The sequence below is a fragment of the Typopeltis vanoorti genome, chromosome 19 (genome assembly GCF_054136105.1).
Source record: "Typopeltis vanoorti isolate ZY-2024b chromosome 19, IOZ_Tvanoo_1.0, whole genome shotgun sequence".
In the NCBI taxonomy this organism is placed as follows: domain Eukaryota; kingdom Metazoa; phylum Arthropoda; class Arachnida; order Uropygi; family Thelyphonidae; genus Typopeltis; species Typopeltis vanoorti.
The window spans coordinates 40939886-41011974 of NC_143567.1; the positions used below are offsets into that span (position 1 = coordinate 40939886).

The 72089-nt window shown below is 35.6% G+C and overlaps 1 protein-coding gene across 1 annotated transcript; it reads left to right on the forward strand.

The window, feature by feature from the left end:
- Positions 1–17245: 17245 nt before the first annotated feature.
- LOC150096032 (uncharacterized) lies at positions 17246–35915 on the forward strand. The gene is made up of 5 exons (XM_090409602.1): positions 17246–17254; positions 17394–17456; positions 20229–20474; positions 33608–33709; positions 35649–35915. The coding sequence occupies exons 1-5, from the start codon at positions 17246–17248 to the stop codon at positions 35913–35915; spliced, it is 687 nt and encodes a 228-aa protein (XP_090265728.1).
- Positions 35916–72089: the final 36174 nt, after the last annotated feature.

Sequence of the window (72089 nt, forward strand, 5' to 3'; positions counted from 1 at the left end):
TTAAACATCGAATGATATAACCTGATATAATTATGTAATGATTGTATTAGCGTATCATTCTTTACAGTATCGGTTACACTTGCTTTATTCCAAGTTTTTAATATAATATATTCTATGATATAGCCTGCTAAATGTTTTTAAAAGTATAATCTTAATTCCTTCAAGAAAACCATAATACGCAGCACTAGCTCTTCAGCGAGAAGAGAATACCAGAATAATAAAGTAATCGCTTATCATTCTTTACAGTATCCGTTACACTTGCTTTATTCCAAGTTTTTAATATTCTAAGATCGGAAATCATTTTCCAATGCTTATTGCTAGAAAGCTTTGCCTCCATATCATCGACAATTAAAGCAATAAATGTGCGATATCTGGTTCTCCAAGTAGTGCTGTTTGTATAAAAATATACTGTTTTGCTACTGTTTCTATTATTCAGCTATAGTTTATATAAAATCTATAAACAATAAGCAAGCTTATACTTTAAACTAAAAATAATAATTAAATTGCTTTTAATTTTTTATTTTTAATTATTTTTAACATTTTTTAGAAACACTTTTTAGAAATTAGTATAAAACTAATTTATCAATTTCTGCTTGTGGAGGATGCTATTTGCAGCTAGTGAATGATTGCATAAAAAAAAAGGAAAGTAAAGCAGAATAAAAACTAAAAGATGGCAAAAAAAATGCAGAACTGGATAACAATGCCAAGAAGTAGAGGAACGAATACTTAGGCAATGATGTCACGAGGATCCTAAAGTATATATTGGCCATGATAATAATATTCGATATTGCTCATATCAAGTTTTGGAATCGTGTTTGTAGTGCATTAAAACTCGGCTTAATCAAATGATAAGAAGTTTCACAAACTGCATTTTACAAAGCTGTGCAAAATTTTTCCTTTCTTATTTTTTTTTTTCGGTATAATTTTTATGGCCTCTTGCTTGGATATACATGAATGCATATATACACGTTCGTATAGATTTTTCTAAATTAAATAAGTAATTTTATAACACTATTAAAAACAACTAAAATTAAAAAAACACGATATAATAAATTTAGTTTAATTCTTTATCCAAGTGTAAGCAAACAAAGTTTGCGCCTGAAAATATCTTCAGGACTGAGGTAAGGTAGTGCAACACCTTACCTCAGTCCTAAATTTATCCTAAATAAAATAAATTTATTATAGTCTAGCCAAGTGAAAAATAAACTTCAAAAATATGATATTTTAATAGAATTTCAAACAGTATTAACTAACTGATATTAAACACCATTAAAAATATTTGATATCACTAGGTAATGAACTTGCAATTTTCTATGTATACGTATGTCATCAAAATTAAACGTTATCACATTTTTGACGTTTAATTTTTTTATTATTTGTAGCTTGATTAACAGTCAATGCTATATCTAAACTTGAACATATTTTGTGGAGAGTAATTTTTTCCATAGTTCCCAAACAAACTTTGGAAAGGTGATGCTGAGATTATTTCCTAAGCTTACAGTTGAAATAAAAGAAAATCCACCAACTGCTTAAAGGTGGGAATTCAATTTCTTCAAGATTATTCTCACCCATTGTTTACTCTCTCCTATCCTATTTGTTCTCTAATCCTGGCCATTGAAGCACGTGATTGAGATGTATCTGCAGACCACTGATAAGATGCATACTGTGTTTTAAGGCACGATTTGCAATCGGATACAATCGTGACCCGATAATTGAGGACATTCATGAGACTGGTATCTAAATTGCATCCGGGTTATTTAATGGTTAGAATTTCCGCTTCTGTTTCACAATGGGAGGGTCACACAGTCTATCAGATAGGGTGCTTGTTGAAAACGATGAACTATTTGTTTCTTTTTCTGATAATGCATTGCTTGTTCTTTTTCATGAGCGTTTGCACATATACAAAGAGAAAATCAAGACAGTCGAGGTGCACAAAAATAAATAAATAAATAAACAATAAATAAAGTTTAAAAAAAGGATGGAACTCATTAATCTTAACAAAATTGTTTAATTTTAGAATTATTTTCAAAATATATTCATTTTAATTTTATTTTTTTGACTGGTTCTTTTTATTATCGAATATAGCAAATATATAAATAAATCATTAAAAAAAAGTCTGTGAGATGCAGTTGATGGCCTGGAGGAAATGATAGGAAATCGACCGTGAGAGGCGGTGATTTATACCCTTGGAGAGTAATGGATGGCAATGCTGTTGCCAATGAAGTTCTAACTGAGGCCCGGCTATTGCTGTTACCCTCCTGCCATGATCAGAGCTTTAATAGCTCAATAACGCCTTATCCCCACACTGTCCTCTACGGATAACGGGAAAGATGAAAAGCATTCTTGCTTCACCCCTTTAAGCCAGTTCTTATAAGGACTATATATAAATTATATTCATATAATTTATATGTACACTTTTTCATATAAATTATATTCCGATTTCACAGGGAGGAATCCATGATCAGAACCATATCAACTAAATGGTTTCTAAATAACTAATTGAATATTGGTTTGAAGGATGAAGGATATTCCAAGTAATATTGAGAGAGAGTGTTTGGATTAAAGGAAGGAAAAAGTCGACATTAAACTCTATTTTGAATGATATTAATATACAAAGCTTAAATAAGCAAGATCATACTGTTTAAATGTCCGCGCGGTTAGTCTAGTGGCTTGGCGCTTCGCAACCATATGTTGTGGAAGGAGTGTCCTAGGTTAGATTCCCGTCAATGACGTGAGGAGCTTAAGGATCTTCCTCAGCCATAGCCAAGTTAGTCGGTCTTGGGCGTGGACAACAGGGTTTTTCTCCGCCAGTTTATATGGTGTTTTTCATCCCACAAGCAGGCAAACCGGTCTGAGGACACACAGATTACAGTCGGAATACTGACCCAGCCATATGTCTGATTCGCCAGCCTATGCTGGTACGGACCCCGGATAATTTTTTTTTTTGGGAGGGGGGAGGCTAGATGGTACCGTGAACTCCCGTAAAAAGGGGGAACGCAGTATCATCACATGAAATAAAAAATACAGTTTAAATTATTAACTACCGAAACAATGCCGTATATTTTCAGAATTTCTGGGCCATGGCTTAACCAGGACATTAACGATATCCAAGTGCATATATAATGTGGTCAGAATACATTGAAAACAGAGTGTACGTAGTATTGTTTATCAGGAAGATTCAGACTCAGATGATATGTTGAATTCCTGTTCGATGCAGGAGTTTGAACCAGAATCGGGTCAGTACTATTGATGGTGGGAATACGTACGTGAATCAGCAACTATGTAAAGAATATAAATTCGATAAATTAGCTATTGAGTTCAATAGATATAAGTGACAATTAGCATTCAGTAAATTATCGATTGTAAAGAAAATTGTAAAGACTGTAAAGAAAATTTGAACTACCTGCTAGCCAAAAATACTAACATCAATCCAGTAGTAAGGAAACATGCACAGACCCTTCCTGTGGAATAATTGTAATAATTTCTGGAAGTGGATATGTGTAAACTGGTCAATTAGAAGATGAAATACTTCCTAAAGAGAAAAATTTACTTAATCACTTTAGTACAGGAGGTGAAAGTTATCTTAAAACCACTTGGCAGTTGATAAGAGGTAGGGATAATACAGCAGTCCCTCGATTAGTGCGCCTAATACATTCTTTGAAACAGGCGCATTAATCGAAAACGCACTAATCGAATATAATAGCCTATGGGAAAATGCATAACTCGTTCCTCAGATTTCTTTTTTGACCCTTAATTTTTTTTTTTTTTATAAAAGAATTGGGGTATCTATCAGGGCCTTGTTAAAGGAAAACCATGAAGCTGAAAGACAATAAAACATATTCAGAATATAAGTTTATTATTATTCTGCTTTTTAACAAAGAATTGAGCTAACGTAGATTGGCGGGCATTTTGTTTCTTTTTTTTTCATACAACCGACGGTATGGCCCTATTGCCTCTTCTGCAAATTTTACTGGCTCTCTCTTCACCAGGGTCAGTTTCCAAGCATTGCTGCTTAAAAACTTCGATTGTAAGAAAACTATTTTAAAATTGTTTCTGTGAAATCTCTTTGGGATTATCAGGGATTAAATTTTCTTCATATTCTTCAGGATCTTCTCGGTGTGTATCTAAATTTAGCAGGTCGGAATCACTCAATTTCTCAGAATAAGATTTAATTGACTTAGATTCATTTGAAAAGCCTCTAAAATCATTTGCACAATGTGGAAGAATGTGCTTCCAAATGGATCGCATATTGCCAGCAGTAATTTCATTCGACTTTGCTACTTTATAACTAGTCTGAGATTTCTCTGATTTGGCTAGAAAAGTCTTGGAAGGCATTTACTTCCAAAAAAAAAAGGCCGGTTTCATCGATATTAAATATGTCTTGATCACAATAGCCTCCTTCTTACACAATTTTCTTCAAAATCTCTGGATAATTTTCGCCCACTTCCTTATCTGCACTTGTAGCTTCTCCTGTGATTAGAACATTATGTAGGCTATTTCTCTTTTTGAAACGCTCAAATCACCCAGCACTAACGTGGAATTCTTCTTCTTTTTCATTATTGATAACCCTTTCTTTCCAGGTTACAAAGAGACAATCCTTTTGATTTAATGAGGCCAGCGTATAGCGGGATCCGTTTTTGGCTACAATCTTCGATCCATGTAAAAAGAAGTCTCTCTAATCCAGTCATTATAATACTTTGATTTCGAGTGCATGCATGATGAACTTGAAGCAGCCTTACCTTTCTCTTTGTATTCAGCAGTTGATTCAGCCATTTTTGTGTTCTTGTCTTATCTTTGCTCTGGACTCGACTTGTTCACTTTCTTTATTATTTCAAGTTTTTTTTCCAATGAGATTACTTTTCGAATCATTTTTAGACTTCTATTTTTTACTCACTAATTCTTTTACTCATGATTAAAGGTTAGAAAAATAATTTAAAATAAAAAAGTGAGGAAAACAATTGCAAGAGATATGATCAGCAAAATGCTATGTAAAGCAGACGACATAAATTTTGGCAGTAAATGTGGAACAGAGTATACATGGAAATAGTGTAGTATGCTTAAAAAAATAGCTTTGTAAAATGTTTCAAATCGGTAACTAAATTATTTCATCCTGGTGAGTGATTTTTTAAAATAGTTAGCCATAAAAAATGTATAGATCGAAAAATTTTTAAATCTGTAACATTTATTTTTAAGATGTATATAGGCGCACTAATCGAATTTTAGAGTCGCACTAATCGGATTTGGGTATCGAAAAAAAATGAGGCACTAATCGAAAACGCATTAATCGAGGGATTGCTGTATATCTCGAGTTTTGGTAAGAAATGTATGTCAGGTTTATTCAACCCCCTTTTCACCATCTTCGATGAACAGATGATGCTTTGTGACTAGAAATTTGCAAGGGTTATTTCGACTCATAGCGGTTCTAAAAGATCGTGGTAATGGCTTATGATGTGATTTCTTTGGGTTTCAACGAAGTCTTTGATAGCGTGTCAAATAATAATAGCCTGCTAATTAAATAGGCCAAATAAGTAATGAAGATTACCTAGTTAGATCAGTAGATAGACAGGTAGTGTCTGTCTATTCAAGTTGATAGACAGACAGAAAGAAATTGTGTTCAGAGGAGAATGTCTGTGTAGAGCAAAGAATAAATTCTGCGCAAGAAACATGTTTACGAGGATCATTTCAAAACTTGCGAACACTGTTGATGTTAAACCACGCATTTATTTACATTTGCCTTAGTATAATATCTATTCTGTCTCATCACTGCTACTGCATAAGGTTATGCTAAGGCTTTTTCTGCTGATGTACTCGTATTTGATAAGTAGGGTCACTTCAGCAAAGATCTCGTCAGTGGTAGTGCAGTTTCTCACGAAGTAGTTCTTTCAACATAGTGAAGACGTTTGTAATACCACGCTTTACGACGACGCTTTCCAATTTTGACCAATACCCATTTATACGACGCTGCATTCGCTAATACGACGATTTTTATCGAAATTATGCTTCCGTGAATCATCCGATGAGTAGTTTTGTTTATGATGTTGTTGCTCGCTGCATCTGTATGTTTTGGTGTTTTGCTGCGAATTATAGACCGTTTATAACTATTATTTTTATTTTATTGATGTCAATAATGGCAGATGAAATTGGAAATAATAATAATTATTATTATTATCAACCTTCCATGGAGTCAAAGACTCATCGTGGGAGGTCCCACTGTCACACACACACAGTTTATCACACCGTGTCTCCGCACTTAACACACTCTCCGGTAATGCATTCCAATCACTCACCACTCTCCATGAAAAAACAAAGCCTGCTCCTCATCCCTCTTGCTCACACTGTTTTATACATCTTCCAGGGATGGCCATTTGTACTTTCCCTGTCTTCATCCATTCTATGAAAAACTTCCTCCACATTAATCTGGCAATAACCCTTAACAACTTATATGTCTCAATCATCCCCCCCCTACTGAAATCCACCAATCTGTATCCATCCACCGATAAAAAGAAGAACTAAGGTTAAAATGACTAAATTTAGTGACGATAGTGTGTCAAACATTGTGTTAGGCTTCAGGCTAGGCTAAACTGACTATAACAGTAGTTATACACAAAGATAAAGTTTTTAGTGAAGTGAAGGATGTTTCACCAGTTAATACCAGTATTATCTGTAATTATGACTCCTATCGCCGAAATAGGAAAACTTTTATTGGTGTAGATCGATGACTAAACTGGTTGGCTTGTTCCTTAAAGCAGTGATATTCAAGATAACTTTTTCGTTTGCGAAAATTATTCTAAATTTTTCGTTTGTGTAACTGACGTAAATAAATGCTCTTTTTACGTCATTTACACACATATATGATTGCTCAAATACGTTATTAAACCATTACATACATCCTGAACAAGTGAAACAAAAAAGAAAAAAATAATAATAAAGGCAGTGACTCGCTATACGACAGTAGGTGGGCTGGAACTCCAAAAGTACAGTTAACCTTAGCACCTGTAATTCTGATTGCTCTCCGGGAATATTAATAGCATCCCAATGACAATAACTTGCATTTATCCTTTTGCATTTTCTTTACTAGACAACAATTTTTTTGCTTGTTTTGTTAATAGTTTGTTTAACATACAATACAAAGGAAATTTTTCACTTATTTTTTATTATTAATTTATATATATATTAATATTTATTATTATTAAAATAATAATAAATATTATTATTTATTATTATTTTAATATAATTATTATTTTAATATAATTATTATTTTAATATAATTATTTTAGTATAATAATAATAATAAATAATAATATTTATTATTATTATTATACTTAATAATAATAATAATAAAAGAAAATTGTTCCTCATCTTCAGATAAAGTTCACACTAATATTATGACTACCAACTAATAATAATTTTTGTTGTCATAACTTCGAGACTTGCTTACTGAGAGACAAGAACGCAAAAATAATAACAAGCAAATAGTATTGCTTCATTTACGCATAAAGGAAAAATTCAGTTTATTTGATAATTAATAATTTAGCATGTAAGTAATTCAATTATATTATTAATGGTTATTCTGTGACTATCATTAAAGAATTAGAACAAAAATAAGTACAGAAAGAAATTATAATTGATAATAAGAGTATCACGTTGAGTTTTGGCATTGTGCCAATTTTTGTCATTCATAACATTTTTCATTTTCTTCATTTCGTTTTCAAATGAAAATTAATTGCATTCTGTTTCAAAAGCAAACGGTCATTAATATAAATGGATGCCGCATAAAGGAATTAATAAACTATAATAACATCAGTTCATTTTATAATAAAATGCTGAAATAATTGTAATGAAGAATATTTAGGATTTTATAAGTCTTATAAAATAAAACTTATAAAATCTAACTGTTGCTCTTAAAAATCTTTCTTTCTTTTTGTGAGCAATGATATTTTATAAAAATTAACTTGCATTTCAGATTGTTTTTGAAAAAAAAAAAAAAAAAAAAAAAGCATTCAGGACATAATTATATAGTATTCATATCTTATACTATTTATGGTGTTTATATATTATTATTGATTTAGAAAATGATATAAACAGTTATTTTTTTTTAAATTTATTAATTTGCAAAATATTTGATGCCATCTTATAAATATTAAATTTTCTATTTTTTTATAAATTCTAAACATAAAAGGCTGCTTTTTTTATGCTGAGCTATCCTGATTATTATTCAATTACTAGTGGGATATATTGTAGTTTTTTGCCTACCAATCTGATCTCTATTTGGGTTTTTTCGAATCATATTTGCCACTCCTACTGGTATTAATGATATTACCACTATTAGTGTACTTAATATTTTTATTCCGTGTGTTTTGGTTTTTCTCGAGATAACGCCATTATTATTTCTGATGGCGTCATAATTTATTGCAACTCCATCGTCATCAGCTGATCTATGGATAAAGGAAAACAAATTTAACTACGGAAATAATCACACACACACACACACACACACACACACACACACACACACACACACACACACACACACACACACACACACACACACACACACACACACACACACACACACACACACACACACACACACACATTCACTCCATACATTAATGATGTTGGAAAGGACTTGACAGGAAACTGATTGTTTATGACGATGCAGATAAGTGGAGCAATCAGGTATGATACCGATATATTTACAGAATGAGTTGAATAGGCTGTAGATGTGGGCAAATGATAATGGTTTTCCATTTAATGTTAGCAAGTGTAAAGTTATGCACTTTGGAGTGGTAAAATTTTTAACGGCAATTTTCTTTACGAGGCCTTCATACGAACATACCTAGACTACTATGTCTAGAGATTCGGTATTCTGGGTTTCGAGGGGATAAACGAGCTGCGGAAAGGGAGTGTGAAGAATAGAAACAACCAGGAACGGCTGCTGCATAGGCACTGCGGAACTGCAGCACCCCCAATTTTTCTCGATACAGAAATATATTTATTAAATGTTTATATTTGCTTGTAATATTTAATTTTATCATCAACAATTCTATACAATTCTCTTATTTTGTTTAAAAATTAATAAAAATCCATCTTGTAGCACTTAGGAGAGCGAAGGACGCTAGCAGCACTGCGTTTACCACAGTGCCATATTGCTACGCGCGTAAGCATATGCACGTCATAAGTGAGATGCGAGCTATTAGCGTAATGCGGCACTGTCCGCCGCGCAGTTCCACTGTTGTTTATATGCAGTTTGCGCCAGTAGTAGAATGTTCACAGTCCTTTAAATCCATTCCTTTAATTACAATTAAAGGAATGGATTTTATTTTTAAGTAATTTTGAATTATACCAAACGGTATAATTTTATCGATAATAAACAATATTTTTTCATGTTTCATTTTTTTTTAAATTTTTACCATAATTTTGATATTTTATCCAAACACGTATACACTGTACTTACAGTGTGTATATGTATATTTCGAAAGATGCAGCACCCCCACGATTTCAAGCCACGAGCCGCCACTGGTAACAACGATAATATGGGGATTATGGAATATAAATTACGAGTGCAGATTGAGTGTATGTGGGCTGCAGGCATTGTAAATATAGGGATGATATGATAAAGACCTATAAACTAATGAAAGGGAGTTATAGGGTATAATCGGTTGATGGCATTTATCTTTGTATGAAATGTGGGAAGAGAACAAGATGGTATCCGTGAAAGTTAAGTTTCTGTGCAGTTAAGAAAGGGGTGAAAGCAAAATTTTTCTCTTTTAATTTTAAGTTTTAATATTTTAAAAACCGGATTTTTTTTAATTAACAATGCACCCTGTATCTTTTTTAAAGGTTAACTGTCACTAAAAAAAAAAAAAAAAGAGAAAATTTAACTATTTACTAATCAGCTTTAAGGAGATATCTCAGCTTACTACTTACTCATAGTTTTGTCTTAGTGGGGATAGGATTAGACTATTGCTTGTTAATGCATAAATAAGAGGCCATCATTAAATATCGTCATACTCTTAAAAGGAAGAGTTACTCCTGGCTTGAAAAAGGTGAAATTCTCTAACAAAGGGGTGGAAGAGCGGCATCGAGGTCATGTCATAAAACTCAAATATGACTTAACGTATTTAAATATATATATATTAAGAAAATCTCAATGCAAATGGGATTCTTTTAATAAATAAATAAATTAGTGGCTTGTGACAATGTTTTTGTTTCCATGTTAAAAATGCTTCAACATAAAATAAAACATCAGCGTGGTGGAATATCTTCGTATTTGTTAGGATATAATTTTTTTTTTTAATGTGAATCCATCCCTAAAAGACAGTTAGCCTAATAGAACAAAATAATTATTACTATGGCTAAGGCTCAGATATTTCAATAACCTTACTGTAGAGACCAAACACAAAACTTTTTTTCTAGTCTTCAGTAAACTGGGTGGTGGTCTCACAGGCGAGAATAAAATTCGCCTCCTGCATTTAAATAATAATAATAAAAAAGATGCTGGAAATCTTTGAAATTGCAGGACAAATACGCTAACACTTGGCCAACCAGGAGACTGCATGTCATAGGAATACTCGTAATAGAATTCTATATAGATGTTTATTTCATCATCAAATTCCTGACATGTATCCTCAAGAGGTGTACAGGATATGACAGTACTATATGAAAAATTTACATCATTACTAACTTCCTATCTACAGTTTTCCTCCAAATTAATCTGTTACTTGTCAAGACCTCAGCATTGTCAGATCTTATATTTCTATCTTCTAACTTTTTATTGTATCAATCCACCTATATCTTGGTCTTCCTCTGTGTCTTTTTCCTGCCAACCTTGAGAACACTTGTTTTGCTAATCTTTCTTCGCCCATCCTGTTTAAGTGTCCATAGCACCTGAGATTAGCTCTGCTAACGCATTCCAGGATGCTGACAATATCAAGTTCTTTCCTAATATCGTCATTTTTAACATGATATTGCCATTGATTCCATTTGTTCACGCCTCTAATCCTTCTCAGGACTCTCATATCTGTTGTCTTTGGTTCAAGTGTTTTATTTCTAACCCAGCTCTCAGATCCATAAGTTAAAATTGGTTTGAACACTGTCTTGTATACAGCTAATTTAGTGTTCCGACTAATTTCTCTCTCGTTCCATATAAATTTATTCAGTTGACTTCCTACCATACCAGCTTTATTGATCCTGTTGTCTATTTCCATATTTAATTTACATCTTCACTAAAAATCGTGCCTAAGTAGCTGAAATGTTTTACTTGTTCCACAGGTTCACCATTCAGAATACATAATTTACATTGTCTCTGTCTTTTTATTGCTTATTTTCATATCTAATTTATTTAAACAGTTATTCACTTTAGTCAAGGAATCTTGAAGACTTATATTGGATTTATTTAGAGGTAACACATCATCTGCATAAAGTAGAGCTGAAAAATTAGCATCTTCAGTTAACACCTCCAGATATTTATCTGGAAAAATTTTGAAGGCAAAAGATTAATTTTTTTTTTAATTTTGTGACACGTGACATGGAGAGAGAATGAGAGCTGTTAATCGGTCTGTGAGAGAAGAAAATGACAGCGGTAAAGAGATATACATCCCCCTTCAAAAATATGTAGCTACGTCTGAAGATGATATAAATAAGATACGGTCAAGGTTAAAACAATTTAACCTTGCTGATGACAAAATGCAGATGAATTTAGTTATCAATTTTCTGCTTCTTTTATGCATGTTAATTCCGGTGATTAGCTGCCTATAATACTTTTAATATCTTAAGTGGATAGTAGTTGTTAGTAACAAAATTTGCCATTAAAAATAGACAGAATGTAAAGTAACTGAATGAGTAGTGAATATTGACCTACTAACTAATTGTGACGAAATTCATCTAATTATTACAACTGCTGCTGACAGCTTACTAGTTCAATGTAAATGAACTGCTCTCCTGTACAAAAAAAAATAAAAAAATAAAATAACAATTTGTGTTAAGCGGAAACTAATTTAACAAATGATCTAATTGACTCTTTCTTAAGCGGCGCGTTTAAATTTTAAAACTAAATGACAGATCTGATAAGCACACTCTTCCATTTAAAAAGTTGTTTTTATATTCCTCTTAGTTGGGGGAAAGTCAACATGCTTAATCCACACATTTTGTTCGTGTAAGAATACGTTATTAATAACATTTTCCAAGGTATTTTCTTCTCACGAGTTTTTTTTTTCCCCTTTTTAATTGGTCCAGAACATGACTCCGAACTAGGTCGGTATTTTAAATTGTCAGTGAAAAGGTCATTCAGGACACTGCCAATTCCCGAGGGTGAAAGTGAATTGGGAAATCAAATTTTATGTCTTTTTAATGTTAGATAAAAATATAATGATAATTAATACGTATTTTAGAACACTATTTACAATGTAACTGAGTGAAGTTACATTGTAACTAGCATACAAAGAAGTCACATTCGATTCGATCACAAACAGGCAACTCTTTTCAGATCAATTAAAAAGGTTTGTTTTTGTGAGGGGGGGAAGTAACGTAATTTTTGTTTGTATTATAACCATATATACACAAACAACTGTTTGGGACAGCCATTTATTCGCCCCTTCAGCCAATTTCTACACAGAACATCTGGGGAATCAAGCACTCAACAGAGCTGCCCTGAAATCAGTGGTTTGGCTGCACGGTGTAGATGATTTGCTATCTGGTCACATAATCAAGATACATTAGATACACTTTAGTGCATTTAAATAGCCAACATTCTAATCATCCTGGCAACAATGGAAAATAAATCAGATAACAGCCTGTCCCTTCTTTGATACACTAGTTCTAAGCCTTTCAAATAGTTTATTGTGCTTTTCTGTTTATAGAAAGCCAACACGTACTGGAAGACATATACACACTATCATCCAGCTCAACAGTGCTGTATCCAAAAAACGCTAACACACAGAGTCAGAACTGTCTGTTGCAATGATACCGCTTGTATCACTGAACTCACTTACCTTAGCTACACTTTTTAGCCAATGATAATCCCTGAAAGGTATATTAAATACTAAATTCCCCACCGCACCTTCTCTAATACACAGGATTACAGCAAAACTTACTATCACATTATCCAGGGAGCATCTGAAAAGATATCCAGAGTTCTTAATAAAGCAGCAGAAATATACCACATTAAAACCACATATCAAACTAGCAACCCTCATCAATTTGTCCATAGTAAGCGGGATCATAATTATCCTTGTATTGTGACTTGGCTTCTTATGAATAGATAAAAAAATCTGTTGATATCCTCCTAGGAGAACATAAAAAATACATTCGGTACCATCCTTATGGCACGTCGGGACTGTCAGACTATGTTTGGACACCCCTTCACACAGGATCAAATGGAAAAAGAAATCAGTGTTCTATAGAAGTTAGTACATTTGAAGTCGGGTGACTTTAGAATCAGCAGCAGCAGCTATAAACATTCTCCAAACCTCAAGTATGACTGTATCAGTTTACCAAAATTCTGGGAGTCATTTTAAAATCAAATCAATACTTATAAATCTCTCCATCCAGTAACGTATAGCGCCAATTAGGCCTTTAATTCTCTGCTCTTTCGCTTACAATTTTAAACAATTTTCACTATAAACTAATTGTTGCTGTTGCGTACTATGACAAACGTTTTGCTCTGAAGATACTGGATATAAAAGCAGCGAAATATCAACTAAGTTAATGCATATATTGTTTTCTTATTATTTCTGTGTTGTGAATTAGAACATCAAGACACTGACGAAGAACTGCCTTTTTTACACGTCAGGTCATTTGTATAATACAAATTCAGATACGTATTTTATTAAAACTTTAAATTTTAAGTGACAGAAATTCAACGATCATTTGTATTTTAATAACGTACTTCCTACATTTTTTGTGGAATAATCATCACAAATTCTTATAGTCCTTATAAGGACTGGCTTAAAGGGGCGAAGCAAGAATGCTTTTCATATTCCCCGTTATCTGTAGAGGACAGTGTAGGGATAAGGTGTTATTGAGCAATTAAAGCTCTGATCATGGCAGGAGGGTAACAGCAATAGCTGAGCCTCAGTTAGAACTTCATTGGCTACAGCATTGCCATCCATTACCCTCCAAGGGTATTGGATTGAATGAATCTCTCCAATCACAAATTCTAATCAGAAATTCAGATTATAATAATTCAGTAATGTAGAATTTTTTAGGTGTGCTTGAATTATTATTTATAATATATCAAAAAATGAATTAAAATACTTAGTTTTTTAAAAATCAAATTATATATTTCTTATTTATCATTATTTTAGAGAATTAATAAAACTAAAAAGTTAGATGGATGAATAGATCCAGTCCTCTGGAATTTATAATTAAATAATAATTTTGAATAAATGATGATATAATTTTCAATTATACATCAAGTGAATAAACATTTAACTCTCTTGATTCATTTTAATTTTTACATGAATGTTTTATTCTTTTGGATGTCTTATTTCATTTATTTCCTTCATTATTCTTTTTAGAAAAGTACGTTTTAATGAGATAAACAATCCACGACTTTATCGTCGATAAATAATAATTTTCAATTGACGAAAGGTGGCGTTAGCTGTACTAATTGAAATTAGAGCTTAAATTTGTAATAAAAATTAAAAAAAAACAGGAATATTCAAAAGCGAAATAAACTTAGAAAATCTTTCCAACTTTATAAAAGTCTGCGAAATACGGAAAATTATTCAAAGAAATAATTATCAAAGCTTTCCAAATAATCCATAACAATTATTATATAAAAGTTGTATAAAAATTCATACAAACAAAAAAAATATATACAAACAAAAAAAATATATATTAAATTAAAATATATATATATTTTTTTTATTGCAAATATTAATCATGATACTTCTTATTGCAAACCTCATTGGGAATAGATATGTTAAAAAACATTTTATTTTCTGATATTTCCATGATTTTCTTATATTTTATCAAATGATACTTCGACCACGCCCTTGTAAAAGGCTGCATCTAGATTATTAAAGCTGAGCTAGGCCATTATCCACACACACTCTCCCTTAAGCTAATATTTATTAGCAGGAATTGTTTCACTTTTCATTTTCCTCTCCCTCCCTTGCGTAAAATAGCACACAAGGTCAGAGCAGTACTAAGTAACTGCTGCGCCCAGGGCGAACACTGCACCTCCTGGTCAAACTGCTCTTTAAACTTAAATGCATATTAAAATTAAAATATGCAGTTTTTAAACAAAAAAAATGATAAAATATGAAACAATTTTTTCCATCTCCTCAGTATAGCATGTTCAGTTACATTCCGTTAGCTTTCAAGCTAAACATTCCTATCCTGCCTTCCTGAGGGAGAGATTATTATTCTCCAGAATAACACTCCCACCTAACAGAATTTTGTATCATCAACTACGTAATTAACCCCTTAAGTTCTACATTAATGAATGAAAGATAATCTTTAACTTCGAGCAAAGGAATCTTAATCCTTATTCAAGTTTCTTGTATAGGTCACCTGAATGCAAATTAATATTTTACTTCCTGGATGAATTCAATCGATAAATACGCACTAATTCGGGAACTGGCCACGAAAGAAGAACGAAAAACAAGAAAGCTTTGGAAAGAAAGAGTTCTAGTTGGAAACTAGAATGGAACATGTGATATTGTTTTTTTGCTTTTCATGGTCTCGCATTCCAATTACCAACAGCGTTTCTAACTAATTACCTATTATCATTTCATAATATAGTCAACAAAATATGAATGAGGTTTCTCATTACTAGTTAGTGATACAGAATATCACATATATAACAAATTTTATACCGAAAACAGAAACTATAAACAGATTTCAAATCACAAGTTCGCCTTATAAGGACTGGCTTAAAGGGGCGAAGCAAGAATGCTTTTCATCTTCCCCGTTACCTGTAGAGGACAGTGTAGGGATAAGGTGTTATTGAGCTATTAAAGCTCTGATCATGACAGGAGGGTAACAGCAATAGCCGAGCCTCAGTTAGAACGTCATTGGCTACTGTATAAATAAAGCCATCTCTCATCCTTCCCCGGAGACTCAAAATGCTCTCTTAGGCAAACCCCCCTCCCCTCACCGGGAGCAAACCTCAGCGTCCCAGGGGGTAACAGCAACAGCCCCAGGGAAAACTTCATTGGCTACAGCATTGCCATATTTAAAGGTAAAGCCGTCTCTAAAAATTCGGACGATCCATAGGCCACTCAATCGTGGGCGAAAGACCGTCCGTCTCAGCGTAGCTCCACTCAGTGGTGGCCTTCCACTCACACGCCACCACGGAGCAGAACCACTCATATTCCGAAGAAAAGCATTCACCGACAAAGCCCCTCAGCCGACCGTGCAGGAGAACACTTTCCCCGGAGACTCAAATTGCTCCGTTAAGGCAAAAACCTTAAGAGAGCGACTCAATCTTTCGAATCTCTGCGCTCCAGGGGTAACAGCAACAGCCGCGCCTTACTTAAACTTCATTGTCATCTTTACCGTCCCACGGTTTCATCCATTACTCTCGCCCATTGCCACAAATTCACATCTTTGTCAAAAATTAATTATAATGTTATGATATGAAATATTTACAGGTAGATCAGATATTTTTAATATTTTAAAAAATAACTTTAAATTTAAAATTTTTTAAATCAAAATTCATAACAAAATATTATTTACACTATTATTTTTAAAAAATTTAATTTTTCTTGGAGACAAACTATCAAATAAATAGTATATATATGATATATATGGTTTTTAGTTTTTACATGAAATCTTTGTTTTCCACAAACAGAATTTTAGAAACACTAAAAGTTTCTATAATGAAATTGAAACTGTATCTCTTTTACTTGGTTCGGTGATGAATTTCAAATTCCTTTGGTGAATGATTCTTATGATGTACCGGTTTGGAATTCGACCACAGCAAGGTCTTAAGGTCGCATAAACGTGTTGTGAGCAAAGGGTGTGGTAATAGTAAGGTATGCTACAGAGCGTGAAAATATCGAGTGCGACTCCTCCCAGCTCGGCCTCAATGTCCCCAACTTGACCCGGTCACCATTTGGGACACGTCCACTCAAACGAGGTTGTGACCGTTCTAAACGAAAATTATGAAAAAAAAAATTTTTAAATTAAAAAAAATCAGTCTTTCCCCAAGTATAAAAATCCCTGATCACATCTGATCGTTCACTTGCAATTTTCTCTTGTGCAGCCAAGTCTGTAGTGAATTACCGTTTCAGAGATGCTTAAGGTACGTATTGGTTGCCATAGCAACGGTTTCATTTTCGATATGAGTTCTTCAGTTATAATCATTACTATTTTCAGATGACATTTAGCGTTTTTATAATCTGTTTCTTTATTATTATTATTTTTATTTTTTATTTTTTCAGGCAATTGTCTTCGCTTCCCTTGTGGTCGTAGCTCTTGGTTCTGGCTACGGTTATGATGACTACGTAAGTGAATTAAGATCCTTAAAACTTCTATTAAGATACAGAAATCCTAGAAATTCGACATATTTATTAGGATATTTGAGAAGGCTTTTAGCCTCAAATAGAAACGGATCAGTCGTATTTGATTCCACTTCCTCTCCGAAAAATAAAGCTGAATTATCGAGGCCAAATTGGTTTTTATGTCATCGACTAACTTTGACTACTAATCCCAGGTTGAGTGGATATTTACAAAGTTCTTTTTCCCTTGAGAAAAAAAGGTCCTTGAAAATATGTTAATTTTTCTAGTTTTCTAATTATTCCTTCTTTTTGCACTTATATATATATATATATATAGAGACATGTCTTAGTTGCAATAGATTTTATTTTTCCGTACTGTTCTGTTTAAAATCGAGAAATCTTGTTTGTGTTAAGCGCTTTTACTTGTAGCTCGATTGAAGTTATTCCTTCTGAGTTAATTCGACTTAAAAAGTATTTAAAACTCATCATTTGTTTAATTATTTTTCTATTGATTTCTAGCTTGTATCTGGAACCTGAATGTACCCTGTTTAGTTTCATATTTTTGGCAAATCTTTTTTTTTGGGGGGTGGGGGATGGACTAGGTTAGCAGCTTCCCTTAAGGTGTAAAATCATCTAACTGAAAAGAAAAAAAGAAAATTGTATCGGCTTCTGCTAATTAAGTTGCTTTAAAAAAGTCTGGTGATTTTCCTACAGTCCAAAATAAGTAGCACAGTGATCACTTAAAATAAATTACTATTATGATTAGAAACGTAAAGATTTCTAGGTCTTAATCGACAAAAAAAAAAAAAAATTAAATTTTATTCTATGGAGAATTATTTAGTCCATATACTTAGGAAAAGGTGAATTTTAATATCTGAGAGTTTGGCATTTCATATTTTAAATGCTTGGTATTCTTTTAACTTGTTCTAGGCTAAGTGCCATTGTTGATAAGATATTTCGCATCTGTTCCAATAGAGTGCTCATTCTTCAGTTACTTCTTAACGGGGTCTAGTTCACTTCCTGTATTACAGGGATCTGATAATTCCTTTACACCATCCCCCAATCCTAAGGGAAGATAATCGAATTCTCACAGCCCGGACACAACTCACCTAGTTCAAAAGACATTATGCGATCACCATAAATGTTGAACCCGGTTTTCAAAAGATCGTTTCATCTATTTCATGCTCTTTTAGTCTATCCTAGGCTATGAAGCATTGTTTTCATTCTCTTACACAAAACTAAGTCACGCCGTGTCATATGTCACTTGGGGGACATAATTTGATCATTGTGTGGTTACAATAAGGTCATCACAAAAAAAAAACGCAAGGATATTTGAATCCGTATCGTTTGGTAGTTTAATATATATGCGTATTGTTCTAAATGTCATCACTTTAAAACATTCTATGAGAGCGCTACAATATCGTTATAATAGGAAATTTTAACGTTAATTCAGATTTTGAAATAAACGATTTTTTCCCCCTAATATTTAAATGCTATATTGATTTATAAATAACAATGCTGATCAATACAATTATAATTTGAATTTGCGTGTGTGTGTATTTCGTTGCTGGTAATAATCCTTGAGAGACATGAAATAAACGGTTGCCATAAGCAACAATAAAAAAATTTTTAAAAAAATAGTGTAGAATTTGTTGCTAGGCGAAATAAACGGTTGCTTAGATAAAACTTCTACGAATAAACAATGAAAAATAAATGTGAAGAACTGCGGAATGTGTTGCTAGGCAACAATGCAGAAGTTAAATACTTAGGACGCTAAACTTGCCGCACTCATTTATTGCGAAAGTCCCTGAAGGGAAGTTTTGTGAATGCATGGGACAAGTGACATCCTATATTAAGAAAATGTATTATAAATGCCTTTATGAACATAAATATGAGTCATTTCCCTTTTTTTTATTTTTATTTGTGATTATATTTCGCTACAACAGCGAGTTTATAGAACTGGTTCCAGGAAGTTCACTCCATCTTATGCTAGGAGGACAGTCCCTAAGGCTGCATACCAAACTCGCCCAATCGGTCATGGAGTGTCTCTAAGAGAAACAGTTTTCCATATGACCCCCTTTAAAAAAGACGATTCCGCCCTTACTAGAGGGCATTCCTAATAGAACTGAAGTACGCAGGTGAAAGCTGCTGTGAGAGAGAGAGAGAGAGAGAGAGAGAGAGAGAGCAGTTTGTCAATGTCTTAAGGCATTTTATTCACCTGTGTGACACGGGAAAAATACTTTTTTTAATAGCTTTCTAAAACGAAAAGATAAAATCGCTAAGAAGATGAGGCCGTTACCTTGTTTCTGCTAATAAAAAAAATCCACATTTTTTATTTGGTAAACTGCATCCCCGTAGATTATTAGAACAAGAATAATCTAAGTAGAACATTATTGCTAGAAAACCAGTGTTATATGAAATAAACAAACGTGTTTGCTTGATAATACATATTTTATGAAATTGTTAAGTTGCTAGGTAACAAAAGTTGTATGAAATGAACAAAGGGCAGTTGCTAGCCAACAAAAGTTCAATATAATGAACAAAGGACAGTTGCTAGGCAACAAAATTTCTATGAAATAAAAAAATGACTTAGTTGCTAAGCACCAAAAGTTCTATTAAATGAACTATTGCCTGTTGCTAGGCTACAAATTAACTGTGAGTGAGATTAATTGATGTTTCTATGATAGCCACACAACAATACTTATATGTATGAAGCTAAAAGTGACAGATTAAATTAGGCTTATTGAATATTTCTTCTTTTTTTTTTTTTTTTTTTAGGCTCAGCCCATTCCCTATGATTTTGGTTATGATGTAGCTGGAGATTATGGAGATCAGCAATATAGAAAAGAATCTGGAGATGGACATGGCAATGTTCAAGGATCATATGGTTACACAGATGGACATGGCATCTATCGTCACGTTGACTATGTAGCTGATGAACATGGATACCGCGCCAATGTTAGGACCAATGAACCTGGTACTGCCCACCAGAGTCCTGCTGATGTCGCCCTTCATGCTGACCCTGTACAAGTTCCTTATGGGTATGGTTCTCATGATGGCCGTGGCAGACACTACTAAATAAACTCAGGCGTAAGTCCGTTTGATATTTTTACAAAATACGGCGACATTATTATTTAAATGTGTCAAAACTCGAAAATTTCATTCAATTGATTTGATAAAAATTAACTATTACTGATTTTGAAGTTAAAAGTAATTTTAAGTTAAATTTAAAACATTTTTAAATTCATTTAAAACATTAAAATAATTGAATTAAAATATGAACTTTTTTAAAGTTAAACTAAATATTTTGGATTAGTTAAATAGTTTAAAACATGAATTAGCTGATGGTTCAATTTGATTAAACAAAACCTTTGCAATTTCTTAGGCAAATCTAGAATCTGCTTGCATCAGTACTTATAATGTTTCGTCCCAGTTGACTATTCTCTACAAGCTTGGCTGCTCTGCTAATTTGCTGTAACTTCAGCTACGAAATCCTGTCGACTCATTATTTATTTATTATATTTGTATTCACTTGCTTTCATGTACACCAAGATGGAAAAATAATAATAATAAAGCTACAGCTTTAGTTGGCTTGTATGTAAATGCTCCAACGCCAATGTAATTCGTCTAGTTGTGTATGTTCAGAAAACCATTAAAGCCATCTTGACTGTATTTGAAACTAGTCTTTTTTTAAATAGAACTCTTTTTTTGCTAAAATTAGTAAATTCGACTGATAATACTGTTACCAAAGCTTGCACATTACAAAGAAATATCCACAATATTATTATCGCATTTTAAAAATAGTCAACAATAATATACGCATGCTTGGGTTAACAACGAAGTTATTTAAAAACTTTTTTCATGATTTTAACTGATTCAACTTGTTCCAAAGGAGTTTTTTTTCTCTCTGGGAAACTCCGGCATGAGAAATAGAAATGTCTAGCAGGGAAAAAAAAAAACCCATTTTGGAACAAGCCTAAAAAAATCCAAACCCTCCAAAGAACACATGCTGATAAATACAATATACTTGCGTAGACTTCGTTGCTTCGACCGTAACTCTAAACTACAACAAAATTGTTATTGTTTTTGGAATATTGACATTAACCGTATATTTTTGGGAGGTCCAAAGGAGCTTGAAGAAGTCCCTTTGGACTCCGTGCAGCAAGACTTTAGGAATATGAAAAGAATAAATAAAAGAAACACTAATGAGATGAAAATAATTTTAAAAAATTCTTAGCTCTCCCACTGCACTCATATACTATAGGTTTAAAACCTTTCGTAACGTGGTAGAGTTGTATATACAATATTATATCAATCTCACACACCAGAAGCCACAAAACGAGTAACATGATTAAGCAATATTCAAAATTGATTAATATATAATATACCAAAATGGTAGTTCTAATTATCTTAATGGGTTATAATTTTCGACTATTTTTACTAGTAACACGGTTTTGTAAGTAGTGTAATATATTTATTGGTGAAACTGTTATTTACAGTGTCTTATACCAAAACGTCAAATGTTGTAATTAGTATTAGTTAATACATTCTTATATCTCCTATTATTTTCTCAAGAATACCGTAATTTTCTTTTTTACTGTTTCGTTAGTCAATATCGGCTATTATTTTAAAATAGGTTTTTCTGCTACTTCAAATAACATCTGTAAATACGTTTGTGATCTGATACATATTTTGAAATGATCCTCACTGACTAGATTATTTATAGTCCTTATAAGGACTGGCTTAAAGGGGCGAAGCAAGAATGCTTTTCATCTTGCCCGTTATCTGTAGAGGACAGTGTAGGCATAAGGTGTTATTGAGCTATTAAAGCTCTGATCATGGCAGGAGGGTAACAGCAATAGCCGAGCCTCAGTTAGGACTTCATTGGCTACAGCACTGCCATTCATTACCCTTCATGATCATGCCATTTAATTAGGATTTCGTTGGCTGCACCATTTTAGTTTTAATATTGTGAAATAAATATTGTGAGATTTAATATTGTGAGATGAAAAGCATTCTTGCTTCGCCCCTTTAAGCCAGTTCTTATAAGGACTATAAATAATCTAGTCAGTGAGGATAGTAGTAGTTATCATTTCAAAATATATATCAGATCACAATATTAATAAATTGGCTAACACCAAGTTTTAATAATCACCGCATCTCACAGTCGATCCCATCTCCCAAATCACTCTTATATCCTTATAAGGACTGGCTTAAAGGGGCGAAGCAAGAATGCTTTTCATCTTCCCCGTTATCTGTAGAGGACAGTGTAGGGATAAGGTGTTATTGAGCTATTAAAGTTCTGATCATGGCAGGAGGGTAGTAACAGCAATAGTCGAGCCTCAGTTAGAACTTTATTGGCTACAGCATTGCCATCCATTACCCTTCAAGGGTATTGGATTGAATGAATCAATCACCGACTATGTAAGTAAAGGTGAAATCTCAAAAATGCTTTTCATCTTCCCCGTTATCTGTAGAGAACAGTGTAGGGATAAGGTGTTATTGAGCTATCAAAGCTCTGATCATGGCAGGAGGGTAACAGCAATAGCCAAGCCTCAGTTAAAACTTCATTAGCTACAGCATTGCCATCCATTACCCTCTAAGGGTATGGACAGTCGGGATTCCCCCACTGACTAGAATGCTACTTAATATAGAATTTCCATATATAAAATTATTTGGTGTCTAATAATCTATTATATTTCAAATTTTAATATTATTTTAATACAAATTATCCATTATTAAAAATCATATTTTATTAAATAAACAAATATTAAATACTTATAAAATAATAAAAATAAATTGTTATAACATACATATAAATCTAATTTTTATAAGTAAATAAAATATTTATGGTCATAAGTCGGATGATATTCAGCTATGTGCAAAAATTCATAGCCGATCCCATATAGAATTACTAAATACGAAAAAGAATTCCGAATATTTCGGAAGAAATATTTATTTATTAATAAATATATTTGTTTATTTATTTTAATAATTAAAAATCTGTTTTTAGAAGATAATGCTTTTAGTTTTTTAAACTAATTCGTGAAAATAACTTTAACCCTTTTTATTAATAATCATACTGTTTTTCTTCACGATCAACTTTATGCTATTGATGCCATATATTTTTGTATAGTTGGCTAAATAAAGTGACTGAAAAAAGTTTTTAAGAAACTTTATCTGTTAATGTCAAAAGCTAAAATCGCTATTTTGTAACACTGATATAAACAGACAAAATTCAAGTTATTGTTTTTTTTTTTGTGACTCCCACATAATAAAGGTTTTTGTAAACTCATAATGGTGCATTCGTACCATTTGTATATAATTAATAACGAGAATTCCAATGATTTTTGCTATTAATTATATATACAGGGTGATCAAAATTAAAGTATCCTTGTTTAAGGCCTTGTGGAACGCGTGATCCACCCCGTGAGCCAAATAATGCGAAACTTTTCAGAAATATATTCTGTGTCATGCAGAAGCGATATCTGAGAGAGAGAGAGAGATTAGTTAGTTCCAAAATTCACCACCAGGTGACTCTGTGTGCCTAATTACTACTTCTACTTAATGTAGATTTAATAATTTTTCTTTGTGTAAGAAACAGAAAAGCGACACAAGCATAACTAACGAATTTTTATTCACTTCCATTATGCATTCACGGGTTCTACTGTTCAATGTACTGCTCTTCCTGGTATGCCACTAACTGCATCCTCTGCACAGTTGTTCAACGGCAGAACGCAGCTGGTTGAGACATGTTGCGCACATGCTGCGTCATGCTGTGGTTCAGCGGCAAGTTATCAGGAGGATCCCGATTAATCCTATCTTTAAGAAAATCCTAGAGCCACTAGTCACGGAGGGGTCAGCTCAGGTAAACGAGGTGACCATACATTGGGAAACGCACAGCTAATCACTCTGACTTCCGTGAAATGTTCTTGAAGATCCTCCTGTATGGATCGACCATCGACCGATATGTGGAGGGGGGCCCCATGTACTTTGGGTACATGCAAAGGAATTTGTTAGATTACATGCGAGTTTTGCGTAGCTCATACCCGACAACTGTGGGTATTCATAGCTCCTTTCAGGTGAAAGTGAGCCTCATCTCCCCACATAATCATCCACGGCCACGCAGCGTCCAACTCTACTCGAGCAAAGAATGTTAAAGCGAATGTTAGTCGACTGACATTTGCTTTAACATGCCTTGGCGCAACTCTTGTGTCACAGTTATCTTGAATGGGTAGAAATGCAGACTCTTCCATAGAATTTTCCAGACAGTTGCGCAGTTCCAAGCCAGTTCACTTGCTGTGAACTGGCTAGTTTGTGACCTCTGTTAGGTCTAACTCCCGACAATCCTGTTTCTTTAAAACGACTAATTATTCGTCGTAGAGCACATGGAGATGGTGGACCTCGTCGATATTTGTTATGGACGAAATTTGCGGAGTGCAGCAACAACATTGAAATTGTTTAGATAGTACAGCTTCACGAGCAAAGCACGTTGGGAACAAGGGTGGTACTATCACTGTGGACGATATTTACAACCAGAACGAAGAGTAAAATCCCATGTTCATCTTTTAAAACCCTCCTTGCACCTGCGGGTTGCATGATATGCAAATTCCGTGCATTTATTTTTTACGACCCTAGTGGTGAATTTTTTAACTACTTTTTTTTTCCTCAGCTATCGCTTCCGCATTCAGCGCCATCCAGTGATCTACATGCTGCGAAACTTTGCAGGGATGCATTGTGCCACTGGATGGCGCTCCATGAGGCCTTAGACAGGGATACTTTAATTATGATCAGCTTGTATACGGTATCTATATTTATTTTCTGCATAGTGTGGAATATTCTGCTCTAAACACCAAGCGTGGAATATTTTCAAGCCACTTCAGGCCTGACACACCAGGAAATGAAATTCATCTCCTAACTAAAGACAGTAACAATCATTCTTGCCCGCGACGGGTTAAAACTCGCAGCCTGATGGTTTAAGAGCAGATAAGAACCAAGCACAAACAGGTGTTTGTGCTTGGCTCTTGTGACCTTAAATAATTCTGTTTCATAATTAGTTCTGCAAACATTATGCACTAGGGACAACTAAAAACAGTAAATAAATTAATAAAACTGTCAATTTTTAAAAAAAAACTTTATTTGTATAATAAATGAATAAAATATTTCAAAATAATTAACTTAAAAGAAATATTTTAAGAAATTTATAAAAATTGCTATAACACCTTATAGAAATTAGAATAGTGAATATTGAAATAGAGTTAAAATAACTTGTAATGATTACATTGCAATGTCATTTATTTGTTTGAATATTCAATTGTGTTTTATGAACTGTGATGTTTCGGAGTCGTTGATTGTTTACAGAAAAATAATAATATAATAGCTATCACAGATAAGTTGCTTAAGCTATGAATAATCTGGACACAGATGCCTTCATTCAAAATCGGGATAAAAAGCTTGCACATGAGATGTTTAAAAATTATTAAAGAAATTCGAGGACAAATGGCCAGGTTTTTTGAACCTCTATTCCAAGACAGGTAATGACAGAAGGAGATGACATGAGACCAGAGGAGGAAAACACATAAATAGACGATTCTTAATTCATAAATAGACAAAAAAAAAAAAAAAAACATCTTCATTTCAGTCATGAATGACCAGGAAATTGCCTATTCATGGGCCAAAAACACCGATGAGGGAAGCAAAATTCAGCCCACCACAGTGTTAGGATTATGTTAATTGAGAATACATTAGACCGAACTTTTCAAATTTGTCATGTGAAGCTACTAAATATATATGTATACATTTTCGCCGATTAATAAAAATAATGGACGACCTAAGTATGCAATTTTATACATTCTCCCTCAGCTCTGAAAGAAATCTTTCTGAGAGTAGTGACGAAGGACATCACTGCCTCCGGTTAAGGTCAGCAGAATGTTACGAGCTGGCAAGAGCCCGATGCCACTTGTTTACGTGGAAATTCAAAATTCATATAAAATATATATGATCTAATGCCAATCTGTGGCATTAAAAAATAATCAGTCCACCTCTCAACCTCGCACACAGCTAAAGCAAGCAGAGTTTCCTCAAACTCATCGTACACAACAAAAGGAGGCAGAATTTCCTCAAACTCAAGCAGAAATTTTTAAGCAAGCAGATATTCATCATACGGGCAGAACTTACGCCGAAGTGGCTCGCCCCATGAAAGCACCGCCACCTAGGATCAAACACATCCTAACCTGACTGCGATCATTACTGCTTCTCTCGTTACCATGCTGCAGGATTTCAGTGAATCTGATCCATCATGAACCTCTACAAAAAGATTCTTTCAAAAAAACCACTCTATCCTAACGGCACTCACTTATGATTAGAATTAAATTTCTTCCTAACTCACTTCAAATTGCCGCTTGGAATGCCAACAGCTTAACCAACAAGACTATGGAAATTCAAGTATTTTCACAAAGATATAATCCAGACATGATACTAATAAATGACCCCATCTAAGACCTGCAGATAATCCGAAATGAAGAGGATAAGGATACCTGCTCTACAGAAATGACAGACTGGATTACAGAGCCGGTAGCACTGCCATTTTTATCTACATCAAGCACAATTCAATAGCCAATCCTCCAACCACTAACTTAGAGATTACAGGCATTGCAGTCTACACCAACACAACTGCTAAACTCAAAATCTATGCTGCTTACAACTCACCAACAAAAACTTTGCTGTCGGTTCATTTACCATTCTTATCATCAAGGAGTCCATCATCATCGCTGGGGATCTGAATTCAAAACACCCAGCTTGGAACAGCAAAACAACCAATAAAAACGGTCGCATTCTATAGAACTATACGGGATCAAAATTATATTGTAGTAGCTGGTGCTACTGAGCCTACTCATCACAGTCCTATTGGTAGATCTGATGTCTTAGATATTGTAATTCTACAGAACGTTAAATATCAATCCAACGTTCAATCACTGAATGAATTGTCCCCAGTCCACAACCCTATTTTATTTAAATTAGCCAATCAAATTAAATTAGGAATCGCTTAACCCCTCTGCATTCACAGGGCGAGCTAAATGCTCGTGAATTTTTTCCTACTGATGTTTTCTCTGTACCAAATTGTGCAAATTGCCGCTTGGAATGCCAACGGCTTAACCAACAGGACTATAGGATTAACTGAGACACGTTAGGCCTAATTTTTCAAATTTGTCTTCATGTGAAGCTACTATACTAATATATATATATATATATATATATATATATATATATATATATATATATATATATTTTTTTTTTTTTTTTTTTTTTTTTTTTTTTTTTTTGTTCGCGCTGTTTGCGGAGTGGTTACGCGCTCCACAACCATGTGCCTTGGAAAGGAATGTCCTGCGTTCGATTCTCGTCGCTGACATGAGGAGCTTAAGGACCTTTCTCAGCCATAGCCAAGTTAGCCAGTCTTGGGCGGAGACTGAGTGTTTTTCTCCACAGTTTATCTGGGGTTTTTCCCCCCGCAAAGCAGACAAACCGGTCTTAAGAACACAACGCTTCACGGACAATTACACATGGTTGAGCGTGGGGGGTAACGACCCCACCTCGTAGTGAGTTATGAAACCCAGAAATGGGAGGCCAAGGCCCTACATGGGGCTGCGGTGCCAAATAATAATAAGAAGAAGACATATATATTGAGTAGGATATCCATTTTCTTTTAAAATTGTTTGCTTGTCGTATTCTACAGACGACACTAAATTTCCAGCACCTTTCCACGGGATCAAATGGAATTGATTTCTCCCAATGGACTCCATTTGTGAAATTACACTGAAGACCTCCACTTCAGTTCGCGAAAAGATGTTAAGTAGGTGGGGATTCAACCGAAATATGATGTAATAACCTCCAATAATTATGGAAAACTCAAATTTCTCAATTCTTCTATAGTGTTCTTCATAATATTTCTGATGAACCAACTGAAGATCTTTAAATATGGCGATGTCTTGAGTCATAAGAGTACGAACTGGCGAGGCGACTTCTCTGGTGAAAGGGTGCGTGGTCTAGAGAAAATATATCCCATACTTCTTTAAGAATAGGATCACCACCTTTTAGTTCAATACACTGGCATTGCTAAAGTTTGATCCAATCGTGACAGTCGCTCTCTCAATCCCATCGTTAATATCCTGGCTGAAATACAGCGATGCTGGGACTGCATTGTACAAAGAGATCTTCACTCTCCATCCGAATAACAAAACGAAAGGATGTGAGGGCGCCCAGAAGATCTTCGTAAAGTTTAAGCCATAAAAATCAGGATAAAGTGTCAATGACCTCCTAATTCGTTTCAGTTAGGAGTTTGTAAGCAAAAACAGAATCGTTACTCAAAAGTAATGATTAATTTCTATGGGAAATATAATAAGCCTAATTAAAGAACATTTAGTTGTTGTTTTTTTCTTTTTTTTTTCTTGGTAAAAACTTCAGGGAGCGTAAAAGAATTCACATAATAAAATTGGGGAGAAAAAACGATAGTCTGTAGTAGTATGGGCTCCTTTCTGGGACATGACGGATCTGTGCAGACGGAAGAGAGAAGTCCTAGCTCTCCCCAGAAGACCACCTTGTTCACTTTCTAGTTGTTTCCATATATCCAAGTGATGTCCGATTAGATCTGGCTTTTATTCGTTGCATTATTCCATGATATTTTTAATGATCACATTTTAGTTTTAGGCTATTAAATCATGTTTGTAATCTCTAATGAATTATTTATTGAATGAAATTAAATTCGAAATCATACAGACACATCGAAGAATTATAAAATCGGCTTTAATACTATTTCAGAATCGTAGCTGTCCAATTTTGGATAAAAGAGATTGAAAAATAAATAACCTCGATCAAACGATATCAACAAATTAACAATAAAATTTGAATTTTATTTTTGTTTGTTTTAATATTACTATTTTATAAATAAAATTATTAGGTGTATTTATATTATTTATAGTTTTTTTTATTAATAATTGTTGCACTTATGAATATATTTAATTTTTTAAAGTCTTTTTATTATTTAATTTATTTTTAATGTGTTTTTTAACTTTTCTTACGATTTAGCATATAATCCCTTCCGCTCAAATACCAACCACGCCTTTTAGTAGTAGAACCTGTTATTCGCAAAAGAGTTTCTGGTGACCGAGAATCATTGGTATAACACCTGTCCAAGAGGAAATACTTAAAATGCATCTCTTAGTGTAAAAGGGTGACAGCCCTACTACCATAATAAAAGACTGTGATTTAACAACCCATAAGTTTCCAAAAATTTAAGTTATTAAGTCATTAAAAATAATAATAAATAAATAAATAATAAATTTAAAAAAAAAAATAATAAATTTGCAATTCTGGCAGTTGTCCAATGTTATGCTCCAACAGAGAATACATTTTTGTAGGTAAAAAAAGCTTTGTAGATTTCTTGATATGTCCTGGAAGATGCATAATAAAGACAACATGCTTCTCATGGTGACTTTAAAGTTGGTACAAATGAGAAGCTCGAGAACGTAATGGAAAAAGGGTGTTTTGGAAGACAGAAGTTCCAATGGCTAATTATTGGTGTAACTCTGTCGTAAATATAACTTGGTAACAGGTGGCAAACATAACAGAATACACAAAGTAAGATGGATGGAAGAAACAGATTTAAAATAAGCACTTCAGAGTTAAGGAATGCCATAGAAGATAATAAACCTCACAAATGAAGGTTATGCAGTAATCCCTCGATTAATGCGCCCCCGTTTAGTGCGTTTTCGATTAGTGCGCCTCTAAAATTCGATTAGTGCGCCTATATACATCTTAAAAATAAATGTTACAGATTTAAAAAATTTTCGATCTATGCATTTTTTATGGCTAACTATTTTAAAAAATCACTCACCAGGATGACATAATTGAAACATTTTACAAAGCTATTTTTTTAATGGCATACTACACTATTTCCATGTACACTCTGTTCTACATTTACTGCCAAAATTTATGTTTGCTTTACATAGCATTTTGCTGATCCTATCTCGTGCGATTGTTTTCCTCACTTTTTTATTTTAAATTATTTTCCTAACCTTTAATCATGAGTAAAAGTATTTGTACAAGAAGGAGACTATTGTGACCAACAAATATTTAATGTCGATGAAACCGGCCTTTTTTTGGAAGCGAATGCCTTCCAAGACTTTCCTAGCCAAATCAGAGACATCTCAGCCTGGTTATAAAGTCGCAAAGTCGAATGAAATTACTGCTGGCAATATGCGATCCATTTGGAAGCACATTCTTCCACATTGTGCAAATGATTTTAGAGGCTTTTCAAATGAATCTAAGTCAATTAAATCTTATTCTGAGAAATTGAGTGATTCCGACCTGCTAAATTTAGATACACACCGAGAAGATCCTGAAGAATATGAAGAAAATTTAATCCCTGATAATCCCAAAGAGATTTCACAGAAACAATTTTAAAATAGTTTTCTTACAATCGAAGTTTTTAAGCAGCAATGCTTAGAAACTGACCCTGGTGAAGAGAGAACCAGTAAAATTTGCAGAAGAGGCAATAGGGCCATACCGTCAGTTGTATGAAAAAAGAAACAAAATGCCCGCCAAACTACGTTAGCTCAATTCTCTGTTAAGAAGCAGAATAATAAATTTATATGCTGAATATGTTTTATTGTCTTTCAGCTTCATGGTTTTCCTTTAACAAGGCCCTGATAGATACCCTAATTCTTTTATATAAAAAAAAAAAAAAAAATTAAGAGTCAAAAAAGAAATTATACATTTTCCAACAGGTTATTATATTCGATTAGTGCGTTTTCGATTAATGCGCCTGTTTTAAAGAAGGCATTAGGCGCACTAATCGAGGGACTGTTGTAATTAATTCCAAACTCGCATGATGGATATTTGGCACCATTCCAAGTCGATCTGGAATGCAACGATGCTGTTTGCTGGATGGTTGTTTATGCTGGTTGCTAGATGGTGTTCTACAACAAACAGAAATGACTCATACTAGAGGAATATCATGGGAAAATAAATAAAATGGGGGGGGGGTGATCTAGATTATGCAGATGATGTATGCCAAATGGCTCACAGACATGTAGATATTGAAAATAAATGAACCACATTACAAGAAGAATCTCTGAAAGTTGGGTTTAAAAATACAGACAAATGAGTGGTGTTTCAGTAGCGTTTAATAATTTCATATAAAATAATATTGAAGATTAATATTGAAATACGTTAGGTATTTACGTAATATTTGTGTAAATACGTAATATTAAAACAAATACGTAACTGCAATCTACCCATGTGATGACTTCTTGTGTAAGACTGTTAATGAATGGAAACCAATATCTTGTACGACGGATCTGAATTTGAAATGGGCTACTAACCACAGTTATATATACTGAAAGGGAAAGAGCTATTCGCATGTTGATGAGGGTGGTGTCCGTGTCTACCCCCAACTGCACCGTTGTGTGGGGTGTGTCAGGGCTCCTCAACAGGAAGTATTCCCTCCAGCAACTCCCTCGGTGTCCCAGATCTAACAGTTGGTGTTCCAGAGCTAAGGTAAGATGGTTAAACTTTGGTTGAAATTAATTCAGGCCGCGTCTTAGAGGAAAATAGATGGATTTGCTCTCACCTGAGTGGGCCAGTTGCCTCTCTATAAAAACGTTCGCCTGCTCTACTTGTCATTATTGAGAAGTGACAACGAATAGAAGTATTTAGTTTGGGACAACACCATGATGAAGGTGAGTTAAAGGAGTTGAAGATTTTTTTTGAATACTTTGATGCATTTTTATTGTATAATTATGATATTAAGACTCTGTCATTCTCTTTCTTTCTTTTTCTCTCACTGAGCTTACTCTTATTTCGCGCTCTCAATAATCTATTTTTCCTCCTCACTCTATTCTAAAATAATTTGGTTGTGTTTTCAACCAAGAGATGTGACGTCACGCTTCTGTGCAGTCTACAAATAAACTCAGCAAGAAGGGAACAGACTACGATATTTTCACAGGAGTCCGTTGCTTTTTATTTTTTCTTAATAATGCGATTTCCTATTAACGCGCTAATGCACACTCAATATGCGTATTTATAAATAAAATATTTCATTCGCTTATCTTTTTCTGATATGAAATCTTTACATCCACACAAATGTACTTTGCAAACAACGCTTTTTTCGCTAACTACCATTCATTATATATTTTGTCGATTGGTGTCACTCGTGTGTAAAATTAAACCGGAAGTTTGAAATATACATATAAAAGGGAACCCAACCAGTCCGATTAATTTTGAGTAATTTTTTTTGAGTGCTGGTACTGAATACTACGAGTTACTTTCAGATCGTCTAGAAAAATATGTCCATGTTTGGATCGGTAAGTTGGGAAATTTTTTCCCATATATTTATTTTTTTTTGTCTGTTCCCAGTACATATAACAATAGACAACAGTATTCTAAAGTATTGGTAATGAGAGTGTTGTGCTTCCCGCTCTCTTAAATGAATATTTTGGGTCATGTAATACTTCACCGCGATGCTGCATTTCCTTGTGATAGCAATCATAGCAAGGATCCTATTAACAATTTGAGACACACAATTTTGGTAGAAATAATGTTTAATATTGTTCTATTCTCCCTTGAGAGTACAGGGAAATTTCGTGATGTGTTATTGGATATATCTTCTTGGCTACAGAAGATATTTCCCCCCCTAAACGTTTGCATTTTCACTATTGTACTTAGTACAACTCAAGGATCTAGGTTAATAATACTATAAAAAGTAGCCTTGAACTATTACGTAAATTAATTACTTCGAATTTTACAGGTATTAAATTAAACTTCTAGTTTTTAACAGCTGTTTTATTATTATATATTATTATATACTACGTCATGAACACCTAACCTTATGAACTTCAGAATCTGCTATCTTTTTTACTTAATGGTGTTTGCTGCCTTTTCACCTGAACTATTTTGTAGAGATTATTTTAATTAACACACACACACACACACACACACACACACACATATATATATATATATATATATATACATATATACATATATACATATATATACATATATACAAAATAAATACATAACAAAAACCATACAAAAATATAGTTACTATGTTAACATATTCAATGCTGTTTCTGAAATAATAGAAACACGTGTCTTTTTAGGCTATCGTATTTGTATCTCTATTGGCTGTAACCTTGGCCCAGTATGGTCATCCATCTTATGGATTATACAGAGGACGATATGTACATGATTATGATGACTACGTGAGTACAGCTGATAATCGTATTTTGTATCGCTTGCTTTAAGCAATATTTTGGCTTATTAAATTAATATTAGTTTTTTTTAATTGATCTTAAATAATGGAATAAATAAAATTTTATTCCATTATTATAACTGAGTTGTTAGTTTGAATGTACGGTGCAACACCATAATTTATATGTTATCATTTTATTTAAATAACTTAACGTAAGATGGAATCGATATAGATTGACCTTGACTTACTACCAGTGGAGGGTAATGGATGGCAATGCTGTAGCCAATGAAGTTCTAACTGAGGCTCGGCTGATTGCTATTACCCTCCTGCCATGATCAGAGCTTTAATTGCTCAATTACACCTTATCCGTACACTGTCCTCTACAGATAACGGGGAAGATGAAAAGCATTCTTGCTTCGCCCCTTTAAGCCAGTCCTTATCCTTATAAGGACTAAGGAACCGATATAGGGTGTGAAGATCAAGTCTCCTTTTTAGGACTTCCAGGGTAACAAATGGCGATGCTGTAGCCAATGAACTTTTAACTGAGGCTCGGCTATTGCCGTTACCCAGCCATGACTAGAGCTTTTAGCTCAATAATAACCCATCCACACAGATTTTCTTCATTCAGATGACGGGATAAAGAGTCAAGGACTCAGTCCATCGCCCAGTTCTTTTAAGAACTTTAAAAGTCGACATAGGGGCTGTGATTAATAACCTTGGAGGGTAGTGGATGGCAATGCTGTTCCAATGAAATTTAACTGAGGCTTGGCTGTTACTTTTACTTTACCCCCTGGGGCGCAGAGATTCGAGAGCGTTTGAGTTCGTTCTCTTAGGGTTTTTGCCTTGACGGAGCAATTTGAGTCTCCGGGATTAGTGTTCTCCGGGACGGCCCGCTGAGGAGCTTTGTCGGTGAATGCTTTTCTTCGGAATATGAGCGGTTCTGCTCGGTGGTGGTGTGTGGGTGGAAGGCCATCACTGAGTGGAGCCAACACTGAGATGGACGGTCTTTCGTCCACGAATGAGTGGCCTAGGGATCGTCCGAATTTTTCGAGACGGCTTTACCTTTACATATGAATGGCAATGCTGTAGCCAATGAAGTTATAACTGAGGCTCGGCTATTGCTGTTACCCTCCTATCATGATCAGAGCTTTAATAGCTCAATACCACATTATCCCTACACTGTCCTCTACAGATAACGGGGAAGATGAAAAGCATTCTTGCTTCTCGCCTTTAAACCAGTCCTTATAAGGACTATAAGAATCGATATAGGAGAAGGATGAAACCCTGGGAGAGTAATGGATGGCAATGCTGTAGCCAATGAAGTTCTAACTGTGGCTCTGCTATTGCTGTTACCCTCCTGCCATGATCAGAGCTATTAAAGCTCTGATCATGGCAAGAGGGTAACACTGTCCTCTACAGATAACGGAGAAGATGAAAAGCATTCTTGCTTCTCCCCTTTAAACCAGTCCTTATAAAGAATCTCAAATCAAATTCAAAATAGTTATCAATAAGAATTGTATTTCTGTAGGTTCAGTAGTATAACTATTACCATAAATTATAGGTATTATTATTGCCAAAGTCATAATTATATCATATATTTAAGTATAAAATAAAATAATTATTATCAAAATTATATTTCTAACCCAATGTCATGAAAAGTTGTTTCTAAATTCAAATATTTAGATATTTATAATAAATATTAATATATAAAAAAATCTTAATAAATATTCATAATAATAATTTTAATAATTAATATTATTATCAAATAAGATATTATGACATCTAAATAAGTGCGTGTCTTTCAACTTTTATAATAACAGAAATTATTTTATTTTTTATTAATTGGTTTATAATACTGTATTATTATATTAATATTTGTTTATATACTGAAAACTGTTATCTAAGATTACGTAATATAGTTTTTTTTTTGTTATTTTGCTTTATCATAGGCAAGACCAAATCCTTACGAATTTGGCTATGATATAGTAGGCGATTATGGCGACCATCAATTTAGGAAGGAAACTAGTGACGGTTATGGCAATGTCCAGGGAAGCTATGGTTATAGAGATGCTTATGGGCTCTATCGTCAAGTCCATTACGTAGCTGATCAGCATGGTTTTAGAGCAAATGTTCATACCAACGAACCAGGCACAGCAAATCAAAATCCTGCTTCGGTAGACATACACTCACAAGCTCCACAACGTCATGGATATTAAATGCCTTCACACAATCGACACATGCTATGGTAAGGATGATCTCTTTATTGTTTTTGATTTAAGTAAATTCCCCAAATATATTCATAATATTAGAGGAATGATACAATTGTTTTAATTGTGTTACTGGAGTAAAGAATTAATTATCTGTGTTCCAAGGTCTAATCGAAAGTTGGTAGGGTAATATCTTCTTTGTTTTTCCAAATCAGATTTATTCCTCATGAGAGATTTACACTATTTAGATTAAAGATTGTTGAAATAATAAAAACTGGTCACATAGTTGTTAATGGATTTGCTAGCAATCCCACCTGACTGTTAAATCAGACTACGCATAACAAAAACTACTATAAATCTAATCTGGAACAGACATTGATGATAAACAAAACAAACTCGTAAAGTAGTCTATCGATATCTTATAACCTTGATCACTATTTACACATAAACGAGGCCATAAAACTTTCATTACCATAAATGTAATTAGCAATCACTAACCCCCTTTTTTGTTATTTCAGAATTCTGTTACTTAAGGAAGATCGGATCAGAATAGACTCAAGATGAAAAACAAAGTTTCTATGGCAGTTCTCTACCGAATTTTGTATATTTATTTTTTTCCTTTTTTTTTTTTCTTCAAAGAACTGAGTCTGTGGTACCTTAGAAGATCCTAAATCTCATTGTTGATTTTGAGTATGTAAATGAAATAAATGAATAAAATCATTAGTTTTAAGTTTGCTCCTGATTTCGTTATTGATTTTGAACATGAAAAAAAAAATAATAAAATAAGTTTTATTATTTTGTTTGGTTGCACTTTAACCTTTTGGATTCATACGTCTCCACGTCAAAGGTTTTATTCTTTGATGCACGGTATGTTAAAAGGAATGTCTAAAATTTCCAACCTTTGCAATACAATTGAGGTTTTTTACTAATTTGCAACATACATAGTAGTTTGGATTCGCTCTGATAACTTCCAGAGAAAGTGACACACACACACACACACACACACACACACACACACACACACACACACACACACACACACACACACACACACACACACAAACAGAATGCTTTGTTTCATTTATCTTTCCTCTTCCGCCATGGATAAGTAAATGATTGAACAGAAAGAAGCATGTTAAGTCAAACAAATGTTACGTCCTTTTGTCTCATGTTTCCTCTTCGGATTCCAGACAGTACGCCCAAAACCGGAAACTTACTTAAAGGAGCAGTCTTTGTATAGAATCTAATACTACTTTCAAAGGGAGTCAATTCTTACAATGGATAATTAAATTGGTCCAAACAGTACCATAGAAAAGCAATATAGGAAATGACAACTGAATGCTATCATCATTGATTTTTTTTAATTTTTCTAATAATAAAGTATTCTCTTTCTAAACCTATACTAGTATTATATAATATCACTACGACTTTAAAATGAATTAATAATTTATTAAAATCAAGAAATATTTTTTCAAATTGTTAAAATTATGTACATACTTATTTCTACACCTTCATTAAAATTTAATAATCTTACATTAAATAAAAAGTAATGATTACACATTAAATAAAAGGAGAGAGAAAAAATTGGATTGATTCATTCAATCCAATACCCTTGGAGGGTAATAGATGGCAATGCTGTAGCCAGTGAAGTTCTAACTGAGGCTCGGCTATTGCTGTTACCCTCCTGCCATGATCAGAGCTTTAATAATAGCTCAATAACCTTATCCCTACACTGTCCGCTACAGATAACGGGGAAGATGAAAAGCATTCTTGCTTCGCCCCTTTAAGCCAGTCCTTATAAGGACATTAAATAAAAATAAAAAGTAATGATTACTGATAATTAAGGGGGAGGAGAGGAGAAAAAATGTGATGTGAGGTGGTGACGATGAGAAAAAAAGTCCTTTTTAGGACTTCCAGGGTAACAAATGGCAATGCTGTAGCCAATGAAGTTTTAACTGAGGCTCGGCTATTGCCGTTACCCAGCCATGACTAGAGCTTTTTAGCTCCATAACACTGTATCCACACAGATTTACTTCATTCAGATGACGGGATAAAGAGTCAAGGACTCAGTCCATCGCCCAGTTCTTTTAAGAACTTTAAGAACTGATAATTAAGGGGAGAAATTAATCAATCGACCGTGTGATGCGGTGACTGATTCATTCAATCCAATACCCTTGGAGGGTAATGGATGGCAATGCTGTAGCCAGTGAAGCTCTAACTGAGGCTCGGCTATTGCTGTTACCCTCCTGCCATGATCAGAGCTTTAATTGCTCAATAACACCCTATCCCTACACTGTCCTCTACAGATAACGGGGAAGATGAAAAGCATTCTTGCTTCGCCCCTTTAAGCCAGTCCTTATAAGGACTATGATAATTAAGGATACGGCTTTTGTTACGAGGCATAAGTCCTTTTTAGGACTTCCAGGGTAACAAATGGCAATGCTGTAGCCAATGAAGTTTTAACTGAGGCTCGGCTATTGCCGTTACCCAGCCGTGACTCGAGCTTTTTTAGCTCAATGACACTCCATCCACACAGAATTTCTTCATTCAGATGATGGGATAAAGAGCCAAGGACTCAGTCCATCGCCCAGTTCTTTTAAGAACTGATAATTTTAAAAAAATCAATTAATTGCATCACTTTTCTTCTACTTTCACTTAACTTCGGTTCACAAAATTTCCTATGATTTATATCTTTTAAATGAATATTTTATTAACATTGTTAACTATCTGTCATGTTTCTTAAGGCTTAGCAATGGAGATAAAAAAATTAAACCTTCTTTGTCGAATTTTTAAACTGTTTCCATAGAGACTTGAAAACATCAAACTCTTTGCGATATTTTTTATTCTCCTTGTCAGTTTTATACTAAAAAGTAATTTTGTAAAAGATATTAATATCTTTTCGTATTCTTAAGATTGCGCTTTACAACCTTTTAGTAGGTTTAATATATTAATTACAATTTCTTTATTTTCTAGGATTTTAATATATTCTTAAATAAATGCCTTATAGTCTTTATCCAGAAATTATAATAATGTATAAGTCAAATAGTTATATCTGGAAAAATAACTTCAATGAAGCATTGTAATTAAAGCGCATGTGTAGATATAGATAGATATTATATTAAATAGATATTGATAAACAAAAGATATAGAAACATTATAAAAGATGTGACAACATATCCAGGAGCAGACTGTGATACAGATCACATATTGTTGTCAACTAAGATAAGGATTCATCTAAAAAAGTAACTACAGGGAAACGGAATAAATCATGGAACATGGAGCGGCTGAAGATACCAAGTACGGCGAATGAATTCTCAAAGAAAGTAGAGGAAGAAATGAACGAGAGAAATATACAAGAAAATGATGATGCAAGTGAAAAATGGAAGATTCTGAAGGAAAGCATAATTACTGCTACAGAATTGCATTTAGTCAAAAAAGAAGAGGAAAGAGAGAAAAGAAAGAAACCATGGATGACGGAAAATATTTTGAGGAAAATAACACAAAGAAGAAAGTTAGTTAATAGTAAAACAGAGGAGAAAAAAAGCAGTATAAAGACTTGAGTAGGGAGATACAAAGAGAGATAAGAAGGAAAAAGGAAGGGTGGTTAGATGAAATAAGTAAAGATACAACAGCAAAGGCAGAAAAAAGGGACATAAAAGGTGTTTATAAAAACATTAATATGATGACAGGAAGGAGAAAGATGCTAAGGACTGGAGCAATCAAGAATGAAAGAGGTGGAATTCTGATAGAAAAAGAGAAGATATTACAGAGATGGGAAGAATATGTAAGTAAACTTTATGAAGACAGGGAAAGAGGAGAAAATCAAAGGAAAGAACATAGTGAACAGAGACTGTGCATCATGAGGGAGGAATTGAATCTAGCAATTCAAAAGATGAAAGAAGGAAAATCCCCTGGAATAGATGGTATACAGATAAAACTTATAAGGAATATTGGTGAAAAAGGTATGGAAGTGTTATGGCAAATTATTCACGGAATTTATGAAGGACAAGAATTACCAGAGGAGTTTAGACGATTAATTTTTATCCCCATTCCAAAAAAGACGGGAGTTTTAGACTGTAACAATTTTAGAACGATAAGTCTTATAACTCACACAGCAAAAATTCTGGTGCAAATAATTTTAGAGAGAATTAGGAATAAAATAGAAAAAGAAATGAATGAGGAGCAGTTTGGATTCAGAACCAACAGAGGAACTAGAGAGGCTATAACTTGTCTAAGAATTATTGGGGAGAAAACACTAAACCATGGTGGAAAGTTGTTTTGGGGATTTCTAGATTTTGAAAAGGCATTTGATACAGTGAAACATGAAAGGCTTTTTGACATTCTAGAAAATACTGATATTGACTCTTATGACTTGGAAATTTTAAAGAGATTATATTGGTCACAAATAGCATCAGTGTGTGTAAATGGAGAGGAAACAGAGAATTCCCGGTGGAGAGAGGAGTCAGACAAGGATGCAAATTATCACCATTATTGTTTAACTTTTATAGTGAACAAATATTTAGAGAGGCACTTGAGGATGTAGAAGAAGGAATAAAAATAAACGGAAGAATCATTAATAACTTAAGATATGCGGATGATATAGTGGTGATGGCAGAAAGTGAAAATGGGTTGCAACAAATTATTCAAAGAATTGAAAACGCTTGTAAAGAGTACGGACTAAGGATTTACACAAAGAAGACCAAGATAATGATAATGGACAGAAAAATAGGAGATAATGTAAAGATAAGATGCGGAGGGAAGATTTTAGAAGTGGAAAGATTTCAATATTTAGGTAGCTGGATCTCAGAGAAAGGAACTTCAGAGTTGGACATTAGAAATAGAATAGGCAAAGCTAAATCTGCATTTATGGAAATGAAGAGAATTTTAATAAACAAGAACACTAAAATAGGCGTTAGAATTGGAATAGTTAAAGCAACAGCTTGGAGTATTGCAAGTTATGCAAGAACTATATTACAAGGGAAAGTTGAGGGGAAGAGAAGAAGTGGAAGACCAACTAGAGAGTGGTTTAATGACATCGTGGAATGGACTGGTTTAATAATGATGGAAGCGACAGACAGAGAGACATGGAGAAGAGCTGCTCATCTGCTGCAACCCTCTTGCTAGAGGATGATACCGGACGACCACGAGATATATTAAAGCGCATGTGTAGATATATATATATATATAGGCATTGTAATTAAAGCGCATGCGTAGAGTACTTCTGCGAAATGTTCTACGCATGCACTCTGCAAGCAGAAGGTCAAATGCATTTTAACTTGTCAGAAACTGAAGAAAAAAGAAATATGAATAGGTTTTATATTATATATAAAAAAAGACAATACATATCATATAATACTCTCTATCTTATAATAAATTGAATCATTCATTTTTGGTTTAAAGAATTTTATGTTTGAAAATAATACATAAACAGTTCAAGCTGGACAAAATGAGCGTCCAAAAGTTTTTAATTCTGTAATTTTTATTTTCTTTTATTGCTGAATTTATTAAACAAAAAAATAAAAAAATACGCATGTACATCTCCAGAGTTCGGCTATTAAGTGCTGTGCAGGTGATAACTCTACGTTATTAAGGAGAAAGTGTACCCCTCCGGCCACGGTCGAGCCCTAGTTTGTGTCTTGTGTCACAGTGGGTGTTGGCTGAAGGGTTGACGGAAGCAGTGTTGAAATATAAAACCTGAATTGCTTTGCTTTAGTCACGTGTTAAATGCCTTTTAAAAAACATGAGTTAAATATGCGAGACCTCATTTTTGTAATTGCATCGTAGTTTGCAATAAACATTCATTAAGACCCCTCGTGGTACAGCCAAAAGCAACTCTTTATCAATAATAAAAGCGCCACTTCTTTCTTGTCAAAGTTTCTCTGCTTTTAGAGTTGCTTGCGATATCTGCGTTAAAATCAATCATACCAAAGTTAACTGATGGTTCTTTGATCACAACACTGTGTGTGTGTGTGCGCGTGTGTGCGTGTTTGCGAGAGAGAGAGAGAGAGAGAGAGAATCATATATTCCATTTTAACGAGGTGCTTGTGCTTCCATCTATCGGTCATTTCACATATTCTATCCCAGGAAATGATTAAAAATAGCTCTTAATTCCTAATAGAAATCACATTATGCCAGCTAAATATATAGTTATATACTTGACTGTGAAATTTTACTGTCGTATACATGTACACATTTTTTGTGAAATAATGGTTGCATTTCCGGATTATAAATTGCAGAATAGAGCGCTATGTATCTGTAACACTCATCAAAAACTTAGTTTTTTCTTGTTTTTTTTTTTTTTATGGGCGAAGCAAGAATGCTTTTCATCTTCCCCGTTATCTGTAGAGGACAGTGTACGGCTAAGGTGTTATTGAGCTATTAAAGCTCTGATCATGGCAGGAGGGTAACAGCAATAGCCGAGCCTCAGTTAGAACTTCATTGGCTACAGCATTGCCATCCATTATCCTTCCTGGAGTACCCGTTTTAGTCGCCTCGTACGACATGCATGGGCTACAGTGTGGCTATTCTTATCCCGGCCAGTGGAACTTCTTTGGGAGATGGACCGAGTCCTTGACTCTTTATCTGATTTTAGTTTGTGTGTGAGGGGATTATTGTGGGTAATTTTCCCGCTCATTGTGAGCATTGTAAGCTGTATCACCTTTCTCTTGCAATGGCGGATTTCCGTTTTTTATATTTGAAATGATATCTGAGGGTTTGTAGTCAACTACCTGTCGAATTAGTTAATTTGGGTGATTATCTGTGATTGCGAAGAATTTTTTTGCAATGCCTGTCATGCAGGTCTTGATATCTGGAAGGTTGGCTTCCTGGTGTAACTGGAGGTTTCTCATAAACCAAGGGGCATTAAAAGCCATTCTTAGGCATTTGTTCTGGGTCGTCTGTAATCTGTTGATGTTGCTTTTAGCTGTGTGTCCCCAGGTTGGTGATGCGTAAGTGAGTTGTGGTCTTATTACTGATTTGTAGAGGAGAATTTTGTTGCTTATGTTTAGGAAGCTCTTCCTATTCAAAAGTAGATATAGTTGTGTTATTGGCTATGATAATTGTGTCATCGGCATAGAGAGCGGTAATGGATGGGGACAACTTGGGGAGATCTGCCATGTATATGGAGAAGAGTAGGGGAGATAACGGAGGGCCTTGTGGGACTCCTGCCATGACTCTCCTTTCTGTGGATCTGATTCCATTCAGTTTTATTTTAAATTTTCTGTTATTCTATGATTTGATAAGTAGAACTAGTGGTAATTGGATTCCTACTTGGTCTGATTTAAAAATTACACCACGATGCCATATTCTATGAAATGCTTGTGTTATGTCCAGGAAGACTGCGCCAGAATTTTGGTGCCATTGATAACCTTGGGTAATGTATTCAACGACTCTGTAAATTTGCAGCGTTGTGGAGTGATACTTTCTAAAGCCGAATTGCTCGTCTTGTATGACGTGGTTGATATCTGTTGCCTCTTGAATCCGTGTGAGTATAGCACGTTCTGCTATCTTGCTCACACATGATAGAAGGCTGATCGGTCTATAATTCTGAGGAAATTGTGTATTTTTCCCAGCGTTTTTAATTAGGAAGACATCCGCAAGCTTCCATCGCTGCGGAAAATAATTTAGCCGAAGGATGGCATTCGTGATGGCTACCAGATGCATAACCCCTTCACGGAGGAGTAGTTTGAGTGCTTTGTTCGTTATTCCATCCGGACCCAGAGCCTTTTTGTTGTTTAGCATCCTTATGATCTCATATATTTCTGTTGATGACACGGGTTTGTTGTTGGATTGGAATGAGGCGTTTTGAGTTATCTACTTGTGTGTGGATTTTTCTTATGAAGTTTATATCTATATTGGTATAATTGGGTCTGCATTGTCTTTCTAAGCTGTCTGCAAATGCTTCTGCTTTTTCCTCATCATTGTGGATGACTCTATATTCACATTGGATTGGAGGAAGCGTGTTACGTTTCGAACGAAGTGATCTGATCATTCTCCACAATGACTGATCCTGTGTTTAAGTGATGTATTTTGTTATTCCAAAGTTGGTTTCACTGGTCGTTTAGGGAATTCCGAACCTGGTTTGTTGCTCTGTTAACTGTCTGCTTATCTGCGTGATCCATTGTTCTGTGGTATTGTTTTCTTAATATGTTTTTCTCACTGATAATACGTTTTATGTCCTCTGGGAGTTTATTTGGTGGGGCACACTTGGTTATATTTGTTACCTTTGATATTGCTGTTAGTACTTGCTTTTCAAAGGTTTTTACTGCTTTTTCTATGTCTTCAGTGGATATTGTATGTGATACTGGGCCAAGGTTTCTCTGGAGGGCTGAGGGGAGGTGTTTTCAATTTATAAAGGTGGTGGTGTTTTCTATTAGATCGTTAATGTCGCCTAGTTGAAATATGATGGGATTGTGATCAGAACAAGTCATTAACTGCTTGTATTTGATATCTGTGCGCAATGTTTTTTAGTATTGCTATATCAAGTACATTTGGACTTTTTATAGGCCAAATAATACATACATCTCTGTATATCCCTCTCCTATATGCACATTCCTTTTAGTCCTTATAAGGACTGGCTTAAAGGGGCGAAGCAAGAATGCTTTTCATCTTCCCCGTTACCTGTAGAGGACAGTGTAGGGATAAGGTGTTATTGAGCTATTAAAGCTCTGATCATGGTAGGAGGGTAACAGTAATAGCCGAGCCTCAGTTAAAACTTCATTGGCTACAGCATTGCCATTTGTTACCCTGGAAGTCCTAAAAAGGACTTTAGGTTGCGAAGAGTCTTTCTCTGGCCTGTCAACGAACCCTCAAATATTGAGTCCTTATAAGGACTGGCTTAAAGGGGCGAAGCAAGAATGCCTTTTCATCTTCCCCGTTATCTGTAGAGGACAGTGTAGGGATAAGGTGTTATTAAGCTATTAAAGCTCTGATCATGTTAGGAGGGTAACAGCAATAGCCGAGTCTCAGTTCGAACTTCATTGGCTACAGCATTGCCATTCATTACCCGTCAAACTCCTTTCCCTCCTTATCCTTATAAGGACTGGCTTAAAGGGGCGAAGCAAGAATGCTTTTCATATTCCCCCTTATCTGAGGAGGACAGTGTAGGGATAAGGTGTTATTGAGCTATTAAAGCTCTGATCATGTTAGGAGGGTAACAGCAATAGCCGAGCCTCAGTTAGAACTTTATTGACTACAGCATTGCCATCCATTACCTTCCAAGGGTATTGGATTGAATGAATCAATCACCGCATCTCACGGTCGATTGATTCTTCATCTTCTTCAGCCCCTTTCCCTCCTACATAATACATAACATCATTGGCCAGAAGGGTGAAGCAAGATGCTTTTATTCCCCGTTGTCTGATAAGGAGGATGAATTGAAGGAAAGATTTATGAGCTGAGAGCTCGCCCTGGGGGGCACGGAGATTAGTCATTGTTGCAAGTATTTAGGATGGCTTTTGGCCTCTTGTATTTGAAGAGGTCAGTCTCTTCATAGTCTGCTGCTTGTTTAACTAGATCGTTGGGGTGAGTAGAGATCTTTGAGAAAACTTTTTCTGCTGTAGTTAATAGGAAGGAGTAGATGTAAGGGATGTTCGTATCTCTATGCAGTTGCACGTTCCTTACGAACCACGGTGCGTCCAATATCATGCGTAAACACCTATTTTGCACTCTCTGCAGTCTGAGGATGTTGGAGTTGGATGTGTGGCTCCAGGCTGGAGAGGCATATGTCAACACTTTCCCTCCTATTCTCACTATGCATTTATAAATATTAATCTTTGCTTTTCTAAAATAAGGTGTGTTTGTATATAGTTATTATGTGTAGAAATGTCATTATATAAACCAAAAATAGACATATTAGTTTATTAATTATTAATAATTTTAATATATTTATAACAAAATATTTTTCTTTCATACAGATAATTATGTTATTCAAACAAACTTCAGAACTTTAGCTTTGAATTTTATATATTTTGATATACATTTTAATAAACAGAAATTTCAATCCCACCAATAAATAAATTAAATTAGATTATTTTATTCAGAAAATATATTTTATCAATATATCTCAAGGAAATTTTCTTTCCTTGCAATAGATATTGAATTGATCGAATTTGAAGTTGTGAACAGATGGAGTCGAGTCTGGCCTCGCCTCCATCTGATTTCAGGTTATCTACTAACATAAAGTTCTGTCTGAAGGATATACATTTGGAAAATGACATGTAGGTCAAAACAGAGATTTAAAAAAAATGGTCTAAAACAAACCTGAAGAATTTTACTACGACAGCAATAAAAATCTTGTCGTTGCCCGAAAAAATTTCTCGAGGGGGTGGAGGTCTGTATTGCGAAATAGTGTACGAAAATTTCAAACTATTATTTGTATTTTATACTAAAATTTTTATTGTATTTTATTTATTTTTTTTCATTTTACTATCTTTCTTTCCATGTGTGTGTGTGGGGGGGGCTACTCAGTGGAAGCATACTTGAATGCGCTCGTATTTCAACATAGACCCAAAGTCGACGCACTTTTATCATGATAGTGCAGTGTTCTAATACCATCAAGAATGAAGATGACCTCTGACCTGTCGTTATCCTGAGAGTGATGGAGTGAGTGAGTTATTGTTTTTTTTTTTAAATTTAATTTCGATGAAATGGCAGTCTGATGGAGCAACATGAGGATACGCTGTCTTATGGTAACGCCATTTGTAATGTTAGTTAGACAATCTTCTTCAGCTGTGGAGTTGATGGGCAGCCCACGGAAAGGGTTAGCATCATACTCGCCTCAACCAATGAAATTCGACATTCCACATCTTCAACAATGTGTAGGATTAGGATTAATCTTCCTCCCTCAGCGTGTGTACCAAATCAGCACGAAGAATGGATCTGCCGACATGACCTGAAAAAAAAAAAACCATCAAATCAAAAAAAAAAAAAAATCACGTACACATATAGTTAGTCATAAAACAGAATCAAAAGGAAAACGGCGATTAAAATGATTAATTATCATTGAAAAATGTGTCTCTCTCTCTATATATATAAAGTTCTTATGAAGGACTTTTCAAAGGAAGGTGAATTATCCGATCACATATGGGATGGTGGGGTTTTCGCTCTCCAATACCCGATTTATTCATGCTATTTCAAGCCTTCTAATAAACGAGCAATGGTCTCATACCTGGCGATGAAGTTGATCTCACCTAAAAACAATCGCTAACATCCATACTTACAGCGGGATTCGGACCTGCAATCTGTTGGTTGGAGAGCCGATATACTATCCACTTTCACCAACCAGGTTTAATTACCTTTGTTAAATTTTCGGTTCAAATTTATTTTTATTAAATAATTTCTTAATTCAGAATATTGCTTTCATAAATTGAATCATTATTTCTTGGTTCACATATTTGCAGTAATTTTTATACAAAAGAGACAGTTTGTGGAGATAGCTAGCGCATCTTGTCGACGATTTCAAGTATTGCTTATTTATTTATATTTAAATAATATATTTAATATTATTTGTAACTTTAATGTTCTTTCAATATTTAAAAAAAATTAAGAAATAATATTGTGTTAGAAATTTTTCTTTAGAATTATTGTAACACCTTTTTACTTTGAGCTTCACCAATGTTGAAATAAAAAGAAATCAATCTAAACTATTGCTCTTACCCTCCTGCCATGATCAGAGCTTTAATAGCTCAATAACACCTTATCCCTACACTGTCCTCTACGGATAACGGGGAAGATGAAAAGCATTCTTGCTTCGCCCCTTTAAGCCAATCCTTATAAGGAAACTAGACGAAGGAAAGAAAGATGGCGGTTCGCTTGTTGGTGTTGTGATTACGATAAGTCGATTTAAGTTTTGATTCCAGGTAGCTATCGCGGATTAGGAGTTAAGATTATGATTAGCTGAGTCGTATAAAGCCTATTGAATGTAATATCGTTTGAGCACAAGGTAAGACTTTGATTTTGATGCAATTTAATTGCTATTGCTTCCTTTAGCCTATGCTTGGTATTGCTGGCAGTCCTTTGCGGCTGCGGGATTTTCTATAAAATTTCTGCTGGCAGGTCTCCAGACTTGCGGGATTTCTACTAGCGCTTACACGCAATTAAATCGATATGAGCGTGCCTGACCTAGACGCATTCACTAATTTGCTCCATAAAGAGCCGGCTCTTATACTCATTAATAAACTCCAAAAGAAGTTCAAGCTGACATGATGAGGGCCTACTAGCATGATCGACCCCGACATCATTATCGAGTCACTCGATAAAGGGCTAGCATTCACTTTTGTTAAAAAGTTTCTCAAAAAATTTGAACGAGATTGGCTCGATGTTGAGGAAAATGAAGATGCTCTTGAAATGAAGGGAAAACTCAATCTAGTTGTCTCTGCCTCTAATCCTTCGGATCAAGGAGAGATCTACGCTCATAAGAAGCGAAAAACTCTCGCTGCTGAGCCAACAAATGATGTTGGTATGGATGAGGACGCTCCCATTTCAGATCCCTCTGCCTCTCCCAATAAAAAGGTGCCACCGATTATCCTAAGGGAAAAGCAGAGATGGACAGCACTAAGAACCATCATAGTTAACTTACAGATCGGCTAAAAATGTAGATGAGGGCATAAAAATTCAGCCCGCCACGGTGGCTGATTATAGAAATCTTACAAAGGAGCTGGACGCAAGAGGAACATAATATCACACATTTTCACTTGCCTCCGAAAAACATCTGAAAGTGGTCCTACGAGGAGTCTCCGAGGATATTGACACGGATGAAATAGTTACTGATCTCAACTTACAGGTCTACCTCCCATAAAGGTTACTAGAATGTTCAGATCAAATAAGACACATATGCCTCTAGTCTTAGTAGAGACTCATAATATTTACAAACACATATACAATCTAAAATCAATCTGTGGAGTTAAAATCACTCTAGAACCATTGACAAAGAGAGCATCTTCTGGGCAGTGCCACAGATGCCAAAAATTTGGCCATGGCCAGAAGCTATGCAAAGCCCAGTACAGATGTGGCGAGAATACCCCAAAAACACCTGCACCAAGCCAAAATCCACCCCGGCTAAGTGCACTAATTGTGGGAGTCCTCACCCTGCTAATTATAGAGGGTGTATACATCACCCCCAAAACAGATGTAACGATCCAAATAATCAATCTACCTCTTCATATAGTGCGAGAGTTCCTGAAGTTCAGGCTCCTCAGTCCTTCAAGAGTGAGAACATGACTACAGGTGCTCGCCCACCATTAACTGAGCCCCTTAAGAAAATGAATCTTCAACATCAAGCGAGAACATATGCTGATGTGGCTCGCTTCAAACAGATAGTACAAACCCATAACCTGGCTAATCCACGTTCAAATTTATCAGCTATTATCACTTCTTCTCTTGCAAACATGCTGCAGGATTTCAGCAACTCAAATCCATCACTAAGTGTTACAAAAAGATTCTTAGAGCAAACCCAATCTATATTATCTGCACTCTCTGATGCATAGGGAAAAAAATCACCCCAGATTCGCTTAGGATTATCGCTTGGAACGCCAACGGTACAAAAAACAAAGTTTTGGAAATCCAGGAATTCAATAATAGATATAATTCGGATATATTATTAATTAATGAAACTCACCTGAGACCTGCTGACAATCCTAAATTTAAAGGATATCAACTTTACAGGAGTGATAGGCTCGATTATAGAGGTGGTGGTACAGCCCATCCTCATCAAAAATCACATCAACCATCATGCTGTAGCCATTCCTACAACCACTAATCTCGAAGTGACAGGTATCAATGTCATCACAAACCCTGTTGGAAACACAAAAATCTATGCTGCTTATAACCCACCATCTAAAACATTGCTGACTACAGATCTGGATGCAATCCTCGGAGTTAAACTCCCGGTTATTATCACCGGAGATTTAAACGTAAAACATCACGCCTGGAGCAGTAGGTCTACAAATAGAAACGGCCGCATCCCCTTTAACTGCACAAGTTCAAATTGCGCAGCTGTGGCTGGCCCCTCAGTGCCAACTCACCACAGTCCCACTGGCTGATCCGACGTCTTGGATATAGCTGTCCTTCAGAATGTCAACCTGCAGTACACCCTGGAATCATTGAATGAGTTATCATCAGACCACAATCCTATTCTGCTCCAACTGGGTTATCAGAGGGGACTTCCCCCTTCGCTTCACACCTTCATTCCCTGGGAAAAACTATCCAAAATGCTTCCAAACTACATTGATCCCGTCCCTCATATTAATTCCAAGGAAGAAAGTGATTCTGCAGTCAATAAACTTACTGATCAAATCAACACAGCCATAGCATCTATCACCTTAAATAGGATTGCTTTCAAGCCTAAACGACTACCAGATGACATAATGAACTTAATCAGGGAAAAAATAAAAGATATCACAACACCAGGGCACCCGAGGACCAAACCTTAATCAACAAACTGAATAGTGCAGTGAGAGATGCACTTAAAGCCAACAGAAACAAACTATGGGAAGGCAAATTAGCCTCCATATCACCTGGTGATCAAACCGTCTGGAAGTTCCTGAGAAACATCAAAAACAAAAACAAATCTCTTCCTCCTCTCAAATCTGACCTGAACATTGTTTACACAGACGCAGAAAAAGCCGAAACTATGGCTAAAAATTTAGAAAAACAGTGAACAGTGTAGCCCTTCATACGATAACCTAAACTTCAATCATATTTATAAAATTCACCACCACGTCAGACACGTGTTAAAACGGCCTGATACCTGTACCAGCCAACTCACACCTACTTCTCCAGCTGAAATTTATGACATTATAAAGAACTTAAAGAATAAAAAAGCTCCAGGATCTGACGGCATAATCCAACAAAGTTATTAAACTGCTGTCCCGAAAGGCCATCAGACATCTTACAACAATAATAAATGCTATGTTCAGGTTTAAGTACTTCCCCTCTGCATGGAAGTTGGCAGACGTAGTTCCTATATACAAACCAGGCAAGGATCCTCAGCAGCCTCAAAGTTATCGTCCCATAAGTCTGATTTCTAATTTGGGCAAAATAGCAGAAAAAGCTATCCTTTCCAGAATTCAACTTTCAGTAAAAAAATTAAACACACTTCCTTCAGAACAGTTTGGTTTTCGCCAGTTTCACAGTACCCGAACAAATTCATAGACTAATCGAATTCATTACCACAAGTTACAATTGGCACCAATACACCGAAGCAGTTTTTCTTGACTTAGAAAAGGCGTTCAACAAATTATGGCACTTTGGACTACTATACAAGTTGATTTTAGCTGGCATTCCATTAGATCTAGTCCAAATTATAAAGTCATTTCTTAGTGGCAGACGAATGCAAGTCAAACTAAACGATATATTATCTACCCAGAGACGAATCTTGGCAGGAGTGCCTCAAGAGTCCCTACTGGCCTTATACGCAGACGACACAGCTATACTAACCAGATCTATTAAACCGTACCTTGTCACCAAGAAACTGCAAGAAAACCTGCAGAGATTTGAGCACTGGTTCTCGAAATGGAGATTGCAAGTAAACCCTCAGAAGAGTATCGCCATGCTCTTCACTAAAAACTCAATATCTCCCAAAGATGACATCTTCCTATTTAATACCAAGATTCCCTGGAAAGCAGAAGCCAAATATCTGGGTGTACTGCTGGACAGAAAACTAACCTTCAATCCACATATAAAAGCCTCATGTATAAAAGCATCAAAAATCATTGCACAGCTTTACCCTCTTATCAATAGGAATAGCAAGCTGGATACCAAAATAAAACTGCTCCAGTCTTCGACCCATTATTACTTATGCATCCCCAGCCTGAAGCCACACTTCAAGTACAAATATCCTCAAACTACAGAAAGTGCAAAACAAATGTCTCCACATGATCTTAAACGCACCATGGTAAGTCAGAAATGTCCAACTCCACCGGGATACAAATATTCTCTACATCTACTCTTTCCTGCAGTCTTCAGCAGTAAAGTTCTTCTTAGCATCCTCTTCACATCCAAATGAATTAGTGCAACAAGCAGCAAATTATGATGAAGCGGACTTCTCCAAATATAGGAGACCCCAAGGCCATCCTACTTCCAAATGAAGATCTTTAAATCGCACCCACTCAGGCAGAGCACTTAGCTCATAAACATTTCCTCACACAGCAACCTTATCAGGATTATAAAAGCATTTTGCTTCACCCTTATAGTCAGCAACGTCTTGCGTCTTGCAAACTAGACGAAGAGAAAGGGTATCTCATCGATCGATTTATTTAATATTTGGTCAGCAATATTGTTAATATTATTAAGAGTGTTTATTTTTGCATGTAGAAAAGGGAAAATTTGTTTTTCCTTTTTTGAACAATCAGCGATTATTCACTTTCGATTTAACATTCAAAGTTAATTCGCTGCTTTTTTATTATTTTTTGTAGTACAGGAATTATCTACATACATAGATGTTCTCCTACGGAATTAGATCATTCTATGTATAGCGACCAAAATATAACTACATTATCACAGGCAACATGAATTAACTTCTGTCCGTGTGAATATTATTGATACTGTTGTATGAAATCAGGTTGTAAATCGTGCAGAACTATATTATGCAGATGACGTATGTCTACTTGCTCACACACGTGTAGATATCCAAAATAAACTTCTCATTTGTCAAAAAAAAAAAAAAAAAGAATTAGTGTGAATAATAATATACCAAGTACAACTGAAAATGAAAAAAAATTGAAACCGTTTCAAAACATACTTATCCAAATGCATCACTCAAAATTATATAGTTTTGCCAATAGGATTTATTTTCAATCGATGTAACAAAAACTTAAGGGGCGAAGCAAGAATGCTTTTCATATTCCCCGTTATCTGTAGAGGACAGTGTATGGATAAGGTGTCATTGAGCAATTAAAGCTCTGATCATGGCAGGAATGTAACAGCAATAGCCGAGCCTCAGTTAAAACTTCATTGGCTATAGCATTGCCTTCCATTACCCTCCAAGGGTATTGGATTGAATGAATCAATTACCGCATTTCACGGTCGATTGATTCATCCATTCTATCCACCCTGGTAGGTCTTCTTATCCTTATAAGGACTGGCTTAAAGGGGCGAAGCAAGAATGCTTTTCATCTTCCCCGTTATCTGTAGAGGACAGTGTAGGGATAAGGTGTTATTGACCTATTAAAGCTCTGATTATGGCAGGAGGGTAACAGCAATAGCAGAGCCTCAGTTAGAACTTCATTGGCTACAGCATTGCCATCCGTTACCCTCCAAGGGTATTGGATTGAATGAATCAATCACCGCATCTCACGGTCGATTGATTCAATACTCCCTGGTAGGTCTACTCTTTGGAAGCAACACATATAAGCATACTATAGGAGTTGCCAAAAGGTGTGCCACCTTTTTGTTAAATTACTCTGGATTTTTAGAGAAAGATGTTGAAAGTTTATTTTTCACTTGGTTAGACTATAATAAATTTAGTTTAATCCTTTATCCAAGTTTGAGCAAACTAAGTTTGCGACTGAAAGTTTGCACCTTTGCAACGAGTTTCCTGGTGTTGTACCACCTTACCCCAGTCCTGAAGATACTTTCAGACACACAAGCATACATTTTCGCTTGTATGATGAAATAATTCTCGTGCGCATGCGTCTAACAGGCGCTATATATCCGTTTCAATAGCGCATGCGTGAAACCTATTGAAAGACAAAGTTAATCAGTTGTGTAAAGCTAAAATAAGAGATTAGTTGGAAGTTAAAATTGAAAACGATGAACAGATTAGTTTAAATAGTAGATAAAAGAATTCTAACGAATATTCGCCCCCCCCTTTTTTTTTATGATGATGAATGAGACAATGTATGTTCACGTAAAATGTACTTCAATGAATTTCTGTTCTGTCGATTGATTCAATTAAAAATAATTATCTTCATAAGTAGATTAATAACTAGAGATAATAAATATCTTTTTATTCATATCTTTTATGTTAAGAGTTATTTATCTATGTAATTTTTTCCGTTTTCTGTTTATGATATGACATGAAAATATGAAGCAATAACAGCGTGTTATAGAAGATCCTGCTACTGAAATGTGCAGATAATTTTATCTTCTTGTTTTGCTTTTTATGAAAAGATAAAAGTAAGACTTAAACAGTCAGTCACATGAATTTGGACCGGAGAAATTTTATGTTTTTTTTATATTCATCCAAACAAATATTTCAGGTTTCGTTTGTTTATTGTATTAATCAGATTGAGACTTCTCGATATTTTTAAAAGAGCATCGAATCATTTTGAGAAAAGCATAATTATTTTGCAACTTTATTAACTTGAGAAAAAATTTTGATTGATTTAAACGCCACGCCATCTATTCGTCTGATCACGAACTATCTTACTCAAAGAAGTGAGAGGCTAAGGGAAAACAGTCTAAAAAATATATTTCACTGACTTCGAATTTGACTTCAGATTCAAAGATCTAATTCAACAACATTGTTTGCAGGAAGGAATCTACGGAGAAAGTTAAGAAAAGGAAGACAATAGTCGTTCATTCATTATGTTCCGAGGTTGACACTAACGCCTTAATCTGGCAAACATGTGGTGCCATCTATTATTGAAATTATAAACAAATCATTTTAAAAAAATGTTAAAACAACCACTTGTTTGCTCAGGGAAAACGGTATTTTATTTAACTTTTTATCATTATTATTAATTTAAGAAATAAGAGAATACTAATGAGAACGAAAAACACTCGCCATTGAGACCAGTATCTATCACGTTGTAAGGTAGCCGAAACAATAAAAAAAAAACCTATAAAATGTTGATGCTTTTACTTTTTTTTTTTTTTTTTTTTTGTAATTTTCAATTTGAATTTTACATTTAAGTAATGCAAACCAGAGCTGATCCAAAATATCTGGAACCTTTCTTTAGGGAAATTGAAGTAGATGCAACTTTGAGTTATCACCTTCAAAATACTCTTTTCCATATTGTTCAATGCGTCCATAAAAGAACTTCTTGGAAATAGTTTTATATTCTCAACGTCTTCTGTTTATCGGAATGCACGAAGCGAAACCAAAGTTTTTGAAGTTTGATCCTCTCAAGAAATCCTAGCGTGATGGGTAATACAGGTTATGAGCTTTATCAGAATATTTGAGATTCGGGTCTGTATATACATTTTTGGAGCACTATAATCAAAAAATTATTTCGATAAATAATATCTCATCAATCAGCTAACGCCTTTTTGTTCCCGTATATATAGGCAAGGCCGTAAGTCCTATCTAACTTTTGGAGACTGAGTGGGAGTTCAATCTCCACTGGTAGCCAATCAGAGATAGCTGGCCCAGAAGGCGGCTAGTAAGTGTCGCCATCTGGTGGACCCGAACCCTAACACAATATATTTAATGTCTGAAAATAGTGTGGGTTCGACGGCCGATTTTCTTGAGTTTACAGGACGAGAAACCCGAGTTTCCGGGAGGGAAAACCCTCTAGCCCGTGCCAGAGATCGACTAACTCTGGAACCGGTCGAGAAAAGGCTTAGAAAAAGTTCCTCTAGTCGGAAGATTAGATTCGAACGCATTTCGTCGTGCGGTCAAGTGCTGTAGAGTGCAAAGGCCACTTCTACTGAGCTACACAGGCTCTTTCAAAAAAGGTCTTTCTAATAATAAATAAAAATGAATAGTAATATTTTAGTAATTATATGAAGAGCCAAAGGCTTCAGTTAAAAAAAATAATAATAATATTTTATTTAAATAAATAAATTTCAGAAATAATTTAAAAGTTTTGAAATTTTCTGAAAAGATAATATACACCTTTAAAAATTCTATATCATATTAATATATGAAAAGTGGAAACCTTTCTTTATGCAAATGGGACAGGAACATCCAATACCCTTAGAGGGTAATGGATGGCAATGCTGTAGCTAATGAAGTTCTAACTGAGGCTCGGCTATTGCTGTTACCCTCCTGCCATGATCAGAGCTTTAATAGCACAATAACACCTTATCCCTTTATGCAAATGCAAAAGGCTTTTGGCGTGAGACAAGCCAAAAGTCCTTTTTAGGACTTCCAAGGTAACGGATGGCAATGCTGTAGCCAATGAAGTTTTAACTGAGGCTCAGCAATTGCCGTTACCCAGCCATGAATAGAGCTTTTTAGCTAAATAACACTCCATCGACAGAGATTTTCTTCATTCAGATGACGGGATAAAGAGTCAAGGACTCAGAAGGTTAATTGTTTTGCTACCATAAACAGACGGTTTACTTTTCAAAGAGGTTTACCCAGGTAAGTCAACTGAATTTACAACAAGGCTTGGCCAACTGCCAACTCTTTGTTGGCATTGTTTCATATACCATACTTGATAAGCAACGGTCTATCTATTATTGTGATAAGGGCAAGGCATGTTCTGCCCCACAGAACAACGTTTGGGGCTAATCATGGAGGCACCATATGAAGAACTTAATTTCAAAGAACTTCTGGCTATCTTCAAGCATGTAGGCAATCTACTGCACACTAAATGGCCAGGAAAAGTCGTGATTCATCAAATAAAAGAAATTGATCCAGATGATCCTCAACTCTCAGAACTTCTTCCCAGCATCCCTCAAGACAGCACCAGCGAAATAGAAACAACAGCTGATGATAATTCGATTGCAGATCACAGTGATTATCAGGAGGTTCGCGCTCGCAAAAAACGCAAAACTGCAGCCTCTGAACCACACAAAGCGGATCGAATGGAAGCAGACAGTCCTGTCCCAGACTCTCCTACCTTCTCAAGGGAAAAGATACCTCCGATTATTCTGCGAGAAAAGAAAAAATGGAAGTCCCTAAGGACTATGATGTCCAATCTACAGATTTCATACAGTCAAGCGAAGAATGTCACAGATGGTATTAATATCCAATCTAGGTCAGTGATAGATTATCGAAGGTTAACTGGTGAATTAAATGCCAAAGGTATACAGTACCAGACCTTTTCACTAGGATCAGAGAAAAACTTCAAGGTAGTGATTAGAGGTGTCTCGGAAGACGTATTCACAGAAGTGGCTGCGGATCTACACCAGCAAGATCTACCACCCGTTAAGGTCAGCAGAATGGTCAAAAAAGACAAGACCTCAATGTGCTGGTTCTAGTAGAGATCAGTCAAGCTTATAAGCACATATATAGACCTGACATGCATCTGTGGACGGAAAATTACTATAGAACCATTAAGAAAAAGGGCTTCAACAGGGCAGTTACATAGATGTCAAAGGTTTGGCCACGCCCAGAAAATGTGCAAGGCTTAATTCAAATGTTTAAAATGTGGGGTCAGCCACCCAACAAATACATGCACTAAACACATACACCCCGGCTAAATGTGGTAATTGTGGCGGTCTTCACACTGCCAACTACAATGGATACGCTCAAAATCCAAGAAATAGAAAAACAGAAGTAGAAACATTTTCTTCCTCACTCAGCACACCTACGTCAGAGATTACTTCACAGCCTCCTGAAGAACAACATAAAAGGTCAGACATCCATCTGCTGAAGCCAGAGGTTCCTAAAAAAGTAACTCCGTAACAACAGTCTAGGACATATGCGGATGTAACTCGTCCTAAACAGTCATCCCGTGAACAGACAACATCAGATTTGTATGTGGTGTTGGCTGTTTCAGGGATGACAGCTATATACCTCTTCTTTCAAATATGATGTTGAATTTAGGAGATCCAACCCTTCACCAAGTTCTACTAATAGATTTCTAAAGGATACACAAGCCATTATCTCAGCGGTCACCAATGAATAGAAATAAATTAAAACCAGATTCTTTGCAGATCATAGCATGGAATGCGAACGGCCTAAGGGGTAAGGTCTTGGAGCTCCAGGAGTTTGCCCAAAGACATCAGTCGGATCTACTCTTGCTAAGTGAAACCCATCTGCGACCATCAGATAATCTCAAAATTAGTGGATACCAGCTGTACAGAAGACAGATTATCCTGAAGAGGCGGTGGCACTGCTATTTACGTAAAGAACTACATTAATCATCACTCTGTAAATATTCCATTCACCACTAATCTCGAGATTACTGGCATTGAAATTCCTACGTGTTCGGCGGGTAATCTGAAAATATTCGCAGTTTACAATCCGCAGCAAAAAACATTACTCTCCTCAGATCTGAACGCCATACTCGACAACAGGGAGCCTGTCATCATGGCCGGCAACTTTAACTCTAAGCATCATTATTGGATCAGCCGTTCTCTCAATAAAAATGGACAGATACTAGCCAGCTACTCAGAGTCCAACAATGTGGTTGTGGCAGGCCCCACCGAGCCAACCCATCATAACACATACGGCCGAGCTGATATTTTGGACATAGCTATCGTACAAAATGTAAGACTAACAGTACAGTATAATGACACTCAATGATTTATCTTCCGATCACAATTCCATTTATTAAAGCTGGGAAACCAAGACAATTTGTTCCCCCCCCCCCCCACACACACACACATTCTTTCATACCCTGGGACAAGCTATCCAAGGTACTTCCAAAATATATTGGTCCCGTACCGATAATAAAATCAACAGATGAAATTGAAATAGCTGTAAAGGATCTAACTAAATAAATTAACACAGTCGTTGCAGCAGTTACTACTTCCACAACTACCCGCAGACAAACTCACTTGCCAGAAGACATCATGAACCTGATCAGAGAGAAGAACAGGGCAAGAAAGAGATATCATAACGCCCGAGAACCTCAAGATAAACGAATCTTGAATAGATTTAACCGCAGTAAGAGATGCCCTCACAGTGAATAGAAGTCAACTTTGGGAGGAAAAATTGACTTCTATCTCTTCTAATAACCACTCCATATGGAATCTAATCAGAAAGATCAAGAACAAAAACAAACCTCTCCAAACAAACCATCTGCATCAGTATGGCCTCATCCATACTGATGCAGATAAAGCCGAGGCAATAGCAAGAAATCTAGAGAGCCAATGTAAACCCTTTTATGACCACCTCGACTTCAATCACATATACAAGATCAACCGACATCAAATCCACGCTCAAATCTTCTATCATATACTCTAGTCAAATTGCACCCACATCACCTGCAGAAATATACGACATAATCAAGAAGAGAACAAAAAGGTTCCTGGACCTGAATCACAAACAGGGTGATAAAACTACTACTCCGTACAGCTATTGTGCATCTGACTAACATAATAAACTCCATCTTATGCTACAAATATTTCCCTTCCCACTGGAAGTTAGCAGATATAATCCCAATCCATAAACCTGGAAAAGACCGCAATTACCTCAAAGTTACAGAGCAATTAGCCTCATCTCAAATCTGGGCAGAATTGCCGAGAAAGTTATTCTCACTAGACTCCAAGATTAGTGCACAGGCTAAACATTATTCCTGAGGAGCAGTTTGGGTTCCGTCAATTGCACAGCACCACACAACAGATTTTCAGATTAGTGGAATATGTCACTACGGGATATAACTGCCATCAATGCACTGGGGCTGTGTTCCTTGCATAGCCAGTGCATTTGACAAAGTTTAGCATTATGACTTGCTATACAAAATGATAACATTCGGAATACCATTGGTGGTTCATCTGATCAGATTATACCTCCATGATAGGCACATGCAAGTTAAGTTAAATGGCATACTCTCAACTCAAAAACGCATCATAGCTGGAATCCCACAAGGATCCCTACTGGCGCCGACTCTCCTCTCCATATATATGTGCGATATCCCGCACAATCCTCTGACATCTATCAAAGCCCTATATGCAGATGATACATCGATATTAACCAGATCTTTAAAACCGCACCTAGCAATCAAAAAACTGCAGGAAAATCTACTGCTAATCGAACAATACTTCACCAAATGGCGACTTCAAGTAAATTCCCAGATGAGTGTAGCTGTGCTATTCGCCAGAAGAACAATGCTTACTACTGGAGACGTCCTCTTGTTCAACACAAAAATCCCATGGCAAACCGAGATCAAATATCTTGGCATATTGCTGGACAGAATATTGACCTTCAGCTCCCATATCAAAACTCATTGCACAGCTCTATCCACTAATCAACAGGAACAGCAAATTGAGCACCAGAATCAAGCTACTTATATACAAAATGATTATTCGTCCTATGCTCACATATGCTTCTCCGGCTTGGAGCTACTGCTGATACCAATATCCTAAAATTACAACGTGTGCAAAATAAATCTCTCAGAATGATCCTTAACGCACCATGGTTTGTACGCACTGTGCAACTTCACTGGGACATAAATATCCCCTGTATTTACACTTCATGCAGACTATAGCAACTAGGATTTTCTCAAAGCATCCTAATAATCTAATTCAACAAGCAGCAAATTACGACCCAACAGACTACTCCAAGCACAAACGTCTACAAGCTATTTTAAACCAAAACTCCAATGACTAATCCTCAGGCCCACTCAGGGCGAGCTACAGGCTCATAAATCTTTTCCCACTCACAATTTTCCACATCAGATGGCGGGGAATATGAAAAGTGTCTGCTTCACCCTTCAGGTCAGTCATGTTGACAGTTTATGAAGAGCGTCAGCATCTGCCTGTTTTATTTGTAGACTTGCATTAAATCAGATTTTACTTATACTTATATATATATTAATTTTAAATTGTACTTATATACTTATTTAATTTTACTTCGTTTTTTTTAATAGATTAAAATATTTATTACTGTCGCTCGCTATTCCTATCATTAAAGCCTGGAATTCAGTGACAGTCCCATATACCGAACAATGAACCTGAGTCCCAGACTCTGCAACCTCAAGCCGAATTAGAGATTACCAAAGAAGTAACTGAAGATAATGTTGGATTCTGTCAAAGGGCAAGATACACGTTGGTTTCTTGCCCTTTGACCCTCGTGGAGGCAGTAAAGACCCCTCCCCTCCCCCAAATAAAAGAGTTCCTCCCAAAATATGCAAACTGCAAGAATTCATGACACGCTACAATACCAAGGTGACCTTTGTTAATGAAACCCATGTTGAGGTACAAATCGAACAGCTGGTACAGACCTTGCTAACGTAGGCCGAATGAAAATCTCTTTCATATACAACTGTTCAAAACAAACAGCTGTTATACTCCGACTACAACAATCGCAAATTCCCAGCGAAACGGTAAGAATCAACTTATCTGAACGGAAAATCACAGTAGGCGTCCCCCCCCCCCTCAACAGAGTTCCCTGTTATCACACCCCCTGCTTTTTGCCATTTATGTGACTGACATCCCACGCACAGTTGCCACTGCAACGTCCCTATACGATGCTGCAATAATGGTACGTTCCCCTCCGACTCAGACTAGCAACCGAGAAACAACAAAATGCAATCTCAGAACTAGGAACATTGTTTCAAGAAATGGCGAATCGATGTTAACGCACTGTCGGTCTAAGAAGAGCATCTCAATAAGGCAAAGTAGTCACATTTGGCATCCCCATCTCATGGTAACTAGCTGCTAAGTACTTAGGGCTACAACTAGATGAAGGACTTCACAACCTGTAGACTATTCTCTGCACAAAAAGCGAACAAGAATAACCCTTATTGAAGGCTTAAGCTTTTCTTATAGGAGACTATGATCGGGCCAGTCATTTCTTTTGATTCACCTGCTTGGAGTCACTGGGAGAGATGAGAGATTCAAACACGATCAAACTACGGATAATTCAGAATAGCGTTCGAATTACATGTTAAACCGCATAGTTCGTAAGAAATGGACTTCACTAACAGCCAGTATCCTTGAAATAAAACCTTTCCTACGCAAATGGTCGCAAAATTCTTTGCACATATTTTTTCCCCTGGCTTATTCCCATTGCGTGATGTTTATTTAGTCGATTGAAGAGAGACAACTTAGAGATTTATAAAGATACAAAATATAAGTCCTTATTGTTGTTTCTTGTATTTATTTCAAGACGTGGAAGCAAGCACATATCCAAAACCTATTTTTTTTTTTAAAGTTTTTTTTTAAAGTTTTTAAATTTTCCTTAAAGTTCTTGTTTATGTGCGTGTGTTCTCATGTACCTGAGGACACGAGCACACAGTCTTCGGAGTTTGAAATATGCTCAAATCTTTGAGCACATTCCAAAGAAGTAATAAAACGACATAAAGATATGTGATGTTTGAACGTCTTTAGATGGTAAATGAATTTCATCTCTCAGTGCCAGACCACCCCATTTGTTTATTGATAGCTTGTAAAAGTTCCATCTTTGGTCTTTTAGAGCAGTATTTTCATATTATCTAATTCTTTGACAACCCAAAGTATTATGTACGATAGATTCACAACCTTCGGTAGAATTTAAAAGATTGCACTACAATTTGTCGCTAAAATTCATAGCAATCTCAACGATGTTGGATGCTAAATTAATTAATTTCAAATACAATTGGAAAACTGTATTATTTTTGTAAATTTTTATATAAAGTTCACCCACAAAACGCTGGCAGAAAATTTTTTTCTGTTGCAAAATGATGTAGCAACTGTAGCACAAAAGCAGCAAGTAACCATCACACTTGTTCTCGCCAGGTGTTGACATGGTGAACTTTTTGTCGGTAAAAAAATAAATAAAAAAAATAATATCAATGAAATCCAACTTGCCATTGAGAGCGAGATTAATCGCTGTGAGGCAACTCGTGGAACAGGTGGTACAAGTATCCAGTGGCGCATTCAGGGTTTAATCTTACGGGGGCCGAGTTAAGTAGACGATTTTCTATCTACACAGTACACATTGCATACGATCTATGACTGAGCATTTGCAGTGATCGCCAATACAGGATACCTGTGATCTCCTTTGGCCCGGCTCAGGCAAACGAAGTAACGCTAGGTCAGACGAGCAATACTTCGTTCGCCTCGCGTTCAACAGTGGCCTTGATTCCCGAGAGCCAGAGGGTATTCCCACCTTATGTAACCGCTAATTCATAAGTAGTATAGAAATAGAAGACACGACACAACAGAAATAAAAAAATTAATTTTAATTAGGAAAAGATTTCTGGAAATTTTTCTAGTGTTTTTCCCTTTTCCTTTTTGAGGGGTCAGGGCCTCTTGCCCTCCCCCCCTCCCTGGTTGCTCCACTGCAAATATCTATACAAAAATGTTGGAATAATGCATACAAGGGCTAATCCAAAATATTCCCCCCTCTTTTTTTCAAAATTAAAGTACGTTAATTAAATGAATCCTCACCTTCTCGTGGTAGATATCCTGTTAGGTATCTACCTGGATACTGAACGAACGAGGATGGGCTAGAAATTTGGGATTTAGCAGACCAAATTGTATTCTTATTTGACTTAAACCAATACAGAAAATGATGGGTACAACATGACAGAATTTCATGCCGGCTAGGGCGTCGCCCGGTTAAACAAGGCCCCCGTTGTTTTCGCCAGGGAACCAGGGCGAACAGCGAAAAGTCAGCTACTGGAACAAATCTGAAAGCACACCCCAACTCAATATCATCAGCGTTAAAGATCAGTACTATCAATGTAAGAAGCCTGAATGGCAAAGAAATGGGGCTAACTGAGGAATTAGATAAGTACCAGATTGACATAATAGGGGTGACTGAAACAAAAAAAAAACCTGGTGAGATCTTTCTGAGCAATAAATACAAAATGTTATATTCAGGCAATGACAAACAATGAAAAGGAGTAGCTATAGTATTCAACACTAAATACGAGGCTAATCTTCTTGAATGGCAGGCAGTCTCAAGTAGAGTGAAGTGGGCAAATATCAAAATGGAGAACTGGACAATGAGGTTTATTCTTCATTTAGGGGTGTCTTGGGATTTAGTTGACCAAATTGTATTCTTATTGGCTTAAACGAAAATATCAAATGATGGTAAAGCCTCAAAAAATTCTTCCACTAGAAGTGGAGGTATTTTTTGAGGCTTTAGAGAAAGCAACTGACACAATCAAAAAGGAAAAGTTGGTCCTTGTTGGTGATCTAAATAGCAGAGTATGAAATGATTGTTAGACATACAAAAATATTTTGGAAAAATATGGAGATAAAAGCAAAGCTAATAATAATGGCAAATATCTGTTGGATTTCTGCTCAGGACATGGACTGGTTATTACTAACATCATGTTCCAACATAAAAATATGCACTAATTCACAATGAGAGAAGAGGCAAGGAATAAGAAAAGTCTCATTGACTATGTTATTGTTGATAGTGATGTTTTCTCCCTGGTGCAGGACACCAGAGTGTACAGAGGATTTGAAATTGGAAGTGTTCACTATTTAGTCTTGAGCAGGATAAAATTGAATTTCACATTGAAAATAATAACATGTAAGAAAGTTTTAAAGCGAATAAAAGTCGAGCAGCTCTCAGATGTGAACTGTAGACTAAAATACACAAAAAGATTATTGAAGAAAAAATGAAAGAGTTTGAGAACAGAAACCAAAGCTTGGAGAGTCAGCGGCAAGCCCTGAAGAAAACCCTGATTGATTCAGCCAGAGAGGCATGTGGTGAGGTTGTCTGCAAGAAAAGAAAAAAATCAGAACTCCGTGGTTGACACAGGAACTTAAAGAGGCAGTGAAGGAAAAGAAGAAAGCATATCAAAAGTTTCTGGCAAATAAGTCAGATTGTGCTCTTAGAAAATACAGAGACAAATGTAAGAAAGCTAAACACTGCTAGCTAAACTAGCTAAACAAAAGTCATGGGAGGACTTTGGCAAGAACATAGAAAATAAATATCAAGAATGTGGTAAGATATATTGGAGGTTGTTGAAGCTCAGAAATGGAGAAAAGAGTGCTGTAAAGTAGAGATGATAAAGGTGACACGAAAATAGGAGAAAAAGATATCCTTGAAGTATGGAGTAAGTACTTCGAAAAATTGCTAAATGAAACAAGCAGTAAATGTAAAAGTTACAGAGGTATTTCATTTCTGAGTGTTCCTGGTAAGATATATGCAAATATACTTGAGAAAGGTTGAGAAGGATTGTGGAAGCGAAGCTTGGTGAAGAACAAGCTAGACTCAGGCCAAATAGAGGTTGTGAGGATCCGATGTTCACTTTACGATAAATAGTTGAGAAATCATGCGAATATAATAAAGATCGGTATTTAAGTTTTGTGGATCTGGAAAAGGTATATGACAAGGTACCAAGAGAGAAGCTATTCCAAACGCTACGGTTATATGGTGTCAAGGGCATTATATCAAGCAATACTTAGTCTGTATTTGAGTTGTAAGTCAGCAGTTAGAATTGAAGGATGTACAGGAAGATGGCTTAATGTTAAATCTGGCGTCAGATAAGGATGTACATTATCCCCTCTGTTATTCATTATCTATATGGATCACATTATGAAGGAAAGTTGTATTAAACATGATATTATTATTATTATTATTAGTGAAAACTATTTAATTATTATTATTATTAGACACCTCCAGGGATTCAAAAGACTTATCGAGAGAGTGTGTGTGCCAACAGTATCGAACAAAAAATTCCCTTCCACCTACTAACCACACTTAAACTTGCTTAACTTTTTTCTTGAGCCATTAGTAGCAGAGGTTGGTCGATTGGCTCTACCAATCGACCAACCTTTGCTGGCCAAAATTGGATATGTTAATCTCAGCACTTTGCTTTATGCAGATGATGTTATACTTCTAAATAAATCCGCTAGAAGTCTGCAAGATTCTCTGACTAAATTGAATGGCTGTTGTAATACTGTAGATATGGTATGAAGATCAGCATTAAAAAGACAGCGACAATGAAAACAGGTAGAAAAGTTGACAACATCAACTGCATTGTGAATAGAGAACCTATAGAACAAGTAAAACATTTCAGCTATTTAAGCATGATTTTTTTTTATTATTATTATTTGTCACCCCCAGGGAGTCCAAAGTCTCATCGTGGAAAGCATCCACTCTACAACTCTGTCTCCACCACTCACAATCCACCAACTGACCGCAACTACACCAACGGCACCTATCGCCGACCGCCACCACCATCACTAGCATTTCCACTAACATTTGGGAGGCGGATATGCTAATCACTCAGCCAGCCAGGCTGGCCGAGTGGTTAGCGTCACTAAAAAAAAAAAAAAAAAAAATTAGTGAAGATGGTAAATTAAATATGGAAATAGACAACAGAATCAACAAAGCTGGTATGGTAGGAAGTCAACTGAATAAATTTATACGGAATCAGAAAGAAATTAGACAAAACATTAAATTAGCTGTATACAAGACTGTGTTTAAATTTTAAACATTGTCAGCATCCAGGAATGCATTAGCAGAGGAAATATTAGCAAAACAAGTGTTCTCTGCTTAAAATGTGAATTTATTTTAAGCTAATTCTTTGCGTTTTTGACAAACATATTGCTTTTCAGTATGTCTATTTAACAATGACATGGAAGGGAAAACACGACTGTATTTTAGATCAGCTCACTGATGATGAATTCAAGAATCATTTCCGGTAGGTGGCGTTAAGAGACGCTACTATTCACCATGACTACCGCTTCAATACTCGCTATGGCGTTCATGAAAAATAATATTGTCCATGTTTTTGATTTGTTCTCGTATTAGTCATAATTATCGAGCTTTTTAATAAGAAGTGGTTTTTGTTTGAATACTAGTATTTCATTTTAAAAATTAAACTTTAGAAATGTAAATGTGTTCTAATTTAAAAATTAAAATGAAATAAAATATAAGCTTCTTTCATAATCGAGTATTTAAGATTTTACATAAGTGTTGTTTTTAATACACTAAATATATAGCACACCTTTAATAATTTATTAACATAATATATAAAATAAAATCTGTTTTATTTCTGGATTATTGTAAAGTCTACTAGAAAGTTAAGCGTACTTTAAGACAGACTACAGACAAACCTGACAGCAACACTCCCACTACTCCAACGGAAATAACCAACACCTAAACAACAAAAAAGCTCCAGGTCCAGATGGAATTACAAACAGAATCATCAAACTACTTCCTAGAAAGCTATTGTGCACCTGGTTAACATAACCAATGCAATACTGAGGATACAACACTTCCCCACTGCATGGAAAACAGCAGACATCATACCAATAAAAAAGCCAGGAAACAATCCACAACTCCCGCAAAGCTACCGTTCGATAAGCCTGCTTTCCAACCTAGGAAAGATTGCTGAAAAAATCATCCTCTCAAGAGTACAAGAAAAATCAGACCAATTAGGAATAATTCCAAACGAACAATTTGGCTTCCGCCGTGTACACAGCAGTGCAACAAATACACCGACTAGTGGAGCACATCACTCAGGAATACAACTGGAACCTTCAGACAGCTGCAGTCTTTCTGGATATTGCCAAGGCCTTTGACAAGGTATGGCATCAAGGATTACTCTACAAACTCATACAGGCCAACATTCCAACAAACCTTACCCGTCTAATAAAATCCTACCTCACTGACAGATCCATGCAGATAAAAATAAATGGCACCATCTCAACTAGGCGCAAAATCCGGGTAGGAGTACCACAGGGATCCCTGTTGGCTTTTTTACTTTTCACAATCTACGTGGCAGACATTCCACAGACCCTGAGGACTACCATCACAGCCCTATAATGCAGATGATACAGCCATAATGACAAGATCTCTCCGCCCACACCTGGCGATCAGTCGTCTCCAGGACACCATCACAAAGCTAGAGAAATAGTTCTCGGAATGGAGGATACAAGTAAACCCCGTCAAAACTCAGCTATACTATTCACCAGACGCAAAGCCTTCATCCAAGATAACATTCAACTCCTCGGAAAAAAGATACCATGGCAGACAGAAACTAAATACCTTGGAGTACAGCTGGACAAAAGCTGAATTTGAACAGCCACATCAAGCTCATAGGCACAAAGACATCCAGAACCATAGCCCAACTCTATCCCCTGATCAATCGCAACAGCAAATTGGATACACGCAACAAGCTGCTACTATATCAGATGGTAATACGACCAGTAATCACATATGCATCCCCGGCATGGAGTCACACATCCAAATCTAACATCCTGAAACTACAGAGGATACAAAACAAGTGTCTGTGGATGATATTGGACGCCCCATGGTTCGTCAGAAACACGCAGATCCACAGAGAAACCGGAGCCACACCGCGAATTCAAACATTCTAAAACTTCAGAGATTACAGAATAAGTGCCTGAGGATGATTCTGGATGCCCCCTGGTTCATAACAAACACCCAGATCCATAGAGAAGTTAATATCCCTTATATCTTTTCCCTTCTCCTAAATCTAGCCGAGTTCTTTACCAAGACAAGTAACCATCCAAACCCGTTAATCAAGGAAGCCTGAATATAATGAAGCAGAAATTAACAAATATAAAAGACCAAAGTCTATCTTAAGTTCAGCTGAACACAACTAACTTCACTGCCCTCAATGGGCGAGCATATAGCTCACAAACACTCCATTCAAAGTTCTTTCATTACAAGACAAAGGGGAATATGAAAAGCAATTTTGCTTCACCCATCTAGCCAGAAATGTTAATGTTAATGTTCTGGACAATAAAGAGATTGAGTTTTGCTGTAGGCATTCATCCTATATTTTAGAATAAACGAAACATATCTCTGCAATGCAGTTCATAAATGTGTTGAGGGAATATACAGATCATACATGCTATCATCTTCTCTCCACAAACACATCCCTTTTTTAATTAATAATAATTTATGATGGTATTTACATTAATGGTCCTTAACATGTGAGTTTATGCGTATGTGTTATACATGTATCTACACATGTATAACATATACAAGTTCGGAATCTGGAGTTTCTCGAAATTCCGGTCAGTGTTGAAGTTGGGAACTGGAGATTATAAATAAGACACACAGAAATGTTCGTGGATATCTTGAAATGGCAAATGAAATTCCATTCTCGAGTTAGAATGGAAAAAAAAGTTCCATGGTTGGTCTCCAGAGCAGTGTTTTCAGATTATCTAACCCTTTGCCAACCCACAAAATTACTAAGTAGGATCGGGAATGCTTCCACTAGATTTTGGTACCTTTGCGGTAATCCCCTTTCATTCTAACAATTCTAAGGTAGGAAACACAGAATCCTCCAGAATGTCATTATACACAGCAGCGTTAAGATTCCCCATCACTGGAATTAGAAAATCCCAAGACCATGATTCCTCTTCCACCAAACTTCACAGTTAGCAGAACACATTCTGGCAGGTGGCGTTCTCCTGACATCTGCCCAACCCAGATTCGTCCGTTGGACTGCCAGATGATGAATCATGAGTCCACTGCTCCAAATTCCAATGTGTGGCGAACTTTACCACTTTACCCTACGCTTGGCTGTGCCTTTGTTGATATTAGGCTGGTGTGCGGTTGAGCGGCCGGAAACCCATGTTATTCAGCTTCCGACGAACAGTTGTGTCACAGGTGTTGTTTGCAGAGGTATTTCGGAACTCGGTAGCAACCGAGGGCTGGCAAATTTTCGTGCCATGCGCTTCAATTGTCTTTGGTCCCGCTCTATGATTTTATGTGGTCTACCAGGTAGCGATTGTGCTGTTGTTGCTCTTAGGCTTTTCCCCTTGCAGTTGACTGGAGCAGCTGCAGGAAGGCAGAACTTTCCTGAACGAAGTTGTTGCAAAGGTGGCATCCTATGATAGTGCCACGTGATGATACTACGAGGGGGGGGGGGACAGATATTTTTGATTAGTAGTATAGAAGCATTTTTTTTTGTTTTTAACTAATATTAAACGTAATATAAAACTTGTAAATTATTAACGTGTTGGATACACAAATTGCATCAATAATAATAATAATAATAATAATAAACGTTGGCCCTGGTTGGACAATATATACTAACAGTTGTTTTACTGTATTAAATAAATCTTATTTAAAAAAATTGTGGCAATATTTAAAAAAAAAAAAAAGAAAAAATATTACCCTAGATATTTTCCTTATATATAGGAAGAACTTTTATCTTGACATTAATCATGAACCTTTTTAATGATTACAACATAATAATAGTAATAAAATTTTAAATGATGATAGTTGACAATCATATAATAATATCGCGTGATGCCATTTCCAGTGTCTCGTCTGTTTGAAATTTCCTTATAAAGAGTCCACAGACTTGTATAATAACAACACCGTAGATTCGTTATACAGTAACTGGATCTCTTTATAATAAAGCTTTTTAGATAGAGATCGTTTTTAGAAAATTGGTGCAATGGGCTGCTTTCTACTGGCTGCAGAGAGTTTGTTAAATTTGAAGCTTATCATTCTCTCTCTCTCTCAAGTTATCCAGTTTCGGTATTTTGTGCAGATACAGTCAAAACACATACCGGATTATGGCTTCGCACAGGGATTTATATATCAACGTTTTGATTGAGTAGAATGTCTTCAATTTGACACTTGCTGCTAGAAGCCTGTAAGTTTGTATTAATATCTAATATGTTTAATTTATTAATTAACGTAAAAGAACCAGATAACAATGTCCATTTTAGGAAGACTGTGATTGACTTGGGTGCATCAACAGATCTAAACGGAATACATCAAAACGTTCGGAATTTATTTTTTTTATTTAAATCTATTTTTATTTGAGAAGGAAGATTTCTTTTGAATCTAAATCACACATCTGCATTATTATTAATAAAAAAAAATTAAATTATAGAAAACATTTCCCAGTACAGTCCATTGGCCTACTTTTCCAATCCCAACCTTTAACAAGCGTCTTTGTTTTGTAACATTCATAAGGATAATAAGATTCCCCAGGGAACCTTCTGTAAATTAATAGGTTAAAAGAGAACGCAATCGCTCACATAATAGGAAATTTTATTAATTACTTACCCAGCAGGCACATCACAAAGGCTCGAAATGTATGCTAATTAAAAAACGCCTCACGTAACATTAAAAGAAGTTTATTAGTAGAACAATAGGAGTATTTGGCGAATTACTGAGATTTTTTTCCCCTCCTCACTTCGTTCCCCGTCCCCCCCCCCTTTCTCTCCTCCCAGCACATTAATCCTCAGAGGCAGTATATTAAGCTTCTTATTGCAGCTGTCTATCGTCTACAAATGATTGGTCTCTGAAGTAGCATCAACCTTCGTAGACGAAGCGACACGTGCAACCCGGAACCGATGCTGACCTTGACGAAGTGGTATCGCCTCTAATGTCAATCCTCTGTCACCGAGGTCTTCAGCCTGTGATGTTTACCACACCCTAGCAAGTACATGAGGAGGTGCAGCAACTCTGGCACATCCTGGTTGGTTGCTACTCTCTCAGGCCCCCCTTTTCTTTTTTTTTTTCTTTTTTTTAACCTCCAGCATTGTAGCAGACACGTAAGAAAGACAGACGCTGCACGTGACAAAGGTGACAAATACCGTCGGGGGGGGGGGAATAAGATGTTTACTCCAGGAGATAGAAATTCCAGGAAAGGATATCTTAATATCATTTTAATAAGATTTGTTCTGCTTCGTGAAATCATGTGGGATCGCAAACTGGTAGTTTACGGAGATATCTTGATCCAGATAGTTATTTTTACTTTATTTTATTTTTATTTTTATTTATTTTTTTTTTTTTACGATAGAATTCCTACTACTAACCCAGCCGACATTTCGCCTCTTTTCCATGTCTCAGAAATCACCTTAGAAGCCTTTTCACTAGCGTAAAATCCACACCTGCTTAACCAAGAATTTATAAACCCTGAGGAAGGGAAAGAGACAATCGACTTAGGGGCAAACTGGATCCGGGAGTGGATCCTTTTCCCCCCAACGGTACATTCCGAGGATTTAACACAACCTTCAACATATTTCATCTTTCGTTAGAGGGCTTTTTTTTTTTTTTTTTCTCTAGTTCATGTTGAACTAGCTACGAAAGTTCCATGTTTACAAAAATATATTACTCGAAGTAGCCCATATTATTTAAAAAAAAATAAAAAAATGCTGTTCATTGTTGATTCTAAACCCGTATGTAGTGTTTGCAGGCATAAGTACAATATTATTGGAAGCATATGCCACGTACTATCTAGCATTGCCTAATCATAAATTATAAAATGAATTTTTGTGGGAATTTTATCAAAAATGATGTATGGACTTCGGGAACTGATGTAATAACTCTTTAGATGAGTGAATATTGATATTCATCAACATTTAGTTGGCCGAGTGGCTAGCATATCCACTCTCCAACCAAAAGGTCGCGGATTCGAATCCCGGCGTGAGCACGAATGTTTGTGATTGTCTTTAGTCCCGCTGTGAGACCCTGCTTAATGGAGGTCTGAAGTGGCTAGGAAAAGTTCCATGTCG

Excerpts from the sequence above, each read along its gene's own strand:
- LOC150096032 (XM_090409602.1), top strand. Across the intron at positions 17,457-20,228 it reads GCTACGGTTATGATGACTAC|GCTCAGCCCATTCCCTATGA; the intron begins GTAAGTGAATTA and ends TTTTTTTTTTAG. Across the intron at positions 20,475-33,607 it reads TCGCCCTTCATGCTGACCCT|GCTATCGTATTTGTATCTCT; the intron begins GTACAAGTTCCT and ends GTGTCTTTTTAG.